A 63028-nucleotide genomic window follows, 5' to 3' on the forward strand; every position below is an offset into this window, starting at 1 on the left:
CACACACATAACTTAAAATAAAATGTTTTTTTAAGATCCTAATGCAGAAAGTAGACAATGTGCAAGAAAGGGTGCATCATGTATCTAGGTTGATGCAGATTCTAAGAATCAAAAGGAAATGCTAGAAATCAGAAACATTGGGGCAGAAGTGAAGACAAACCTTGGATGAGCTTTCAGCTGACTGGACTCAGGCAAGGAACTAATCAGTAACTCGTGAGTAGAATAGGAGGCTCCCTGGAAAATGAAATGCAAAGAGAAAAATGGAGGTGAGGACAAACAGACCCTATCCAAAGACTGAGAAAATTCAGATGGTAACACACATGTGTGATTGGAAAACAGAAGAAAAGAGAATGGAATCTAAAAAATATTTTAAGAATTTTCCAGAATGAATGACAGACACCAAGGCACAGATCATGTAAGTACATACCAAAGCCCTTTCCTTAAGTGCAACAGTCAAGGGAAATGAAACTAAAATGGTGAGAGAGTCTTGAAAGAAGGCAAGGTGGGGTACCAGAGAGGCTGCCCTGAAGAGGAACAAGGTCAGAGTCCTAGACGATTCCTCTTCAGAAAACATGTGAATAAGAAGAGAGTGGAGTTAAGGATGTAAAGTACTAACGGAACAAACATCAATCTAGAATTCTCTATCCTGTTTAATTGTTCTTCCACATGAAAGAAAAAGCAAAGACATTGTCTGACAAACAGAAACGCAGAGAATTCATCAACCATCTACCTCCCTCACAAGAAATGATAGGAAAATTAGGCAAAGCAGAAATTGGGGCTACATAGAGAAAGGACGGGTGTGACCAACGGAATAAGCAGAAGGGAAGTCTCTGGTGTGTCCTCCCTCCGGTCAGTAGCTCCGGGCACAGCCACAGTGCACTGTGTGTGTGGCAAAGGGGGAAGTGAAATGATTACATCGTGAGCTAAGGGAAGGGAAGAACCAGGCTGACTTTGCTGTGCGGCATCTCCCTGTAGGTACGCGGACTGGTACAGCAGGCCTGTCTGCCTCAGGACGCTCCTTCTAAGACCTGTAGTCACTGCATGGCACCTCGGCCAACACCCAATTCTATATACCCTGTGTTCTTCCCTATATAAACATCTATAATAACATTTAATATATTAATTATGCACAATAAGAAATTGACAATAATGAATTATGAAGTTGAGCACTGTAGGAAGATGTTGTAGTAAACAACATGTGTGTCAGTATGATATCTGGTCCTGTCAACATATAAATGTACGACATGGTGATTCAGGGTACAAATATGATGTGGTGATTTTTGGGTTCTGGTTGACTAAGAGTAACTAAAAGCCCAGAAATCAAAACCACAGCTAAGGGGGCTGCCATGAGGTGTTATTTGAAAGTGGAGTTGGTTGGATTTACAATATAGTTTCTAGACCCTAGATCTTAACCCTGTCTTACAGTGACCCGGTGAAAGTTGTAGGAGGAAAGCACATCATCAGAGCTCTTCGTTTTCTCCATTATTTGAGGTGCTGCAGGGCAGACTAAGAGGGCAAGGCTGTTGTGTGGGAGGAATTGGCTTCAGAGCCCACGATGACCTGCCATTTCATGGCTGCCTTCCTTTCCTTCCCTTTTCTTCCCTTTCCTGTCCTGTCTTTCCTTTCCTTTCCTCTCCTCTCCTCTCCTTCCCTTCCCTCCCCTTGCCCCATCCTTCCCTCCCCTCCCCTCCCCTCCCCTCCCCTCTCCTCTCCTCCCCTCCCCTCCCCTCCCCTCCCCTCCCCTCTCCTCTCCTCTCCTCTCCTCTCCTCTCCTCTCCTCTCCTCTCCTCTCCTCTCCTCTCTTCTCCTCTTCTCTTCTCTCCTCTCCTCTCCCCTCCCCTCCCCTCCCCCTTCCCTTCCCAACCATTGCACACTGGATAGAAATCCCAACTGTCTTAGAAGTAATTTTGTGGAATCCAGGAAGTCCATTGTCTGGAGACATTCTACCTATAGGACTTGAAAGAATTTTTGCAGGGGTTGGGGATTTAGCTCAATGGTAGAGTGCTTGCCTAGCAAGCACAAGGCCCTGGGTTCGGTCCTCAGCTCCAGAAAAAGAAAGAAAGAAAGAAAGAAAGAAAGAAAGAAAGAAAGAAAGAAAGAAAGAAAGAAAGAAAGAAGAAAAAGAATTTTTGCAATGTTTTCTGTGTCAGAATATATAAAGCTTGGTGATTTGTATTGATTAACTGGAGACAATCATCACAAGATCTTAGAAGTCATTTATAGGAAAGCAAAAGATATGAACTGGATTTCTGTCCCCACGGCAAGCCAATATTCACTCTCCATCTTGGAGGGAAGAGGGGAAAGGAGACTTTTTTATAGTCTGGAAGAGTAAGAAAAAGGAAGTAACTTGTAGGCTTGAGGAGTGAATGGTAAAACACAAGCTGTGTTAATTTCATGTCAACTTGACACAAGACAGTCATTTAAGCAGAAGAAACCTCAATTGAGAAAATGCCCCTACCAGACTGGCCTGGGAATAAGTCTGTAGTGTATTTTCTTGATTAATGTTTGATGTAGGAGGGCCAGCCCGTTGTGGGTGATGCCACTCCTGGGCAGGTAGTCTTGGGGTGTATAATAAAGCAGGCTGAGCAAGCCATGAAGAGCAAGCCAGTAGGCAATTTCCTCCACAGCCTTTGCTTCAGTTTCTGTCTCCAGGCTCCTGCCTTGAGTTTCTGCTGACTCCACTCAGTGATGGAGTATGACCTGAGAGCTGTAAGCTGAAATAAACCTTTCCCTTCTCAAATTGCTTTTAGTCGTGTTTTATCACAGCAGTTGAAACAAAACTAAAAGAAAAGCTCTTGGAAAGTTTTCTTATCTCAAAGTACCAATGTCTATGTCCAGAGTTGCTGGTGGTAAGTGAATGGAATAACGAATGTGGGTGGCTTTGCCACCATCGATGTTGTGATGATAAGGCCCTGTGTTATTTATATATTATAGTACCCCTAGCACAGTGTGTCTTCATTTGCCTTCTGTCTGTTTTACTTGCAACCTCCTTTCATTACATCGTAGTATTGTTACATCATGACTGGAGTAGTGTCCTTCAGAAGCCAATCACATGAATATGAGTGAAACTGTCATAGCTTCAGCTGTCAACTTGACACAAACCTAGAGTCACCTGGGAAGACAGGACCTTAACTGAGGGATTGCCTCCATCTGATTGGCATATCTGTAGGGCTGTATAGTTGACTGTTGATTGATATGGCAGAGCCCAGTCCACTGTGGGTGGTGCCATCTCAAGGCAGGTGGGCCTGGAGAGTATAAGAAAAGCCACTGAATGTGAATATGGGAGTAAAAGCCAGTAAGCATCCTTCCTCCATGGTCTCTGCTTCAATTCCTGCTTTCAGGTTCCTGCCTTGGCTTTCTTTAATGATAGGTTGTAACTTGTAAGCCAAATAAACCCTTTCCTCCTCCACTTGCTTTTGGTCAATGTTTATTGCATCGATGGAAAGCAAAGTAGGACCAATAGGAGTGTGATATTCTACCTCTTAGCTGTTCTTCTGGAACCCTGTGATGGATGGAGACAGCGATCTGGTGTCCTCCAGCCCACTAGTGACTGACACTTATGTTAGATGTGGTAAGAGAGATGCCTTGCCCATACTTTGTTGGGGTTTAGGCTTGGGAGTGGCTGCAGAAGTAGGCCAAGCAGGACAAAGTCCTTGCCAAATGCATCCAAGGTGGGAATGTGTGTATGTGGATGGGGGCGGGGGACTGCTTTCCCACAGCTATCAGTAGACAGAATTTGGACAAGAACAAGAAGCCAGGTTGAAAGAGCAGAACTGGTGAAACAAAAAACGTAAGCAAGATATGATCGTGAAAGCAACAGGAGCGAAAAGGCAGTGAGCAGATGCCATGATTCTCAACTCACCCCTGGAAGGTGCTTAGCTCTGCACTGCGGGTTCTTCGTCTGTGAAATGGTAATTGGAGGGAAGAGACCTCACAGGAGGCCTCCCAACCTTTCTGACTGCTACAAGTCCCCCTAGCAGTTGATTGATGTATGACCCTGTCTTTGTTTGGATTTTCCCAGAAGCAGACCCTAAGCACAAGTCACTTATTTGGGAGGAGCAGAAAATATCCATGGAGATGTGGGAAGGCAATAAAGTGGAAAATTGGAGCTTTATCCTACAGGGATGCTGGGCCAAGATGCAAGGCTACTTCTCTGAATTATCCCACAGCACATAAGGAGCTGGGGGGTTTCATGGTGTTCAGACTCTGGCTCTTGTACCTGTCCTGTGGGTGTCTAGATGGTGCTGCTTTGCATAGCCATTCATGGGGAGCATTCTCAGAGACTGGCTTTGGAAGCCAGCTGGGCCTATGAGAAAGTTGCAGGGATGTGTGGAGAGGCACTTACAGCGTCTACCACAGACCCCCTCTCAGGATCACATTTTGAAATGCATAAAATACATTGGATTACAAAGCAAGCCAATTATATTGAAATTCAGTTCTATCCACAGACCCCTTGGGGGGTCCCTAGATTAAGAAGGCCTGCTAGGATTTCTTTTCAACATGAAATTATATGGTTTTATGACCTATGAGTGAGGATTGTGTTACTCTGCCAGGAGGTGGCTGAGTATAGCCCTGTCTGGTCTAAGTAGAAATGATTTCAAAGGAAAAATGTACTCACCCAACCTGACAATCCCCAGCAGCCTGGGGACTATAAATGGTACTGGTGGACTCTCTCACTCTCTCTTTTTATTTTCCATGGTGTTTGTTTTGCTTTGCTTGTGTTTCTATGTTTATAATGTGTCCTTTGTTAGACCTCAACACACACTGAGGGACCAATTTGCCCCACATCACCCTGGCAGGAGCTCTTCCCCCTCTAAGCTCTCCCTGGGGAGTTCCACCTGAAGGTGGTGTTTCTAAAGCACTGTTAGGGTCCCATGAAGCTGCCAAGGGCCAGGATCCATGATGTGGCTTCCTGGTAGCAACAAGTGGCTGTGTGTGGCGTGTTGGAACAGTGGCCCCGCTGGGAGCTACATGCCACTGCGACACTATCCCACCTCCTAATGTGACTTTGTGGCTCTGTTACTCACAGCTAAATTACAGTATTATGACTTCATTGTTGAGTCCCAATTCTCCTAATTATAGCCTAGAGATCTATTATTTGATTTGGTAACACCACGTGCTTCTTTTCTAAATCATGTAATCTCTTGTAGCTTATTAATGTCAGGTTTGCGCACACGCGGGGACTTGGTTGTTTGCCAGGCAGAATCCAATTTTTAAATTTTCGCTGTGTTATGTTACAGGGCTTTGCTTGTTACAACCTAATTATATTGGCACTGAAATACCGAAAACCAATTTATATTAGAAAGCACTTTAACTCTTTCTTTGGAGTGAATTTACATGCTTAAGTGTCTACCACACCATTGGTCTTGTGTGTGTGTGTGTGTGTGTGTGTGTGTGTGTGTGTGTGTGTGTGTGTGTTTCTCTCACTGAGAAATTCCTTCTGAGGAAGAGATGAACTAAACAGAGTCTTTCTATGAAAAAGTCTGCTATTCATGCAAGAACTGGGACTGGGGGCCTTTCTATAACTTGTCTGAAGCATGGGGTGGCAATGGCACCCTCTGACCGACCAGGCATGCTTAGTGCTGTGGATGTCAATTGCCTGAAATTTTGGTGGTTGCTCTCCCTGGGGCTGGCCTTAGTTCCACCCCCTTCCTTCTCTCCTTCAGATAGACTCTGTTTTCTTCTAGGGCATCCATTGTTCTGGAAAACAAGAAGTAATTGCGGTCCATAGACGGTGCTCTAGTGTGGTTGATTCTCAATCTCACCTGTCATCTCTGGAGAATTCTGTGCCTATTGCCATTCTGTATGGCAAGAAATACTCAAAACCATGCAACCACCCAGCATGCTGCCTTCTTGATCTCTCTGGTTTAGACTTCTCTTTTACCGCCTACTTCCTTCTTTTTCCTTAAGTGTGTGTGTGTGTGTGTGTGTGTGTGTGTGTGTGTGTGTGTGTAAGCCAGAGGGCAACTGCAGGTGTCATTAATCAGGACACTACCCACCTTGTTCTTTGAGACAGTTTCTCACTGGCCTGGAACTCACTGCATCAACTACACTGGCTATCCAGTAATCTCCAGTGACCTGGCGGTCTCTGCTCCGCCCTGCCCCCAGCTCAGCTATGAAAAGCACACAAGCATGCCTGTGTTTTATAGGTGAGTTCTAGGGACTGCTCAACCTCAGATCCTCATGCTTGCATGGCAAACACTTCACTGACCGTGCCAGCTCTTGCCTCTGTCTTCCTCAGTCTTCCAGGTAGCAGAACTCACTCTTGCTGCCTTGCACAGGTACAGAGGAAGAGACTGTCTTGGGAAGAAAGGAACTCCCAGAGGAACCCATAGTTGGAATAAAAGCAGCTGTATTAAAGTCACAATAGATTCTAGTGCTTCAGCTTCCTGTTGCATATCTTGTGCAGATCATTTTATCAGTTTGAATCATAGTCAGCTTCATCTGTAAAATGGGTGTAATTATAGCTACCTATCTGTTATTGTAAGGAGTTGATGGGATGACTATTTAGAGAACTTTATGGATTTCTAAGAACGGGAAGCACTCCATGTCTGTCTTCTCATCTCTTAAAAGCATGTCCTTCTCGAGGTCACCCTCTAGGCTTGTATAACTCCAGATACTAAGACTCTTCCCAGCTGAAAGCATTTGGTTCTCTGTCTCCTGAAGTACACTGGGCCCTACCCAGCACGGCTCCTGGGCTCCTGGTTACCACAGCTGGAGCACAACATTTTTCTGAACTGTAAACTTCCTGTTGTCTAGCTGGGACTGTATCAGCCAGCTTCAAAGACCCATTCAAGACATGTCCTCATGAGGCATGCTTGTGGCTGCAGCAGGCAGAGATTCACCCATGGACATTTCCTGAAGAGAATTAATGTTGATGATCAAAGCTGCAACTGATCTCTGAGGCCTTTGTGTAATTCATCTGTTTAATTTAATTTTTATTATGCATATTTCCAGCACATTCTGAAATGTGTTGCAAACACTATAATGAACGCCTCCATTCCCACCACAAGCTTTATCAGGTTTTCACATTGTGTCACGTTTACTTCCCTTCTGTTCTGGTACTTTCTGCCTCTGTGAACTCCCCTTTGATCCATTTCTGGTACCACTTCTCCCTAAGGGGCCCCTCCTCTGTGTCTGTATTTTATCAACCCCATGCAAGTTTTTAATGCCTTTGCACACAGTCTATTATTCTGTGGTCTGTTCTACAGTCCTTAGCTTATCTTACAGTAGCATCCAACACAGAAGATGTGATCGGGAGGTTCCCCCACTTATTTATCTCAACCTCAGTATCTCTGTCTGTAAAATGGGTTCTAATACCTCCTTCATGGACACACTTTGCATTCAGTATTGGGATTAGAGCTTGAGAGTGGTGGTGCACACCTTTAATGCCAATACTTGGGAAACACACACACCTTTAATGGCTGGGCAGAGAAAGGTATATAAGGAGCCAAGAGACAGGAACTAAAGGCTTTTTAGCTGAGGAAGCTCATTCAGCTAGAGGATATACTATGGGCGGAGGCTTTTCAGGCTGAGGAGTCCTAGAGGTAAGAAGTGGCTTGTTCCTTTGTCTCTCTGATCTTTCAGCATTTACCTCAATGTCTGGCACTGGGGTTTTTTATTAAAAGACCGTTTAGAATTCGTGTTACAGGTAACTTACTGTTATGTAGCAAGGACAGCTGGTGGTGTGATTACTCCGGTGGCACTGTGCACCATACAGTCCAGTGGTCTTGTCTCCCTCACACACTGGTGTTTCTGAAAGCTAAGGTGCCTGGTAAACTTATCTCTCTAGATTCCCCACTCTCAGAGCACTAACTCGTCTTTCTCTGGTTCCTCCCAACCAGCACTGTGGCACAGTAGCTCTTTGAGAAGAACACAGACTGGGAAGTAGCCATCACTGGCTAGCTGTACCTTTGAGCCTCTGGGCTTAGCTAGCAGATGGAGTTACTTCAACAAGAGCTGGGCCTTATGGGGGTGGGGCTGCACCATTTATACCACCTGAGTGCTGGCTAAGTTTGCTGTCGTCCAATGCTCTTTACTTCATTTCATACTTACGTCTGAGCTACAGCTATTCCCATTTGTATTTGAGGAAACTGAGGCCATATGCCACACAGCTAGTAAAGAGATACTCAGATTCCATCCAGACTTGCTTTCTTCATCGTTGCCTGCATCTGCATCTTTCTTGTGGATGTGAATTCCTTAGCAAAACCTCCAAGAAATTGGAGTTCAAACACTCAGGCTTTAAGTTTGGCTCACGTTCAGACACAGTTGGTTTCTGGAGGCACACTGAGCAGCCAGACAATGCATACAATGATAGTGGGGTATGGTGGCCCACAAATGAGCCCAGAGACCCATTAAGCTGACATACCACCTGACAAATGATGAGGGACTTTTAAACAATCCCAGCCTACTAAGAACCTGGTATTTACATAAGTGTAGATTATGGGAAGCCGTGGATAATTTGCTACCTGCTCACTGTTAATGTGTTTGTGAGCACTGGCGAGAAGCTCATTCATTGTAAGTGTCTATGGACTAACTGCGCTGTAAAGCAAGCTGACAGCACAATGCACACCTATAAAAGCCTCTGCTAACTGATGCAATCCGAGGAGGCGCGCATGCAAATGAGCGCAGGGATAAGGGGCGAGATTGCTGGGATGCATGCGACCCTTATCTGAGCAAGTTTTATGTTCCTGTCCTTAGGTAACCCAGTAGAAATACAGGCTGCTGTGATACGGGTGACTCTAACCGCATTTACCATGGTCATAGTGCAAGGTCGGGCACCGAGACCCCATAATCGGAAATGCGTGAAGGCCGTGGACTGACAAGGCTGAAATCCATTCGTTACTCCCTGCTTCAATGCCCTTGCTGCCTGGCTGAGTCCAGACTCCTCCATCCGGGACAGTGGACTTCCTGCTCTCTTCTGACTTCACTGGGACAACCTTTCCGGTTTCAGCGAACCTGGGCACTTTTTCCAGAGAAACTTTGATTTTGTGGGTAGCTGAAAGGCTTCCCCTTTCTCTTTGCCTAAATGTGTGCAGAACTCAAAAGTTCCTTAGGGTTGTGCTTTCTAGAAATTCACATTGTAAGGAATGCAAATTGTTTGGAGGCAGGATGCAAACTGAAGTCCCAGGGCAGGTGCCTGAGCTGAGAGTAACTTCAGGGCAGGATTTAAGACCTGAGCTTCTCCAGTTGGGGTTATTCTCTCTCCCCATTTCCTTTCTCCCTCCCTCCCGCTTTTCCCTCTCTCCTGTCTCTCCTCTGTCCCCTTCTCTCTTCCCTCCCCCCGTGTGTGTGTGTGTGTGTGTGTGTGTGTGTGTGTGTGTGTGTGTGTGTATGTGTGTGTGTTGTCTTCCTTATTCTCCTTTTTACCTTACGTTCTAAGAAAGGGCCTCTCACTGAACCCGGAGCTCATCAATTCAGCCAGGCTGGCTGGCCCGTGGACTCCAAGGATGCTCTGCTTTCAAGACCTCCAGTGATGACTGAGCCCAGGAACAGCTACTGGACCATGAATATTCAACCTAGCATCCCTCATGTGAAAAACCCAGCTCTGGAATGCTCTGAGGATAATAAAACTTTTTCAAGTACTGACGTGATGTTCAAAGTTTCCAACATTTTAAGGTCTTTGCAAATATTCCAAGTCTGAAAAACTCCAAAATCAGAACCACTCCAGGTCTCAAAAATTTTTAAAAAGAGATTTTCAACCTTAGTATATTTACCCCTATATAAAACATGCATGTCTGTGGTGAAGTTTAATTTATAAATTAGGCACAATAAGAAATTAACAATAATAGCTAATGGTAAAGTCAAGCAGTTGCCACAGTGTGCTGTAATGGAAGGCATGTGAATGTGGTATCTCCATGTCAAAAATGTCCTACTACACTGTGCTCACCCATCTTGTAACAGTGTGACATGTTCAAGTACCCATGTGATCAGGTGAAGTGAGATGACTTGGGCATTTTGACACAGTAATAGGCTGCTGCCTGAGGGTTACTTGAACACAAGCATTGTGATACTTCAACAGTCATCTGTGGTAACTGAGTTGATACTAAGTGATCAATGGAAGAGTAATATATGTAGTGTGGACACTGGAAAACAAAATAGATTAATGATCTGGGCAAGACAGAAAGATGAAGGAAGGTGTCTGTCACCATATGATTCAGAATGGCAAATGATTTAAAAATTGTGACTTATTTCTGAAATTTTCCACTTAATATTTTCAGACTGTGGTTGGTAACTGAAACAGCAGATTCTGGATATGGGAGATCTAATATATTAGTAGGTAATAGTCTGGAGATGCCTGGTAAGTTCCTTTTATCTCCCATTGCCCTGCCTTCATCTTTCAGTGCTCAACTTCATATGTAACTCTTAATTCTTTCCATCAATCAGTAGCCTTGTTTAAGGAAGGAGTGTGTAACAGCACAGCTAAATGTGGGAGTTATTCGGGAATGCACCAGAAACTAAGTTGAACTTATACTTGGTGGAGAAATGGGTGGATATACAATATGTGAGAGCAAATACTGTGAGATGTTAGTTATAGTTTGGGAGTATATGGATGTTTACTATATAATTCTTTCAACTTCTGGCCATTAAAATTTTTCACCATAAAATGTTTAGGAAATATGTTAGTAAGGATCTGGCCCCACTTTTATAAGACTCTTCTAAGGGGATAATGCCTTCTAAATAACATTTGGGCTTTTGTCAGTATCAACTGCACCACTCCCCAAAGCACACAGCTGACATATGCAAGCTCTTGGGAATGTACGTACATACTCAGGCATGCATGCACATGCATCTTTACTGTCCTGTTGAGGTCCTAAATTCCATACAAGTTTAAGTTTTATGTCTCCAAGTGGAAAGATCTTCGGGTAACCATGAAAAGATGTTTTTGTGGACTGAGACTCCTTCCTTTCCCTCCTCTCCCCCCTCCTCTCCTCCCCTTCCCTCCTCTCCTTCTCCTCCCCTTCCTTTCTTTTCCCTTCCCTTCTCTTTCTCCTCTTGGTCTTTTCTTTTCCCATCTCTTCCTTGTTTACTTTACTCTCACATGTGCAAGACTACACTGGTCACAAGGAACCACAAAGACAATTCAAATACAGAGAGACTAATCAAGGAGATGACACGTGGTTATATAAGCAAATGCAAACAGGATCATCTGAAGGGTCCACACGAAAGAGGGTCCATGATGGCTTCTCAAAGGATGTAATGCTTTCAAAAGAGGAAGGGGCTCACTAGGCAGACAAGGGGTGGGGGGAAGTACTTCAGCTCCATGGACCTGGAAGCAGAAACATGACCTGAATGGCTACAGTTCAGAGTATATGTAGTGGTACAGAGAAGATGGGGGAGAAGGCTCATGGGGTAATCAGAGACAGGATGAGTCTTAAGAATCTGAGACTTTAATGCTCAAAGTCATTGAGTGGCCTTAAACAATTTAGGTAGAGGATTTAAATGCAAAGTAGAACTGGCGATGATGATGATGATGAAGAATGACTGGGGACTCAATGGCAGCAGGGAGCAGCACTGTGAAAACCACAGGGTAACATGGGAGCAAACAGTGGCAGCAGGCAGATGTCGAAAGACAAATCCAGGAAAGTAAGTCCAAGGGAACAATGAGGAAGACTTGGCATCTGAAGACATGCAGGGACATGAGACATCGGGCAGCAGAAATGATGCCATTCTCCAAGTGGGTTCACAGGCAGAGCATTGCTGGTAGCTGTCATGACACATGACAGGAATTATGATGCCCATGGCCCCCTGGGAAGTCCTTAGCCCAGTGCTACCTGTTAAAACTCTGGACTGCTTCTGTGAGGCTGTGTCTCCTGAGCCTTTCAAGTGACCTGGATGCATGTTCTGCCTCTCCTGTGACCAGAACCTTCTGAGAAAGTGCCTTGAAAATGGCTTCTGGGATGCTTTCTAAGCCATCTGGAATACAGGTTGCAGGAGAGCCCCCGGCACAGGCTCGGCTCTGATTTCTGGATTCTTGCTTCACACTCCCTGACTGCTGCCTTTTAGAAATGAACCCTGGGCTGCCTCACTTTATTAGGAAATTAAAATTGTTTCCGAAGACCTCAAAGGAGGAAAATGAAATTGTTTTCAGCTTTGATTGCGGTCATAATAAAATAGCTATTTAGAGGGGGATTGTGTTATTCTTGGATAAATGCGGAACAAAAATACTTTTTTACAGTTTGCCATAAAGACGGCCATATAATTTTTCCCAAGACAAACAGAATCAATGATTCGGGGAAGATGAGGGCATCTATATTTGTTCTTCCTTGGACACCAAGCACAGTGGGCTATTTGATCTTTACAGAACTAGGAAAGGGACCTCAGTCTGCTTCCTGGCTGCTCCATTTCCCTGCAGTGGCAGGACCCTAGCAGTTGGCCCCTGGGGAGCTTCCAAGCTAGACAAGGGCCCTTCCCCCACACTCATGCCTCATGGTGCTCACTGACAACTTGCTCCTGTTTCCTAGTTGAAGTAAGAACTCAGAGACTGCAGAAACACACTTAACTTATAACACTAAGTTCTCCTGTATTGGCCTTATCTGGTGGTCACAGCACCTCCCCAACACTAGAAATGATCTTTGATTCCAGAAGCTACCGTCAAATTAAGGTCACTTGCCCCATGTCCCACAGTTGGTAGCTTTTAGCACACTTTATATTTTAGGTGCTGCTTAAAGTTCTCTGTACTTTTAAGTTGGTTTTTCTCTCTCCGGGCCCCAGTGTTACGAACTGGTGTCTGGTGGAGGTCAGGAGGTCTTGCTGACCCAAGTCGTGGACTCTAGGAAACTAACCCTGAGATTCTTTGTTTCTTGGTATTTTTGTTGGGAAAGGGGAAAGAAACAAATTTGACTTGGGGGTTTGGGTTTTACAAGGTGTGGTGGTTAGAACACAAGGAAAACGTACATTAAAGAAACACAGCTAAGAAATTAGCTTTTCAATGGAGCATTTGTTAGCATATTCTAAGATAATGTGGGTTTTTACCTCCTTGGGGAAAAAAAAAGGTAGGTAGGATTTCTTAAATGGTGCTGGAATTTAAAGAAGGCAAACACTACTTACCGAGCTACCTCAACAGCCCCTGACCTGAACAGATCTAAAGAAAGGTTACATTTTAAGATCCCTGCGTTTGAAAGCCAACAGTTTGGGGAGGGGACTTCAGTGTGTGAAGTTCCACACCAACACCCACACCAGACTCTGAACACTTGTTCTGGGACAAAGGCACTGAAGGAGACTGTGGTCCTATGCAGGCAGCATGGGATTTCCTCTATCCTTCACCTAGAGTGACTTATCTTTGAAACAAGCTGAGCCCACAATACCCAGCCTCAGCCTCTTCAGTCCCAGTTCTGAATGACTTGAGTTGCTTCTAGATTACATGTCTGTCCCTTTAAAGCCCCTGATCTTTGTGTAGACTCTGAAGTCTACAAATTCAGAGGCCCTGGCTTGGATACCGCAATGACACAAAGTGTTCTTTGATTTTTCAATAATAAATAAATCAGACATTAGGGGAAGGGGTTGCTAAAATCTCAAAAACCTGCCCCTAATTATTGCAAATCTCTTTACATATTCTAATGTTTTGGATGCACATTAAAGAACTCAGCCCATATTTATGATGTTAGCACTGTCCTGGCTTTTCACAAAAGCATCCCTAATTGGCACAGGGATGGGAGGGACCCAAATTGGCTGATGCTCCAACTGCTAGTTTCCTTTTGCAGTAACTTCTAGTGCTTATGAAGAATTCAAGGTCCTTCACATGAATAAGCCCAGGCCCTTGCTCATCCATGTTGTGCCCATGTGTCCTGGTAACTCAGAAGCCGGTAGGGAAGTAAGAATGTCCTTCAGAACATCATCAAGTCAAGAGTGGGCAATGTGGGTCCTCCTTCATTAGGGCAGGGAGGCCTGATGTTACAGGGATTTGGGGGGGTACTTTTATGTAGTTACATCACAGACAGACAGACACGTATCCTTCTCATAGCATATTTACTTATACCTTGCCTGAATCCAACAACATGCCTTCCCCTCCCTGGGCCATCTGTGAATAAGTAATTCATAACATTCAAAGACAGAAAGAGTCTGAGGTTAAGGTGGAAGAAGAAAAGAAAGTTCTGCATGACTTTCCTGTGAGACAGAACACTGACAACAGAGGAAGAAATGATTCACCCAAGTCTAACATGGTGAGCTGATGACTTTATTGATGGTGTGGGAGCATGGGTAGTTCAACGTTAGCTACTCACCAAAAGGCTCACCCCAGCTTAAGTGACAGTTCAAGAAAGCTACAACCTTGGAGTTCTTTGCCCATCCTGTAGGCAGATCCACTGAAGACTCTTCTCCCCAGCAACACTCTACTGCTTATATAACCCTGAGGAGGGACCTTATGGGTCTCTTAACCCTCTGAGTTTCCTGAGTCTTGTACATTTGGGGGACTTCCTGAACTCCTAGTATTTCTTTAGCTTTTTTAGTCTTAAGAGCTCCCCTCCCCGCAGAAGCACAATGTTTCCATTCAAATGAAATAATTCCACAACAGGAGGAGAGTCAGGAAGGATGAAGAACTAGCTTCATCTAACTTGGTTGCCTACACTGCTGAGCTTCTGATTGGAGTTAGACACTAGGCGGGTGTTTGGAGTGCAGTGTGCACACAGATCAGAGAGACTTGGACACAAAGGCACAGGACAAGCCATGCTTGATAAGATGTGTTTAGTACAGAAGGAAATGTGATGTAGGGCAGAAGGGGCCCTTAGTCAATATGCAAAGGATGACAGAAAGATTTGCTCCCCATAATTAGATGAACTAGACCTAGAAAGTCACAAAGGACCCCAGCAATGAATGGATGGAAGGAATGCTTGCATTTATTAAGTACTCACTACTGCCAGCCAGGGCCTAGACTGAGCATTTTGTATGGTTTTTGCCATGATGTATTCACTATAGTTCTGAAATTTTTACACAATGAATTCCAGAGAGTTTTTGGAATTGATCTGAGTCCCTGGAGCTAGAGAGAGCTTGAATTTGAACTCCTGTCCCCGCTTCCCCTGACTCCACTCAGCAGGATTTATGAAGTCTCACTGGGTGACTGAGGGGGGATGAGGGGGAATGAGGGGAGATTCCTCCACAGGTGAAGGGTCATGCTATTCCCTAGATCCTTTCCCTTCTGAGAAACCCTATACACACTCTTGGTGGCCCCATGAAACGTGGCTAGAGTGTCAAAATCTGGAGGGAGGAAAAAGGAGACATGCTATGTGGCCTTCATCTGCTTCACAGAGTGGAGTGAGCGGCAGACGGTCCTCACCCGGGACTGATTCTCTCCAAATGTGCCTGCCAGTAAAATGCTTTACAAAGAAACCTGACAATTTAGTTGTTAATTTAAAACATCCTCTTCTAAGCTCTCTGTAACTACAATCTAATTGTTGCAAGTTGGTGGTTTATTTTCTAAAAAAGAAAAGAAAGTAAAATAATATTGAATACAAATGTCTTTCTCTTGCAATAACTCAGACTATTCTTATGTTCTCCCGCCTGTATTCTTTCATGCTACTAGCAGATTCTCTGTCTCTGTCTCTTTCTGTCTCACTCTCTCTGTCCCCCGCCCCCGTGTGTGTGTGTGTGTGTGTGTGTGTGTGTGTGTGTGTGTGTGTGTGCATGTTGGTGCACTTGTATGCACACATTTATCGAGGCCAGAGGTTAATGCCAGGTGTCTTCTGTCACTCTCCACCTTATTTTTTTGAGACAGAGTCTTTTACTGATCCCAAAGCTCACAGATTCAGTAAGATGAGCTCAGGGACCCTTCTATCTCCATCCCCCCTGCCCCAGGGTACTAGGACTACAGGTGCTTCCCCGCATACCTGGATTGTCATGTAGTTGTTGCAGATATGAACTCAGGTCCATGACTTGAGCAGCAATCACTTAGCCAACTGAACCATTGCCTTATTCCAGCTACCAGGCTCTTTATGCAATGCATATTTATTTCTAAAAAATTAATGTCAAGAATTTAAAGGAACCAGGCCTGGAGGTGCAAGCTTGTAATCTCAGCTGCTCACAAGAGGATCATAAGCTCAAGGCCAGCTTGAGCAACTTGGTAAGAATCTGTCATCAAGTAAAATGTAAAAGGAGGGCTGGAGATACAGCTCAGTGTTAGTCTAACATGCATGAGGCTTTAGGTCCAGTCCTTAGATAGCATCTATTGCCTCCTCTGAAAGGACGACAAACAAACAAAACTAACCCCTCTATTGCAAAGGGTAGCACAGAGGTTAAAACCTTGGCTCTGAAATTTAAGACCTATATTTATGCCTGAGATGGAACAGCAGCTACCTGACTGCTCAGGGGACTTCTTTAACTTCTTTTAAGTGTGTTTCCTTGTCAGTAAAATAGATAATATATTATATAAATTTGCTGGCAGGGTCAAAAGATTATGTCTTTAGGAAAGATCTTTTAAGCTGTAATAAATGATGCCCGTGTTTGCTAATCTTTTCTTGCTCTGGAGGCTTGAGAATGATCTGGAATCTGAACTCTCACCACCTCTTCACACTGACGCAATTACAGCCAGTGTTCAACAGAATTGGTGCAGCCTCATCCGGGGACCGCAGGGGAGTTCTGTGCAAATGAAGGCTCATGCCAGCTGTTCTCGGAGTCCCTTCCCATTCTAAGGGACTCTGTCCTTAGTCCTGGTGGCAATTATTTCACCATCTATATACCTGTCTACACACACACACACACACACACACACACACACACACACACACACACAATCTATTTATGTAGTTTTTTTTTTAACTTGATAAATGGTGATGGTATTTCTTTGTGTCAGATACAAAATCAGGAACTAGAACATAGGCCTGGTGAGCTGGAGACTATTGTGGATTATTTTGTTATTATTGTTTTTCTTTGAAGTTATCAATAAGGAGTAATAAAGGTCATTGCAAGAACTTTGGTTGTTAATTATTCTACAATGGGAAATTGTTCAGGCTTCAGACATGGCAGAGGGAGAAACTTTCATTGACCATGGGAACCAGAAGGAGATGCTACTGAGGGTGGGGTGGGGAGGTGAAGTGAGGAAAAGTGATGGCAGGTGTCACTCTCTGACTCACAGGGGAGAGCTAGTGGAACAGAACCCCTGAATCTCTTCCCTCCTTGAGGAAGTGCCAGGCACAAGTAGATGTCGTGGATGCCTTGCTTCCACATCGTGCATCTTGACAAGAAGCAGCTCAGGAACTGAGAATTACCTGAGGACTCAGGGAGAGCAGGTACCTCTGCTGCAATCATGGGCGAGCACAGGCTTACACAGGTGAGCACCCTGGGGTGGGGTGGGAGGCATCTTTGTGCACACGTGCACACTAGCTAGTTGAGTGGGTAAAATGAATATGAAGAGATGATGGAACTGTCAACCCCTGGCCATCTGTTCTGGGTGTAGGCTAGAGTGACAAATTTAGCAGGAAATTTGGAGACCCAGCAGGAACTGGGAGAAGTAAGCCTCTGAGATGGGCCTTTGTGTTGGCATTAGGGAAACAGAAATTGTCATCATAGCCTAATGTACAGGACCATACACCTGCTGGATCCAGAGCCCGATTTTTCACTGGGGTTGAGAGAGGAGGTTTCTCATGGACTTAGGGATTTGTTGATGGGTTTCAGTTTCTACAAGTGAGCTAGCTGAGGTAGACAGTGGTAACTTCCATCATCTAGTGTTCTCTAGAGTTTTTATATACACTCTCCCAATACCTGTGTACATATAAAAACACACAAATTAGAAGAGTCTATACAAGATTTAATTTCACTTGGTGTCATTTCCTTCTATGGTAATAGATACCATTTATATTCTATTAATATGTGTCATTTCAATTACATATGCCTTGTATGTGGTATTAATGTACCATAGAAGATTCTTATATAGAAAGTATTAGGTAAGTCAACTCAAACTAGCTGAAGAGCCAGAGATTGTGGTGCCTACTAGAGATGGACAGGGCTGAGCTGAGTTTACCTCAGGATGGCACTGAGACTCAGTTTCTATCTCCTTGCCGCTAAATAGCTCAGTTCCATCTTAAGGTTGAGCCTGTGGTGATAAGATGTAGCCTGATAGCCCTAAGAGCTATCATGGCACATGTCCAGAGAATCTCTTGCTCAGCTAGCAAACAATCTTGGTTACAGAAAAAACAAATGTAATTTAAGTGCCCATCTATGACTCATTATGACAGCAAGGGCTAGAGCTATGCTGGTCAGCTGAGGCATGCAGCAATAGCCCACTCAGTCACTAACACTGGCTTCTCATCATCTTACCCCTTCATTTCTTGTCTCAGTTTCTCAAGCTATGATTCAGTGAAGTCAACCTGAAGTAGCATGTTTCACCCTATTACCCAGCTACAGAATGTCTAAGCATTCTTACTGCACCCAAGAAGCTGCTGTGGATATAACAGGTGCTTAGCAGGTGCTGCATGGATGGATCAATCCCAACATAGGAATGTGATGACCATAGGGACAGAACCTTGCCTATTTTAAGACAACAGAGCATAAACATAACTTTCTTCCTTATTGCCCCTTTGGCTCATGAGTAATTTAAAAATGTTATTTATTTACTTTATTTTATGTATATGTGTGTACGCCTGAGTGTATGTATGCATCACATGTATGAAGTACTGTAGGAGGTCAGAACAGGACATTGGATCCCTTGGAGTTAGAGGTGATTGTGAGCCACTATGTGGATGCTGGGAACTGAACCTGGGCTTTCTGCAAGAGCAGTAAGTTCCCTTACCTACTGAGCATCCCTCCAGCCCTGGGGCAGAGACTGATCTATCTTTCTAAACATAATTGTACTGTTTGATTCAAAGCTTCCACTGACATCATGAGAACAGACCATCACTAGTCACAAGACAATTCCATGGACAGTCATGGGGATTTTATAGATGAAACCCTATAATATCCATTTATTAGATGCTCTCATGTCTACAGGTTCCAATACATTCCCAACATCATAATGCAGATCTTGGGATAAAAATTGGATGTATGGATAAAAAGTAGGGAGTGAATTCAAGCTTCTTCTGAAGTTACAAGAGGTGTACTCTAGAGTACAATAAAGCAATGTGTAGTCAAAATATTATACATCTTTCTAGATTGTGTATCAGAAAATGTAAACCAAATTACTTAGGAAGTAACATAATATTATTCATGAGGAAAATGGGTATAATAGAAGCATTGTTGAACAATTATCCAGGGGAACTTTGAAGAAAACAATGCCATATTATTCTGGTTGACTCATTCAGAAAAAAAATGCAATTGAATCGTTTTTATCTTCTGTTCTTAAGAACAGTTTATGAATCCACTTGAATCTTGGTTTAGTTTTTCCAGATAATTTTGATATCAGACACTGTTGAAGACTAGGGAACTATAGAAACCCTGCCTAAACTGGAACATCAGCATCTTTCCATTTACCCTGCATCATCCCCCACCCAGGAACCTGTGGCCAAAGCCTTTGGGTTTTCTACTTTGCTCCCCTTTTATATCACTTGGTTCCATTAGGATTAGATGGCCAATCTTTAGACTATTGACTTGGGTACCATAAAGTTGTCCTAAGGACATCTGTAGTTACCTCAGAACACAGACGGCTGTTGGCATCAAGTGCCATGTTTCTCTGACCCTATAGGCAGGGTTGTCAGACTGGAATGTCTGAGCTCTAAATGTCTTTAAAAGCTGGTCTCCAGCATCACAACTATGTCACACTGGTGATTGTCACCACGACAGCATCGTCTCCAAGCCCTTTGAAGGATAGCCTGACTTTCCGAAAATAGTCTTCCCCTGGAGTTTTGTCACACTTACCAATGAGAGGATATGTGTCTGAGGTTGGAAGGTAGAAAGGGTATGTCATTCTTCTCAGAACATGTGATGATCAGCATCTTCCAGCCTTCTTCTCAGTCTCTTCCCAGTTGCAGGGGTGAAGGACTCCTTTCTCCAGTTCAGCAATACCTATTTCATTTTCTCTGTGCCTTGGATTGTGGCTTTCCAGAAAGATCTTCATCCCTTCCACTCTTCTCACACTCATGGAAACCCCAAGTCGGGTTTTACAATCTTTTATTCCCATAATACTTTCTTAACCAAACCTAGACTGTCCTGGATCTTTGTATGTTAGACAGTGAAGAACTTTTGAAGGTTTATACCTGGAAGCTGCATCATAAAGGGAATATTTGAGGGAAATGGCACATTGGGAAGCCAATGACCCCTCCAACAAATGATGCTAATGTCTGCCTCATTTTTTGTCATCTTGCTGAGAAGAGGTCACCTGAAGTAGATCTGACTGTCAGACACAGAGGCCAGCTTTGGTGACAGACTCTGCTTGAGTACATGTGTAATAACTATTTCTTGGTTGTCAACTTGACTACATCTGGAATGAACTAAAACTCAAGTAGGTGGGTACATCACAGAGGGATTTTTCTCAATTAAATCATTTAAGTGGGAAGATTCATCTTTAATCTGAATCTTTTGAGGTGGGAAGATTCACCTTTATCCTGGGCCACTGTCTAGTGGCAGCCTATATAAAGGACATAGAAGAGGGAAGCTTTTGTTCTTTGCCTGCTTGTCCTCACTCTGTCAAGTTTATTCCTTCACTGGCATTATAGCCTACTTCTTCAATACGTCTCTCTGTTCATACCTGGTCCTGGTCTGTCATAAGCCCTGGAAAGAGAGCTACCACAGGATTTAAAACATCTGACTTTGGGCTTAATCATCCAAATGATCCTGACAGAGTCACTTTTGCTCTGCAGCTTCCATTCCATCTTCTGATAATTGCTCAAAAGAATTATCCTGAGACATCTTTCAGGCCTAATATCCCACATAATCATACACCCACTGATATCAGCTGATTTCTTTGGTTTGAAATGCCCTTGAAGACCAGGCCTAAGACAAGGCCCCCAAGTAGAAAGCTAGGCCTAAAAGGCAGAAGCTTTCTCCTGGGCCTGTGGTAGCTAATTTATCAGCATTATCTTGTTCTAGGATGATACATAGAGGGCCCAGGAGGTCAGGGAAGTAAGAGTCCATATGCACTCAAAAATTTATACCCCAATCAGGGTCAGGGGTTTGGGGATGGCCATTTTGCTTCTGACGGACTGACAAATGGAGGGACAGAGCTCACACTTGTCTCTTTGCCCTCCCCTTGCCCTGATGGAGTGTCTCACACTTCTCACAGTTTGAAAGTCAAGAATAAGCCACAGTGTAAGTCAAGCATGGCTGTGAGGTAACTTTGCGTGTTTCCTCCCAGAGATTCCATCTCTGAAGCGGTCGCCTGCCTTGCCTGTCCTGAGGTCTGCGGCTGGAGCCACACACAAATCTTGATCTCATCAAGATCCCTCTGTTCCCTCAGCTGCTCCTGTTTTCCCTGCAAAGACACACGTCCGTCCCTGGAAGTTTTATTGTTCCCCGCTGTCTCATTTTCTCACGCGCTCCTTCTTTGGGAGCTGGGAGCGAGCCAGGCCCTCCTTGTGGAAGATAGACCCCGGCACCCACAAGAAAGCCCTCTTCTCTCCTCATTATGTCTCCCTGTTGTCATTAAAGAGAGAAAGAAAGACAATAAAAATCCCTCTTCCTCCTGGTGCTTTTTATAGATTTTCTCATTATGAGAATTAAGAGCAATCAAAGGCAAATTCATAGCTGCTTCTCTTTAGACAAATCATCTTGAAACTCTTTGCTGCTCAAGTCAAACGTGATGGCTGTTGGCTGCCGGCACTGAGCCCCCATGGTAGGTTCCAGTCACCTCCATAGTGTAGCTGGAGGGAAAGAGAAGAGGCTGGGATAGGTAGCCTCTGAAGCTAACTGCTCTTGTCCAGCAGCTACCTGCCCTAAGCCCTGAAGACTGTGGATTCTGGATATGGGCTCTTGCTGGGCTTCTGGATAGGCCCTGGATAACTGTTTCTGGGAAGCTATCCAGACCCAGAGGGACTGAGCCCGTGAGTGCGACATTTTTGGAAAACTTTGCGTAGAGGACAGATGGACATTTCTAAACTGGCTACAGGGCTGAGATGGGGTGGTTGTTAAGCTCACTTTTACTTGCCCTCTCCTGAATCCAGGGCCCATTCATCACAAGGACTAGTGATTGAGATATCAGAAGAGCATGCCCATCAAGGAAGGGTAAGATGGAATACAGAACCTTCCAGCAAGGATAGGCAGGACTTGGAAAAAGGTGCCCAAAACAAGGCATAGACCTAAAGCCAGGTGGAAACATTGCCACCAGACCACCTCTTTTCAGGGCAGTTGTGGGCTTAACAGGTAACATACTGTAGGTTCCAGGACAGGCTGAAAAATAACTTATGGTGACATTAGCTTGGTGACTGTATTAATGACTTTTCTAATCACTCTGACCAGCTACCAGGAAGCAGAGAGTTGGGCCGAACTGAAGGCCAAGCTTTCATCTTCAAGGATCACCTCTGGAAGATCCACCTCTTTCAGCAGGGCCCTACCTCCTGAAGGGTCCCCACCCATCAGGGACAAGTTTAAACACATGAGCCTGTAGGGGAGACTTTACATTCAAAGGGTAACAGGGCTGCGAGACACCAAATTACACTTGAACAGATCCAAGGGTCAGATCTGGTTGCTCTTCTTCTTCTCTGTGTTCTTTCCCCCTCCCCAGCCTCGGTGTCTCCATTAGTAAAAAATCAGGACTGGTCTGAACTTTCCCGAAGAAAATGGTTCCCATTGAAGCTTGGTGTCATTAGGTATCTCACAGAGAATAATTTTGTAGCACAGCGCTTAGAAACCTTGCCAGTATCAAAGTCACCTAGAGAATGACCATGATGGTGTGCCTGGGAAGCACACTAAACAGCACCCGGTGAAGTCATGTACTCATCTTTATTTAACCTTGTGTATCCAGGATGTATTTTGACAGAGAAGTCTTTTTATCCCAGTATGAGCCTTTACAACTCAAGGAAGCAGTGTTCCTCAGCACACACTCTGGGAAACAGGGCAGCAGGGCATCTCTAGATAGACCATAGGGATATGATATCTGTGATTCCTTAGTCCTAGGACATCCTATGCTTCCTTAGTCAGAAGGGCAGTGTGTTACCCACATGAAGCTTTAGTACGAAGTGCACAAGAGAGGGCCAGGCTGGGGTCACCCTTGCATTACCTCTCTGACTCCTCAGCCCTGTGGATATTGTCTCCTGCCTAACGTATCTTCCAAAGACTTTTGAGTGACTGACCCAACTTTCTCATCTCAGCTCTGGGGTCCTTCCTCTTTCCTTGGAGTCTGTGTAAGATCTCCACATATGTGTCTTTTTTTTTTTCCAAAACATGCCTACATTGAAATCCTGAAAGATCCCTGGAGGCTGAGGTGTATGTGGGGTTCTTCACTCCAATCCATTGCCTCAGGAAGTGTTTGACATGTGGGAAGCCCTCAATAAATATTTATTAAATGATTAGATACAAATTAAGTGACTTCATAATTGCTCTCTTAGACCAGGAGAAGAGTGATACTCTTCTAGGAAAGGAAGAACCTCATTTTTTTCTCATTCTGTGGGGAAGTTGCTGACAGGAATGTGTCTTAGTCACTAAGGTGGACCTGGCCAGCCGGCCACTTCTGTGCACAGAGCCTTTCCCACAACTGAGTATGCTCACCATAGACTTAAAGGAGACCCTCACAATTAGAACTTGAGTTAGCTGATTCTAACATTCTCTGCTAATGCTAAGAATCAAGTAGTTAATTCTTATTTAATCAGTATACTGTATAATTTGCAGTTCCCTTCAAAATAAGGCCTCTTGTATTCAATATCTTTGAATTTAAGAACAACTACATTTAAACAATAATTAATTTAGTAGCAATCTATTAATTAATAATAGCTATCTTATGCCTTCATAAAAAGCAGCCCAAATGCCACAGTCAATGAACAATTAAAACTATATTAGACAGTTCCCTATGGTGGCAGCTGCTGTAGAATTTTCTTTCTCTTTTGTTTAGATTTATTTTACTTTATGTGCTGGATGTTTTGGCTGCATATATATAGGTGCACCAGGTGTATGCCTAATGCTCTCAAAAGTTAGAAGAGGCCATTGAATCCCCTGCTACTACCGTTACAGACAGTTGTGAGCCACCATATGAGTGCCTGGAATTAAACCCAGGTCCTTTGTAAGAACAAGTGCTCTAAACCACCAAGTCACCTTTCCAGGCCTGAGATCATATTTTCAAAGTTTCTGACATGGTGTTCACCGGAAGCACTGAGTCGGATAGTCATTAGGGTGATTGCTAGATGCACATAGCAGCTCGACAAGATGAGGCAGAAGTACAAACAAACACAGAGCATCTGGACCAGATGATGAGCCAGAGGCAAACCCTGTCCATGTGATTTTAAAAATCTGCTTCTGTAAAACTTCCCTCTAATTCTTTCTAACGTGCCTGTCTTAATTGTACATTTCAAAGATAAAAATAAGACTAGAGTCAACAGGTGATGTGTTCTTTGGTTCTGCAAATATTAGTTTGATTTTTTTTTCCAGCTGAGGTTTGAGGATGTTGTTCACAGATAACTGGCCTCATTCATCTTTTCCAGCTGCCTTGAAGTGTCCCTTACAACACTATAGATTCTGAAGATCACACCAAACTCAAGTAATCCATCTAGTTATTGGTGACCCCCAAAGTCTCTGAGATTTAAAAGTAAGAAGTTTGGCCTTCCACTGCCCCATGTGGGGAGTTATGTTTCTTTTATTTAGAGGATGGAGTGAGATGGCAGTTGGCCCAGGTCTGTAACCTTTTCTCTTTGTCCTGAGGTGGATGCCAAAAGCTATTACCAGGAAAAGAGGAAAAACAAGTTTCTATTTGGCTTTTCGCTGCTCTGGCAGTAAACAGCAGTGCAGCCTCAGGGGCGTCCTGAGTGAGCAGGATTTAATCTCCTCCGGGTTGTCCCGATAAACATCCTTTCAGCGGTCCCCAGCCTCAGCCATTTTCTCCTCTGTGAGGCTGGTGCTTGGTTTTCAGTGGAGTGGCTGGTGCTGGGCTCTCAGTGGGTCTAACTCCTGACTCTGACCTCTCCTGCCTCCACAGTCCCAGCTCGCTCATGCTTGAGATATCTGGACCCAGGTTGGTCCCTGACTTGGCATGTAAATCTAATTCGACGGAACACAGAGACCTGCCATAATGGAAAGATCATGGCTTCAGGGAGGCAGAACAATTGAAGTCTGAGTCCCAGTCCCTCCACTTACGCAATGTGACTTTGGTTAGACCAGCGATCTCATCTCCAGGAGTCCTCATTTCTGATGAAATGGGACAAATGTTCTAACCAAAATTCTGTTTGCTGCCTTGGGGAAAGTGTCAGCTTCCACATACCTGATAGCATAAGGCCAAGTTTCCATTCCTCTGCTAGCCAGTGCTGCACACTGAAGAGTCAAAACATTTTTCAAACACCACTGATGAGCTAAACTGAGTCCCAAAGGTGCTAACTGGGATGACAAGGGGCCCAGAACCTGGGTACAACAGGGTAGAGAAGAGAGCATGTTAGTGTCAAGATGATCAGGGAGCCCAAACAATGGAGTACAATGGCTTCAGGTTTGGGACCATCTCAAATCTGGGAGAAGGAGCCAAAACATAGCAGTGCTGTTTTTAACTGGTTATTACATCAGACACTTTCTGTGTGCCTGACTGCTCATCAGTGAGGACAGTTGCACCCTCCTCCAACATATCACCCAGTTGGAAAGACAGCCACTGTCTAAATAATTGCGTGATTGACAACAAAACCAGAGAGTCCATGGCCCTGTGTGAATTAGGGCGGTGATAGGAACCGGAGGTGGTTGGTATCAACATGACTCAGGGACGCATGGAGAGAAATGGTTGGGTAGTTTGTGTGTTATACAAAGCTGCAGATGAAAGGAGCTGGGAGCACTGAGCCGCAGGCCTTACTTGCTCTTTGAACTGTGTATCAAGAGGGTGCATTTGCTTAGAGGTGACACTTTTTAAAGTTTTTACAGAGGTGTTGTATGGCCTGATAATGACTATCCAAGGTCTTCAGTGGTAGCCCATGGCAATAACTGGGATGAAGATATTCCTAGTCGGGCTGTACAATATTTTATTTGTTTGTTTCTGGTTTTAGTTTGAATTAGTTGTTAGATTTTAAAGTTTGGGAGACTGAACATGAGAGAGACAGAGAGAGAGGGTGAGGGAGAGAGAGAGAGAGAGAGAGAGAGAGAGAGAGAGAGAGAGAGAGAGAGAGAAGAAAGAGAGAATATGGATGGGCACATATATGTGCTCCCTGATTGTTACCATGTGATGATATGAACTCCCTGATTGTTACCATGTGACATCCTATGACACCTTGGGACTCTGAGGCCAAAAGCCTATCAAATTTAGAACTCTAGAATCATAAACCAAAATAAACCCCCTTCTTTGTAACTTACCAATCTAGTTTTATATTATAATAGTAAATGAAGACAGATTTGGGAAGGCAGGGTTATACCAGCCTTCCTGGCCTCAGAGCACTTGGTTTTTCTTCTGGGTTCTCTTCAGCTTCTAGAGGGTTCTATAATGAGCAGTGGAATTATCTAACATCCAAGAAGGGTCCCTCTGGCTGCTTCACTGAGAAAGGGGGAAGAGGAGGAAGAGGGGAAGAAAGAGAAGGAAGAGTGCATGAGTTTGCCCATCCCTACCCACCCTGGAGCTGCTCAGCCATAGGCTAGGGAAACCCACTCCTCTACTCTGAATATGTGGGTGTGCGTGGATCCTGGGATCTCCACAGACTCAAGGTCCTGAACCTACACTGCATTGTGGAAATGGTCTCTGCTGCTCCCCACTTCCAAAGATGATCCAAGACTACCCTAAGGAAGCGAGATTTTGTGGTACTCTTGTTCTCCAGGGGCTCAGGTGCTAGCCTCCTCTCATATAAAAATGGGTCTGTCTGCTGGTCCTTACTGTCTTTGTCACAGTGGCCATCATGTGAAGCCAAAGTTACTGGGTTTTGTGTCTTATTTTTCTCACTGACTCTGTGGAAATGGTGCCTTCCTTACTTTTGTTTCCATTTTAGCACACAGTAGAGTCCCTTATAAAACTGGTGTTTCTTTATCCACTTTGTAAGTCGGACAGTGAATGAATGGGGCCAATGGGCAGATGTTCCAGGGAATCTCAGCCTATCACAAAGAATAGTGCTGTTACAGGGATGTAGCTCAGTGGCTAGTGTACTTGTCCAGCATGCACAAACCCCTGTATTGGTTCCCTAGCACTGCATAAACCAGGTATAGTGGTACACACCTGTAATGCCAGCACTCGGGGTGAAGGCAGGGGTATCAGGAGCTCAAGATATCCGCAGCTATCCAGTGAGATCAAGGCTAGCCTTGGGTACATGAGACCTTGTTTAAACAAAGCAAAACAACAACAACAACAAAAATAAACATAACAACAATAGCAAAATAGTTCTACCAGCCAGAGCTAGTAGTGAAAGAGTCAAACAGTGAAAGAGATTGACTCCTACGGTAGAGAATTCCCCACAGCTGGGAGGTCCAGGCAGGGGCTGGATAACTCTTTGGCTGTTGAAAGATGCTACAGGGAGAGATGAGTTCGATTTCCCAGAAGCAAATCATGAATAATAATCTGTGCAGGCTTTCCCATGGGGATGGAGTAAAATTTAACATTTCACCCGCTCGCTGAAGGAGCTTCAGGAGTCAGGGGTATCCTGTTTGATAGTAAAAATTTAGATGTAAAACTTATCCCACTGTATAATACTAAAATTCAGCCATTTAAGACAGCTACAAAATGGCTGGGCAGAAGGCTATGGCTGTATAATGCTTGCTGAGCAGGCACGGTGACCTAAGTTCAGATCCCCAGGAGCACATCAAAGCCTGGAGCTGCAGTTTAAGCCTCTCATCTAGAGCTGGAAGGAAAGACACAGACATACACAGATAGAGAAATGGATCTCTGTATCTCATTGGCCAACTAGTCCAGCCAAATAGATGAGCTATTGATGCAGTGAGAGGAACCGGTTTCCAAAGAGTAAGAGCAGAGTGATGGAGGTGGGTACCTGATATCAACCTCTGACCTCCACATCCGTGAAGTACACACAGACAGAGGAAAGACATGCATATACATGTATATTAAAATAAACAAAAGCGCACTACAGTCAGAGTGATAAAAAAGAGAAAATTAGTATAAACCCAGTGGTGGAGAAAATGGCTTTGATCTCTCTATTCTGGGTCCTAAATCTTCCTTTTCTCCCAAACTAGACTTCTTGACCCCTGTAAAATGGTTGGGAAAATACGAGCCTGCCTAATGGAGACAATAAGAATTGACCGTCAGAGGGGCGAGTCTACAGGGCTTCTGTCCCTGTTCCTCAACTCTTCTTCACTTTGGGAGGAAAATAGTGGACTGAAAGAAGGGACGTACTTTTCTCACATTGGAAATAGAAGAAGAATCTATCCCCTCAATAACAAAGTAAGAATGAGGAATGGAGGCCAGTCAACTGCCCCAAACTTATTGGACTCTGAAATGGAGCATGTAGCTGGTGCCCTTGTCCAAAGCTGCTTACAAACTGAGAAGGGTTAATCAGCACATGTTGTGGTTCCTTTCCTGAGCAAGAAAAGACTCACAATTGGAGCTTTTCCTTTCAGACATGATAAAAGACACTGACATGCTGGGTAAGCATTGTTCCTGGCTGTGGTTATTCCAATTATTTTTTATGTTTTCTCCTTAAATGAGAAACACATCAGACAGTAACTCAAACATGTAGATACCTATTTATGCTTCAGAACAAACAGTTTAAGGGCATTATATACAGATGTCTAAATATTTAGAAAGTGTCTGTTTATGGGAGCAAAATGAAAAGTACCTGTTTTCATTTGAAGGATTTTATGTGAAATTTGCATGTAAAAAAAGCCAGCCCCCATGGCAAAGGGTGTTAGAAATGAGAAGTGTGTGCAGGCATGGAGTTTGGGAGGGAGGTTACAGGGTGGGGGCTACCCTCAGTTGTCAAGGGTTCAAAGCTGGAGGGATCTGATGAAGTGAGGCTGGGAGATGTTTCTCTTTAGGACGGAGCGTAAGTAAATGGCTTGAAGACATTGATGTGCTTTAATGACTTGAAACGGGCTTCTGAACTCACAACTGTATCTTCTTATCAGACACTCTACTTAGCCCCACAGGGACATTTAAAGAGAAATGGGATTTTGGTTGCTTCAGCAGAGGGTTATAAACTGGGGGATGATTAGCCTTCCTGAGGGTGACCTGAGTCCCCCCAAGCTGTGTGGAGGCATCATGGAAGTACAGAAGGAAGAGCTAAGAGACTGTCTAACAGTTTATGACACAGAGAGGCTTCGGTAGTACACAAAGGTGCTGTGGATGGAAATGCAAGATCTCTGGTATTTGAGATGTTCTGCAATAGAGTGGCTCCACCAACGGGATGTGAATGATTTGCTCTATTGGAGTGTATGGCTTCTCAGACAGACAGAGAGAGAGAGAGAGACAGACAGACAGACAGAGAGAGACAGAGACAGAGAGAGACAGAGAGACAGAGAGAGACAGAGACAGAGAGAGACAGAGACAGAGAGAGACAGAGACAGAGAGAGACAGAGAGACAGACACAGACACAGAGACAGAGAGAGAAGAGACTATGTGTCTGTGTGTGGGTGCTCCGGTGTGTGGGTTCACATGTATATATGCGTGTATACTTGTGGAGGACAAAGGACAGACTTGGATATCATTCCTCACACACTGTGCACTTACTTTTTTTTCATTTATTTATTTATTTATTTATTTATTTATTTATTTATTTATTTATTTTCGAGACAGGGTTTCTCTGTGTTGTTTTGGTGCCTGTCCTGAATCTCTCTCTCTAGACCAGGCTGGCTTCATAATCATAGAGATCCGCCTGGCTCTGCCTCTCAAGTTCTGGTATTAAAGGTGTGCATCACCACTGCCTGGCCACTTATTTTAGTTTTTCAGACAGAACCTCTCACTGGCCTAGAACACCAGCAGGCTAGACTGGCTGATTGTGAATGCCGGAGATCCTCCTATCTCCACATTCCTTGCACTGATATTAGAGCAGATGCTACCATGCCTGGCTTTTTTTCTTTTCTTTTCTTTTTTAATGTGGTTCTGGGGATTGAACTCACTTAAGCAACTGAGCATTTCTTCAGACCCCAACACTATTTTTGGAGTAAAGAACTGCAGCTTGTACTGTCTATCCCTAGCTTTCCTTCAGAAGCCCTTGCTAGCCCATTCCACAGGTCTCCATTCTCTCTGACCAGCTTTTCCTCCTGCTCCTGCTGGATTTAGCCATGATGGTCACAGCCCTTCCTTCTCTGGATCAGAATTCTGTGAGAACAGAGACCAGTACAGTAAGAGAGGTTCAGTGTTTGGGGGCCTTTTCCCTTTCCTACCCCTTCTTAGCCACGGTGCAGGGCTTTTCATTATAGTATTAGAGAACCATGGGGAGTGCTAAGTTCCATCAAAGTGGTTTTAGGTCCCTACCTCTCAGTAAGAAATATGTTTGTGTGTGTGTGGCGGGTGTGTGGGGGAACAGCTGGCTCAGATGCAGGGCCTGAATACAGGGATTCTCCTATGGAATTAGGTAGAAGGGCTGTTTATGAAGCTCTTTCTATCATCCTAGACACTGAAGCTCAAGGCTGGCCCTGGAGGCGGTATATATAGATGGTTCAAGTACATGTACAGAGGCTCTGATGAATGAAGGGCTTGGAGAGTTGGACTCTAGAACTCATACGGTAGGACACTGTCCTGATTTGCCTTCTATGTTGTGATAAACACCATGACCGAAAGCAACTTAGGGGAAGGAAGGAGTTATTTCATCTTTCACTTCTAGTACATCATTGGAGGTGTCAGGGTGGAAATTCAAGCAAATGCACAGGCAGGAACCGTAGAAGAAAGCTTCTCATGGGTTTGCTCCTCATGACTTGCATAGCTTACTTATACAACCTTTCTTATACAACCCAAGGTCACCTGCCCAGGCATGGCACCAGTCATTGAATCAAGGAAAAGCCTGATAGACATGACCACAGGCAATGGATGGAGGCTATTCCTCAGTCAAAGTCTCCTCTTCCCAGATGACTAATTTGTGTCAAATCATGAAGACTAACCATCACAGACATGCCCCTCTTTGGGGAAAGACCAGTCCACAGAACATGGTGCTGGAAGAGACTGGTTGAAGTAGGGAAGAAAGGACAGTAGTGTGGGGCTGAGATTTGGGGGCAGACGATGATGCTCAGAGGAGCTGGACTGAGATGTGGCTCTTTAGGTGGGGTGGTCTGAATGAAAATGGCCCCCACAGGCTCATAGGGAGTGGCACCATTAGGGGTGTGACCTTGCTGGAGTAGGTGTGGCCTTATTGGAGGAAGTATGCCACGGGGGCTGAGATTTGCAGTTTCAGATGCTCAAGCTGGGCCTGGTATCTTTCTTCCTGCTGCCTGCCCATCCAGATGTAGATCTCCCAGCTACCTCTCCAGCACCACATCTGCCTGCATGCCACCATGCTTCTAGCCATGATGACAATGAACTAAACCTCTGGTCTGTAAGCCAGCCCCCAATTAAATGCTTTCCTTTATAAGAGTTACCATGGTCATGATGCCTTTTCACAGCAGTAGAAACCCTAACAGAGACATCAGGCTCTGCTATAGCAGCTGCTATCGGAAAGGGAAGAATTTAAGAGCAGGATATGATCTTCAAGAGTGAACAGTCTAAGGCCAGGTCACTCTGTTGCCTCATCCTAGGACAGCTGAGCTGTAAGGTTGGGCACATATCTTTTCATTCTGTTCATCTACTATTCTTTCGGTGGTATATACATAAGACAGGCCCATCTGCCTTCTGGAATGTAGTCTCAACCTTTAAGGAGCTGAGTGCCTAGTAGTGCTGCAGTCTCTAAATCTTAATGGGGACTGTGCCCTTCCTTGTCTAGTCAGAGATCAGCTGGGGACAGAAGAACTTCAGCATCTGGAGAAGGACTGGCAAGATTATCATGCCTTCCCCCAAGCCACTTTCCAAGAACGGTGGCTGGAGAAGTCACCAGAGATTGGGATTAAGCATTCCAGTCTTGTACTGGGAAGCACTTTACAGAAAGGCTCAGCTCCAAACATGAGGTGGAGGTGGCAGGAGGCTGGGGGGACACAGAAGCCTGGTTGATAATACAAACGGATTTCTAGGCCAGGCGACCAACAGAGAGAGACGAGCTGGGGAAGCCATGGAATTCTGAACTCAGAACTGGGGAAATGACTCACTTATGAGGAAGGCAAGCAAGGCAAATGACTGTAAGCCTCTTTGGATCGGGTTCCGAAGGTGCTTAAAGACTTCCGGCCTTGCTCCAGAGCTGGGGCAAGGCCAGGCCTGCAGGTGGGAGCAGCCCCAGCACAGCTGTGGGTCACTCAGGCTTCTTTTCCTGTCTACTGAGGAACAGGCCACTTACAGAGAGATTTAATTCAACTGACATTCTCTTATCCTTTTCCTTAAACCCACAAAGATGGAAGAAACAGCCTCTTCTAATAGAGAACAGGTCTCATGAACAGCCAACAGCTACCCTAAGAGACATGAACTCACAATGGCTTTGAATTAAAGAGTTTAGGGGACGCAACCAAACCAGATTCTCTGCAATAGTAGTTGGCCTTTAAGCCACCTCTCCAGCCCTGGGGAAGGTTCATTTCCACAGACCTATCCAGAAACATTTGCCATGTGTAAGAGAACCAAGTATTTATAGCTAGATGTAGTTAATATGCACCACTTTTGTGTTAGTTAGAGGTTTTATTGCTGTGAAGAGACACCATGAACATGACAACTCTTATAAAGGAAAACATTTAATTGGGGCTGGCTTACAGTTTAGAAGTTTAGTCTATTATCATCATGGCAGGAAGCATGGAGGTGCATAGGCAGACCTGGTGCTGGAGGAGGCAAGAGTTCTACATCTGGATTGGCAGGCAGCAAGAAGAAAAAGAGTGAACCACTGGGCCTGGCTTGAGCTTCTGAAACCTCAAAGCCCACCCCCAGGGACACACTTCCTCCAACAAAGTCACACCTCCTAGTAAGTGTCACTCCTTGTGAGTTTATGGGGGCCATTTTCATTCAAACCACCACAACTTTGCTTACAAAGTTGTTTTGAAGGGTAGGGACCACAAGAACCATGGTTTACTTGTCTTTGTAGCCCTGTCTTTGAGTACACCTTCAACTCAAAACAAATGCTCAAACACTTGTAGAATGAATGAATGGCATGTTCCCTATCAAGTTGCCTTAAAGGACAGCTGAAACAATGATGTGAGGGACCACACCTTGACCAGGACTGCATATATATATATATATATATATATATATATATATATATATATATATATATATATATATATATATATATGTCTTGTTCTTTATATGTGGCTAAATTTAATAGGAAATGTGCATTTCTTTGTTTACATGGGCAATTCCATTTTAGGGTCAGTAGTAGGGCAATGACTGAAGTCAAGCTATCCAGGTTGGCATGAAATGCTGAGCAAGGGAACCCATAGTGGCAGAGAGTAGGTGGCCTAAACCCTAGTTGCTACAGTTAAGGAGCCACTGAGAATGAGAGCCGAAGACTGTCAGTAATAAGGCTTATTGGGTTGGAGAGATGGCTCAGTGGTTAAGAGGCCTTTTTGTTCTTGCAGAGGACCAGGATTCAATTCCCAGCACCCACTTGGCACCTTATAATCATTCATAACTCCAATGACAAGGAATCTGGTGCTGCCTTCTGACTTCTGAAGGCACTGGGCATGCACATGATTCACAGACATACATGAGAACAAAATACTCATAATATAAAATAAAATAATAAACAAATCTAAAACAATAAATGGTGCTTATTTCAGGTAACTATCAATAAAAAACATACGTGTGTTTCTAAGTATAGTAAAATATTATTTCCTACAAACCTGCTTTTTGTATTATTTCATTTTACGGGGTCCTTCCGCAAACCAGGGTTATCGGCAGACATACCGCTGTGGAAAGCAGTGGTTCCTCCCATTGACTACAGTTGCATTTTCCCATGCTTGGTTGGTGGCAAACAAGGACAGAAGAGATGACAGCATTGTGGGGATACTCAAGTCATGTAAGCACAGCTGATGAAGTCAGCAACATTGAGCAACTGCAGATGGAAGAGCCGCGTACACTGCAGAGTTTCAGCCCACAAACACAATCCACCACCAGGTCAGTGGACCACAAAGAACAGGGACAAAGGGACAAAGAAGTCACTGGAAAAAGGAAGTCTTCCTGACCACTTTGGGTTCTAGATTCTAGCAATATTCTAGTGAGGAGGAATTTAGGGACCAGGATCTCTATCAGCTTATGTGGGTCAATCTTGCCACTCAAGGGCAAGATTCTTGCTTCGTTAAGACATTCCACAGTATAGTTTGATACATACTTCCAGTGACTCTGATAGGTTTTAGACAGGAAGAGGGGTTCAAGAGGAAATTGGGGTGGATTCCTGGGGAGTAATGAGTGTATAAGAAGACTTATTAATGCCATCGAAAGACAAACCAAGAGGAAATAGCATGGCAGGGGTTCCAAAGAGAGTTCAGACCTCAGTACCAAATTCAGACAGAATAGCGGAGTCTATGAAGAGACGTCAGAGCCCACCTGGCAGAAGTAGAAAACTGTGCTTACACTTTTTGAGGATGAGAGGGGGGTTTCACAGTAAGAACCAGAGGCCAGGCTCTCTGTCTGCCACACAGGAGGTTAGGATGGAGTTAGGGTTCATCATGTGTGGCTTTGAAGGAAAACTCATGTCTCAGGTGAGTGATCTTGGCACCTGGGGAAGTCTTTTAAATGGGGACTCACAGATAATGTCACAGTAGGGTGACTGTCAGTATCTGTGAAAGCAGGCTGCTAAAGATATGGCCTGAGCAGAGGCTACAAGTTCTCACACACTCTGGTCTGTCACTGGGTGGAAAGAGACTCGCCAACCACTCGTCCATTTCAGTAGAATGTCCTTCTCTGGTAGATGTGCTTGTGGTAAAATGAAAGTATAACCATCCTGGCAGGCACAAAATATTCTGAAGAGATTTTTGTGTCCCTCTGGCCATGAGGCTATTGAAACAAGCCCCCCCGAAGAATTAAACTTTCCCCAGGAATCTCACGCCAAGGAAGGAAAAAGCTAAAGCCTGGTACATCCAGAGAAGTTTGTCTTCTGAGGATGCCTTGTCAGAACACCTTGAAGGGCAGATTAAGAGCCTAAACAGTGACAAGCAGGATCATACCTTGGCCAGGACTTCGTAGTTAATATTTACCTCTTGCCTGCCACTTAAACCTTAACCTCACATTGGTACCCTGAAGACAGACTTGGGGCTGCCGGCTGTGCTGGCTAGTTTTATGTCAACTTGACACAAGCTAGAGTTATCTGAAAAGAGAGAACTTCAAGTGAGAAAATGCTTCCATACGATCTGGCTTAGGGCATTTTCTTAATTACTGATGGGGGAGAGCCCAGCCCATTGTGGGTGGTGCTGTCCCTGGGCTGATGGTCCTGGGTTTTATAAGAAAGCAGGCTGAGCAAGCCACAGTGAGCAAATCAGTAAGCAACACCCCTCCATGGCCTCTGCATCAGCTCCTGTCTCAAGGTTCGAGTTCCTGTCCTGACTTCCATCAATGATGAACAATGATATGGAAACACAAGCCAAATAAACCCTTTTTCTCACCAAGCTGCTTTGGCCATGGTGTCATCAAAGCTATAGTAACCCTAGCTAAGACACTGGACCTCCTTATTTGTTCCTCTTCTCCATGAGGCCACATTGAAAAGCATCTCCTTTCTCTGCATTTTCACTATGGTCTGTTTCCGTAAATAGCGTACTCGGGAAAGGGGGAGGGGGGCTGAACCTCAATTATTAGAGATGTCAGCGCTCAGGCATGTGTCCTAAAAACTTTAGTGACAAGAGTATCATCTTCCCATGGAACTTTAGGGTGAATAACTGCCCTGCAGATCTCTCTTTTAACATTAAAATATAATCTTTTCTTCAGCTCGGTACCTGCCATCACATCTGGTCCCAGGTCTTGTCTCCAGAAAACAAATCCTTGGCAAGAGGCCTTAAGTGAAGACCAGAGTGTTCCGCTGGAAGGCACCTACTCCACACAGGCAAAAAACCAAACCAAACCAAACAAATAAAAACCTAAGCATACAAATAAACAAATAAAACACCACCAAGACCTGAAGAAGGTATGCAGAATCTGATCTGCATATTGGATGAATTTTGTGCCATTTCTGGCTTCCAGTCATGCATTTCTCCTTTGGACTGGAAACCCTGGACCAGCACCCCAATTCACAATGCTGATGATACAATTACAGAGAGAAGTGATGTTACCAAGATAGTGGATTGCACTGTATAAACAACAGGTTCTCTAAGAGAGATCTAGACTCCTGACAGGAGCAGAAAGTCCCCTCATCTGATCCTAATGTTTAAAGCTGAATTCTCGGGGCTTCTTGGGGGACGCGAAGATCAACTGCCCTCAGGAAAGGAAATGAGTGGGGTAGACCCTTACTCGAGGCTCAGTTACTGAGGCTGGGCTTCACTGTGAATACATGGTTTCTGTGTCCAAACAGACAAAATGGGGTGGTCAAAGCTGCCGAGGCGAAGCTGTAAAATGACTGGATTCGACCAGTCCTCCCATTAGATGAGACCTGAGAGGGGCAGAGGGTGCAGATATGGTTAGTGGCATTTAGTAAGCCCACCAGTGGGCTTCGACAAAAGGCTGCCTAATGTGTTACTAAAGATAGGCTCTCACACTCACTTTCTTCTTTAGTCAATCAAGGTGTCCCTCTCCTCCCACCTAGAGGAGTCAGGCTCCTGCCAACAGGAAAGACAAAGGGTCAAAGTGGAAAAACACGCTAATGTTCCCATCTGGCTTCCCACCTGCTAGGCTCTGGAGCCTTGGTTTTCAACGTTCTGCCCTATTGACATACTCAGACCATGGAGGCTCCTCAATGCTCTGATCCCTAAACAGTCCTTTCACCAAGAGGATGTTGTGCACTTGCTTGGGTTCATAGTGCTGACTTTTCCACCTGTTCAAAAACATCTCTCCAAGATGCATGCGGAGAAATGGATTGCGAAGTACCCAAAATGCTGGAGAATTTTGCAAAAACGTGCATGCTTTCAGGCAAAGTACTCCAGTTTTCTGGGTCTCAGCTTTCCCTTTTTAGAACCAAGCAGCTGGAGGAGTTATTTCTAAGGTCCTCAGCGGCTGGCAAGTGGGGCCCCGCCTTCTTCTTGTCTATTCTCTGAAGGCATTCTTTGAAGATCATTTTCCCAGAAGCAAAGTGCTCCCTGCAGGGGGAATATGTCAGGTATGTGTTCCCTGTGGGTATCTTGAGGGACAGCGTAGAACACATGGGATTAGGTGAGATGAAAGAGACCAGACAGAGGAGGGGATTTCTCTGCTGCTTTGGAGGATAGAGGGGACCAATTGAAGGGACCTGCACTCACTGGGGAGACCAAGAGGACAGAGATGACTTGATTACCATCAGAGTCCAATGAACTCTGGGGGTGGGGGGGGGAGAGTTGAAGCAGGGTTGAATCTCAAGGTTAAATGGAGAAATGAGTGTGTAGCCTAGCTGGCAGAGTGCTTGCCTAGCGTGAACCAAGCCTTGGGTTCTATTCACAACATCCCATATATGAGGTATGGTTAGTGCATGCCTGTAAATACATGTACTGGAAGGGTCAGAAGTCCAAGGTCTTCCTCTGCTACATACTGACTCTGGGGATAGTCGAAGATACTTGAGACCCTGTTCTCACAAGAACAGAGTCTACATAACAAGGAGTATACAACGAAGGAAATGCTGTTACCTGGGACTTTCGTTTGTGCAGTTCCTACTATGAGAATTCTCTTTAAATGTTGACATAAGGTTCAAGTGAGTAAGTCACTTTTATAAAATCATTTTAATTTAAATGTGTGTGTATGTGTGTATGTATGCATGTGCCTGTGTGTGTACAGAGACTGGGGAAGGCATCTGTATCCTCATCTGTCACTCTCTACCTTACTCTCTTTGATGTGGTGTCTTTCACTTTCTCTCTAGATCTACAGCTCTGGATTTTTTGGCTAGGTTGGCAATCATCAAGCCCCAGGATTCTTACAGATATATTCTGGGCCCCATCTATCTTTTTTTGTGAACAATGGGATCCAAGCTGAGTACTAGTGCTTGTACAATAAGTATGCTTAATCCATTGAGCCATCTCTTCAGTCCCTTATAAAGTCATTTTGAAAACTCTTGTCCAGGAAGAATTGATGTACCGGCTCATACATTTTCAGACTTAATTACTCAATCCTATGCAGAATGAATTTTCCCCTATTTTAAATATTACTTGAGCATCTAGGAGTTGCAGGTCAGATCTTTATTCTGTCCCTGGTACTGTCATCCTATTCATGGACTCTTCATTGTTCTAAGTCTACCAACCAACTCTTCAGAGTTTCAAGACAGGAGCAATTTCAAACTCAACTCTCCAATTAGAGGTTGTACATCTTGGAACAGGGAAGTAGAGGATACACAAAGGCCTCAGGAAGACTTTACCAACATTCCATTATGTGTCAGACCCTTATTCATGCCTTCAGTCCCAAAGCCTCAGGTCTGCAATGCTGGGTTTGATACTGAAGCTGTTAGGGTTAAAGCCTAGGCTCTGGCACCCCTAATAAGCTAGGATTGGCTACCTATCCTCAACAGGCCAATTACAAATAATCATGAAAGGGCAGAAAACTGGCATTTCTTCGTTACAGCCATACTGAGAAAAGGAACACGTAAAGTGATCTAGTGACCCTTATCTTCAAGGTACTGACATGAACTTTAGGTCACTGCAGAGAGCAGGAAGTATGCGTGACAAAGCAGTTCTGATCAAGGTGTGGTTGTGCCCAACCATGAGCCATAACTATCTCAGCTCTAGTCTCTTCTGCAAGATGGTCTGACAAGTTGTCAGGACCGTGTCTCCTGGAAGGCAAGACCCCCTCTGGCTGGCACCAGGCTTCCATTCTTTCCTTCTCTGTGCACAAGATTCCTGAGGAAATTCTAGTGCCTTAAGGACCACCGTCTCCATAGTCCGATTGTCAATGCAGGGGAGGGAGAGGGCGCAAGGGTCTCTTTAGACTATCTTCCTTTCTGTCCATATGGTTAAAGGCTGCTCTTGGAAAGGAAAGGAGCTATGCCACCTCATTCTGCAGTACCATTTAATTCTGCACATGCGTTGAGAAAAAGGCTGGAGAAGCCAGGCCTGGGATATCGTAGTCGGAACAAAGCCAGTGTGGGATACTCACTTAGTCTCTGTTCTACCCAGTTCTTCTCCAGTTCTGGAGGGCAAGTGATTGTAGCAGTAGCAAACCAGGTACTCCCAACCTTTTCTGGTCCAGAAATTCTCTTCCTCACTCAGCCTCTGGATGAGGGGGACGCATGAGTCTATCTCTTGGAAGTGTGTCAGGTTCATAGGCTTGACTTCACTCCCTTTTCAGTCTCTATTTTAAAAATATCTTATCTTCTTTACATTTCATGTGTCTGAGTATTAGGCCTTCATGTGTGTCTGTGTACCACATGTGTGCAGTGCCTGTGAAGTCCGGCAGAGGGCATCAGATCCCCTGGAATTAGAGTTACTGATGATGTGAGATGTCATGTGGGTACTGGGAACCAAACCTGGGTCCTCTGGAAGAACAGCAAGCACACTCCCTCTTTTTTTTAAAAAAAAAAATTATTTTATTATTTTATGTATACAGGTGCTTATCTGCATGTATGTTTGTATGCCTGGTACTCACAGAGGCCAGAAGAGAACATTGGCTCCCCTAAAATTGGAGTTACAGATGGTGGTAAATTGCCATGTGGATGTTGGGAATTGAACCTGGGTCCTCTGGAAAAGCAGCAAGTGCAGTGTTCTTAACCACTAATCCACCTCTCCAAACCCTGCTGATACTGCTATTTGAGCACCAGCTTCTACAGTCTCTAGGATTCTTCATTTATCTGTTTGAAATGTCTTCCCTAGACAGACCTGTATCCCCTCTGAGAATGGACCAAATTCAATCTGCCCTGGCCCTCTCAGTGCCTGAGAGTGCCTGATAGATAATAGATTTTGGAAATACCTGTTGAATGGAAAGCTGAATGACTCAATCAACAAACATGAATAAATAAGCAAATCCATCCCGGGTCTCCAGCACCCTGTAGACATCACACATGATCCTGCTTAAGGGGCTCCTGGTGCTGTGTGTGTATGAGACCCCCAGGCTTCCACTGTAGGTGATAATTCATTACAACTGGGATGGGCTTGGGCATCAGAGAAACCCTCACACAGCAGGTGTCTAGTTAATGAACAGAAGTTTCCTCCTTTCTCGTGTGAGATTTTGAAAGGAAAGCTGAGCGCTGTGACCCATTGCCCAGGACTGTTACTCTGGGTCTAGCCATCATGTGTGCATTCCATCCTGCAGGAAAGAATGACAAAGGGATAGTATTTATCCTCAAGACTATTGCTTCAAGTTGTCTACTCCAGTATAGGTGAAGACTATTGATCAGAACTGTGTTGCAGCCACACCTGGCTGCAAAGAGGCTCTAAATACCGTCTTCGTTCTTTGGAACCACCTACAATGTGGGACCGGAATCACTGTGTGACTATGATGATTGAGGAACAACGCTGTCTTCTGTAGAAACCCCTGAAAGGGTTTTGTGTAGTTTGGGTAAGGAAATGCTGGCTCACATCAGTAATTGAGGAAGATTGATGTGGAGGATGGACAGAAGAAGGGATTAGAGACAGAAGAGAGTGGCAGTGGCAGTAGGGAGACTGGCAGGGGGCAGGTGCACAAGTCCGGACAGAGGGGAGGAGGAGGAGGGTTAGGAGGGTGGCAGAGGAGACTGAAGGAGGGTTTGGCTCAGTAACTCAGGGAGGTGAGACAACAGACCGTGCCTGCTGGGTCTGGCTGTTGGTAGCAGAGAATGATGAGGCCCAAAGGGAATTCTGATACAGTGCTGGGAAGAATGTAAGCTAGTCCAACCACTGCAGAAATCAGAGTGAACATTACTCAGAAAACTAAAAGTAAACCCACCATGTGACCAGCTATACCTTCCTGGGTATTTACCCAAAGGATGCAGGTCAGCACATCACAGAGACACTTGCTCATCAGTGTTTGTTACAGCTTCAGTCCCAATAGTGAAGTCATAGATCCAACGCAGGCATCCAAATACAGAGGAACGATAAAGAAAACATGGCCTGCGTACACAGTGGAATTTTTTCTATCTGTAAAGAGGGAAGTTATGTCATTTACCAGGAAATGGATGCACACAACTGGAGGCAGTCTGAAAGTTTAATTTTTTAATTTTATTTTGTGTGTGTATGTTTCTGTGTATATATGCCACATATGTGCAGTTGACTACTGAGACCTGAAAAGGGAGTTAGAGCCCCCTGGATCCCAAGGTGCTGGTATTACAGGCAGTTGTGAGCCACTCAATATGGGTGCTGGGAACTGAATTCAGGTCCTCTAGAAGAGCAAGAAGTGCCCTAAGTGCTGAGCTATTTCTCCCTCTGGAGATAATCTATTAAATGAATTAGGTCAGTCTAAGAAAGAGAAACACACATTTCCTCTCATTTGTGGGTCCTAGATGTCAGGGATACATAATATCATATATGTCTTGATGACACGAAAGTAGCTACAGAACGGACTGGAAAGCAGAGGGGACTCATGGGAGTTGGAGAAAGCGGGGGTATGTAAGATATGGGGACAATGTGCTCACACTGTCTACTCACATGGAAATGGCCTTCTGGAGCCCTGTACAATAGAAATATCAAGTGAAAATCTTAGTATAGGAAGTTGTCTAGCTTTAGCCCTGTTTCTGAGTGGGAAATGAGGTCTACTCCTGGCTCTTTGGAGGAATCCAGGAAAAATGCATCACTTGACCTGTGGAGGTGAAGACTGAGGGTGCTGAGTGGAAGAAAATTCTAAGGTTCCCTAGAGCCTCAGGGTCCTCCAAAGTGGATCACCAGAAGTGGGCAGCAGGTGTAGCTGGACAGGGTAAAGTGGGGCAAGAAGCTGTAAGGGGTCAGATGCCTGTCCTGTCCTGTCCTGGGAGTGTGGTCACAGCCCTGTCTACCGGGTGCTTCTTGTCTTCGGGGCTGCCCTCCAATGCACCAAAGAGTTTCCAGACAGAAGTGGTTTCAAATTCCCTGTAATTAAAGGGAACAGCTCTGCAAGTACCCGGAGTCCTGCTGCTACTGCCTGAGTTTGAGGGGGGGGGGGGTGCTCTCAAATCCCCAGCCAAACCTCCAACTCAGAGGGAGGTGCTAAGGGTGGCTGAGGAGGGGCTGCCACGTGCCAGCTGGATGTGCCAAGTGGAGGAGCCCCAGGCCTGGGGTTCTGCCATGTGTTTATTTGGTTTGGCTGATGTAAAAATACACACACACACACACACACACACACACACACACACACACACACAGAGCCTCAGGGCCTGTGTGCAGAGCCCACATTCAGTGCTCTGCTAAAATCAGAAACAGCGCAGTACATAAAATGTAACTAAAACAATAGGAGGCAACCATGTAGCAATGGTTTAATCATTCACTCACTCACTCATTCATTCATTCACTCATTTGTTTTTATCTATTCCCTCACTCATTTAGCAAGTGAATGTCAGGCACCACCCAAGGCAGAGGCTGGGAATGAATACAGAGTTCAGCAGGAATTCACAGATGGGGTTAAGAGGAGCAAGGACAGAGACATTTTCAGGACAAATAGGGCAGTGCATAAATGACCCTGTAGCCTGTCTATGATCTTGTCATTTCCTGGCTTAAAGTCATTCAGAGGCCTTGCTCATCTCCAGCTAGGCTTTGGTAAGCTTGACAATTCCCCATTCAAAACAGGCTCCAGGCTGCTCTGGGATCAGCCACGCCTGATCTGATCTGCATCTCTCTTCTTTGGAGAGGGTATCCCTCTGTTGCCTCTACTTCCTGTTCACCTTTAAAGGTTCAGGTTAAGGACTCTTGGCAACTCTCCTCTGGGTGCTCCCTGCATTTTCCAAAGCTTTGATTCTTGGTACCACCCACTTGGTACTCCCACACTTTACCTGTCCATTCCCCCTTGGTCTGTAGCAACTCTAGCTCATCTGGCCCACGTCTCTCTCCTGGCAGCTAATCAATGGATGGCCCAGAAATGCTCCCAATACATGCCTTAGCAGATGAGTGAGTATCATCTAGTGTCACTATGGGTGGCCCCGGTATTCCACAATTAAAGTACACTGGGAACCTGGAGGAAGACAGTGCTGCAATTCAAATCCTGACTTCAGTCACCTCAAACTAGCCACTCCCCTTTCCAAGCCTCGGCTGGCTTCGTCTATAGTGTGATCCAAAGGTAGTCTATGAGTGTGACTTACATGGGAAGGCATTCCTCTGTGAGTGACTATCTTTCTTTAAAGTGCCTGGAGCCTTTCTTTACTAGCTTCAGAAGAAGGCAAGATCCAGTTCAAAGAACTGAGTATGCAATATTACAGGCAAGAGGATCGCTGACTTCAAATTGTTGAGATGTGCCCTTCATGGGTAACCCCAAGTGTGTGTTTCCAGTTAGCTGCCTCTGTTCGTTCAAATGTTCCTGGCTGTCCCTACTTTGGATCTGTCTCCTAAACGCTGTGAAGTACAAACAGGATAGACTAGAGAACCAGATAGCACAATTTCAAAACCTGTTGTGCTTGACTTGAAATTCCTGCCCTTCTCAGATGGCCTAGTGTATTTATTTTCTCTCTCTCGGATGGAGTTCTCTAGATTGTGGTAGAATGCTGTGCCATAGGTATGAGATCTGATCTATTCTGTTGTCTCAGAAAGGAGAAGTATGGATCTCTGCTCTGGGTCCCACCTGTCATATGGAGTACCCACAATGTGTTCCCTTTACAGTGAGGAAAATGAGGGGCCACTAGCATAATGTATGAACCTACCATCCTCATTTTCTTTTTGTATATCACGCTATGGGCATGTGGATACCACAATTCCCAGAGAAAATAATCTCCAGACTGCTTTGGGGGCCTCTTCTGGCCTCTACTCCTAAAAATAGCTTTTAGTCATTGAGTTATCCCAAGCCTGAAATGTGACCCAGGGGTGACTGTGAGATTGGAAATGGAACTTGGTTCCCACATGTGAACTTGTAAGGCTGTTCATGATATGGGGTCCAAACCAGGGTGGGAGTAAGAGAAGCAGAGCTTTTAGGCTGAGAACCAGGAGTGTCCCCCTACCGACTTCATTCAACCCCGGATAGCAGAGTCCTGAAAAATCCACATTCTGATGTGGCGGCTTCTTGAGTATTAAACAGTATATGCTTGATAGAGAAGGGTAGAAACAGGCCCTTCATTAGCTAGTTTTCCTTGTGAGTCACTCCTAGACAGACACGTGGTGTGCGGGTCTCTGGATCAGTTTGCCTAGTCCATTCGGGCTACTATAACAAGTCACTTGGTACTGAGTAATACATACACAATAAAAAACATATTGCTCAACCTTCTGCCTGATTTAAGTTTCTGGTAAAGACTCTTGCTAGCTCACAAATGGTTACTTTCTTGCTATGTCCTCACAGAAAGCGTTCCTCCACCTTCATAATCTAATGATCTCCCAAAGACACCCACTCCCAACCTAAATATTGTCACATTAGAGTTTTGGGTTTCAACATAAAATTTTTGAACTATGTATTTCACTCATAGCCTCTTGTCCTCTTGGGATCTCTGTGTGTGTGTGTGTGTATGTGTGTGTGTTATGTAAGTGTTTGTTTATACAGGTGAATGGGTGTGTGTGATCGTGTGGAGGCCTGAGTTCGATGTTGAGTATCTTCTTCTATCCTTTGCCCCATATGTCTTTGGAGACAGGGTCTCTCACTAAATCTGGAACCCACTGATTTGGCTGGGCTGCCTGGCCAATGAGCTTTAGAAATCTGCTTGTCCTTAGTCCCCTTCCCAACCCAGCTGATGTTGCTACTGACACACACCACTGTGTCAGGCCTTTATGTATGTGCTGAAGATCTGAATTCGGATCAGCCCAGCTCCACCTCTAACATGTTTTAAGCTAAAAAACAATCAAGAATCAGAGTGTGTACATGGTTCAGTTAGTAAAGAGCCTGCTGTGCAAGAATGTCTACAGTCCTATTCTTGCTTTTTTTAGCCTGAAACATGTTAGAGGTGGGCCTGGGCTGGTGAAACCCAGGAGTGCAGGGAGTTTACTTCCCATGGTGTGGTCCCAAGTCAGTGAGAAAAGAGAGTTGGCAGCAGCCACATTCCTAAGCGCCCACCATCTTCCCTTTAATAACTAAGAACTGGTTTCTCGTTACAAATGATACCTAAAACTCCAGCACTGTGGCTTAGCCACGAGGCAAGCTGCTGCAATCAGGAGAGGTTTACCTTCTCGGGCCAGCTGGATTCACAGCCTTGAATCTCCCCTGCCGCATCTTCCACTTTAACTCATCCTCAGCACCCCATAGGGGGTTCCTCAAGGCCCTGGTTTGTTCTTCCTGAATGTCAGTCCTTTAACTCCAGCCTTAGGCTTTGCTCTCCAGAGCACACAGAATGAAGCCACCCCTCCGCCACTTACTAGCTACGACTTTGGAGCAGGCTGATTTGCCTTGCTTTGCCTCGGGCATTTCTTTGTAAAGCGAGGATAAATGATGTAGCCCTACACAGACTTACTGTGCAGACTAACAAGTGCTAATGTATGTCAGTTTACTGCCCTATAACCATTAGCTTTTACTGTTGCTCCTCTTTTTCAAGGGCACTATATTAATCTACCGAGGCTGCCAGAGCGATATACCAGTGACTGAGTGCCTCAAACAACAGAAATGAAGTTCTTATTATTGTGGAGACCACAGGTCCGAGATGCAGGTGTGGGCAGAGTGGGTGTCTGCCGCAGCCCCTGTGGCTCGTGTGTGGCTGTTTCTCACTGAAGCCACATGTGGTCCTTTCCCCATGTGTGCTCATTGCCAGTGTTTCTTTTCATATCAGAAATTTTTCTTTTTATGAAGACATCTGTCAGAATGAGTTAGGGTCTACTCCAATGACAATTTAGACTTACTCTTTAAAAGTTCCATCTCCAAATATAGCTATATTTTGTGGGACTGGGGCTTAGGACCTCAACAGATGAGTTTTAGAGAGATATACAATTCAGCCAATGACAAAGATTCTCAATTGTGACTTTACTGTAAGGCCAGGGTTGTACCCTAGGAATTGCCATGGTCCTGGAGAAAAACAGGAAGTACAATCACTCTAGCTCTTCCATGTCACGGTGTGAAAAGATGAGAAGGACTTATGTGTTCAAACTAGAGTGGTTCTACTTATAATTTTTTTTTTTTTTTTTTTACTTCAAGAGGGGACAAGGGTAATTAATATACGGTCAGTAGAAATTGCACTTCCATTTTTATAATTTAATGTACCCCCATGTTAAAAATGTATAGTTTGATTTGATTATAATTCCCTGTCAGCCCCGTGATCAAGGAGGGAAATAACCAACCCAGCAGAGTACCATATTGCTAATCTGTAATACTTGGTAAACAATGGGTTTATCCATACTGTCATGATTAATTTTTACTGTCGTCAAGACATATTCAAGCGTTTCCTGAGAAGAGGGAGTCCCAATTGAGTGTGGGTTTTTTTTTTTTTTTTGGTTTTTTTTGAGACAGAGTTTCTCTGGAAATGTTTTGATTATTGATTGAGGTGCGAGGGTCCAGCCCATATGGGTGGCATCATTCCCTGGACAAGTAGTCCTGAATTGTGTAAGAAAACTGGTATCGTTGGCCAGTGCCAGCAGAGATCTTGTAAGGCGCTCTCCCCAGTGGCTTCTGACTCTACTCCTGCTTGAGTCCCTGTCCTAACTTCCCTTGGTGATGGACTGTGACCTGGAAGCATAAGATAACAACCTTTTCCTCTCCTCAATTGCTTTGGATCATGATTTTTATCACAGCAACAGAAAAGTAACTAGAATATCCACATAATCCCCACTGTAGGTGAAGGAACACTTGTATGCACTTACAAAGTTACACTTTCTCCTGATGTCTGATGTCTATTACCTTGCCAGATCCTCACTTCAAGCCTTGTGAAGTGGACAGTACAAGAAATAACATTGCATTAAAAAAATTGAAAGGGACTCAGAACAACTCATCTTTGCTAGGTGACCCTATTTGTCCTTCCCCGTCTATGTGCTTCCCAGATTAATCTGAGGGAATGATAGTATGGATCTGGATCCACTTACTAAGGTCATAGGCAAATAGCCATCATGTATCCACGAGTAAGTCCTGAACTATCCCTATACTAATGAGAATTAAAGAAATTAAACAGATAATCACACCTGTAGTACTTGAGTGACGGTGCTAGGTGGGCCACAGGCTGGACCTCAGAGCAACCTGCTATATCTCAAAACAAGAGAGGGCAGGATGGAAACAGGGAGAGATGCAGACTGTTTGATGATCTGTTCCGGAAGGAGGAAGCCATTGATTAGTGAGCTTTGTTTGATCTGCTCAAGGATCAAAAGGATAAACACTATGAGCAAAGATGAAAGATGACCTGGAAACCCTGTCCCTGCAGCCTGCTGGGATGCCAGGATGCTGAGGGCTTAGCAATCCAGGTGGAGGATACTCACAGAACCATGGAAGAACTACAGGTCTTCCTCAGCCAGGACTCCAACACCTCCCCGACCCTCAAGAAGAGCCTCCATTTATTCCTTGAGTCCTCTCAGGGTTCAGGGGATGCAAGGTTGTAAGGGAACCCAGTGATAAAGCCCTGATTCTTTGGCTTTAAAGAACATGGGCATGAGTCATTGGCTAACATATGATGAATGCTACAATTGGGCTGAGCTTGGGGAACTGAAACAGGTCGCTGTGAACCCTTCAAACCTCCTCTGTGAAGGGCACAACAGAAGACACCTCAACTTAGGCCTAGAGAATATGCTGATAGAAGGAGGTTTCTGGTTCCAATTTGAGAGGAGAGAACCACATCTGTGAAGCCAAGGAAGAGGCACCAGTCAATACTAACTGAATTTCTAACCTGGGCCAGGGCCTGTGTTATCCCATTGGGTCTCAAGGGCACTTAGTAAGGTAATCATGGGGATATTCCATCTCATAATGGAATGAGGAGACTGATACTCATGAGTTCACAATGAAGTTACATAGTTGGGTTGGCATATGGCAGAGCCAGGATGTGAATTCACCTCTACCCATTTGAAAACCTGGGTTCTTACCAATTGTCATGTCCATTTCCTAGCGAGTTCCCTGAACTCCCCTGGGTAGACTGAAGCGGCTGGATGTTGAGACAAGTTGGTCAGTCAGCATGCCATTGCAGTGGTTTTCGGGAGCTAGTGTAATCTCCCAGTCTACCAGTTTATTTTTTATAAACTTGAGCAGCCCATTGTTGAAAGAAACACAGTCTTGATTCAGAGTGCGTGACTTCTCCTCTGGCTATGACAACATGCCCAACAGAAACAGCTGAACAGAGGAAAGATTTATCTTGGCTTATAGTGTCAAAGGGATTTTCATTCATCCTGGCTGGGCAAACATGCTGTCAGAGACCTCTCTGTCTGTGGTGGCAGCAACACGTGGCCATGGCTATTCACAAGGCACAGACCAGGAGCAGGGAAAGCTAGATTGGAAACAGAAATACAGGTGTGTCTATAACTTCCAAATGCCAGATCCCAGTGACCTGTGTCTATCATCAGCTAGGCCCCGCCTCCTAAAGACTTCACAGCTCTCCAAACAAGTCCCAGCATTCAAAACATGAACCTATGGGGGTACATTTAGCAGAGCATAACAAGGGGGCTCTTCCTCTTTTCCTCCCCTGACCCCAAATGGTAGCATCATAGCTCTCTGTAAGGAGGTGACATGGCTTCAGGCTATGAGATGGGGTAGATGGCCTGGGAAAGGAGGAAATGGCTGTGATCTACTCCTGCACTGACAGCTGGAGTCCCGCCAGCCTCAGTTATCTGTTTTCACAGGCCAGCTTATGGCTTCTGCACTTTTTAAATGCTAAAGTGTGTTCAACTTGTGGCACCTGGGCAAAGAGAATGATAAATTTGGCCAACATAAAATTGTAAACTTACTTCAAACATTTGGAGATTCTTTGGGGATTTTTTTTTTTTCTGGGATAACTCAACGCATGGTTCTTGAGTTGAAACTTTGTAGACGATGGTGTTTTGTCACAAAGTCAAAAGGTTGGGCATACACCTAGCAGATTCTACACTTTGGAAACCTTCCGGACTCTATAAAAAATGCAGTGACTCTGAATTAATTCTTATGGCTGGATGTCTCAAGCCATTACAACTAATCTTCCTGTTCCTTTCATGGTGGATTACAGGAGAATTACTGTTATCATTGGCTGAAGCAGAAGATGGGAAGGAGGGCATATAAGCACCCATCCGCCTTCCCAGAGCTCATAACTAATTTCGAGCACTCTTACACTGTGTCAGCCCTTGACCTCAGCCCAGGAGGGCAGGATGTGGATCTACTTTGGAGACATACTTTTGTATTAGTTACCTTCCTATTATTCTGGTTAAATATCACAATCATGGCAACTTATAGAAGGAAGGATTTCTTTGGGTTTAGGGTCCATGATGGTAAGGGCATCATGGCAGCAAGCAGCAGGTATGGTAGCGGAAGCAGAAATGTGAGCGAGCTCACATCTTGAATTTGGAAATTTCAAACTGGAAATGATGAGAGGTTTTTAATCTCAAGGCCCACCCACAGTGACATACTTCTTCCGTCAAGACCTCACCTCCTAAATCTTCCCAAACAGGATCACCTGGGGACCAAGTTTTCAAGTGCCTGAGACTATGGGGGACATTTGTCATTCAAACTATACCCTTCAACACACACACACACACACACACACACACACACACACACACACGCACACGCACGCGCACGCACACGCACACGCACATGCACACGCGCACACACGCACACACCTGTCTACTCTGGTAACATCCTCTTGGACTTTGCCAAAGTCTCCCCGCTCTGTTAAATTTTAATCTCTTCTCCAGATTACAACTTCCACATGTAAGGCAATGCTTATCTACCGTGCTCCTCTTTGTGTTTGTCTGTAACTTGTGTTTTGCTAGAAGCTCGTAGTAGAGTTGTAACACTAGCAGTCAGAAGTACACATGTCCACATTGAGTAGATACAGAGAGTAACTTAGTATATGCTATCATAGGTGGTGATCATGGCTACAAAGTGTGGACAATAAAAGGCTGCTGGCGACAGGTGGGAGATTGTGATATTTTAGATAATGGATGGGGGCGACCTCTCAGGTAAAGCAGGGTTTGGAAAAGAACAAAATAAGATTTAAGAATAATCCCCAAGTATCCAAGAATGGAGGCTGCCAGTTCAACCTGTACCCAGAGCATGCCTTTTGTGTTCAAGGAACAACAGGAAAGGCAGTGGCATAGGGCGTGGGATGAATTAGGGAGGAAGAGACAAGATATGACATCAAGAGCAAGGAGATGCCAGGCCACATAAGACAGAGGCCAGCAGGCACAGAATTGGGGATTTTTTCTTAATAATAACACTGGAAGTTACCAAAAGGTTCTGAGCAAAGAAATGTCATGGCTAAATTATGCTTTGGCAAGCTTACCCTCATTACTGTGTGGAGCATAGAACGTGGAGATCCAGAACCAAACCTGCTTACCAGGTTGGAAACTGATGGAGACAGGCCAGATGAGATGTGGCTCCTACTGAATGGTAGCCATGGAGATGAAGAGAGACCAGGAGATTTGGGATATGCCATTAATACATTTGCTGATGTTGTATTATGATCAATAAAACACTGCAATGTCTGATGAGAACACATTAATGAGAGATGCTGCTACAATAGACCAAGTCAGCTGGGGCCAATTTCTACATCTGAAAAAATGTAGGTTTAGGAGATTACTGGGAGCTCTCAGTCATACTCTGTTGTAGTCATTGCAGAAGCCGCAGCTGATCCTGCAGGAATCTGGGGTTGGGACAACCCTGTGTCACTGTCAAATGGGGCCAAGAGAACCAGACCTTTGTACATTCACAGTGGCCAGACATTATAGACATCTGCCCCAGGGAGGAAACATCACCATGGGGAGGGCTCCCTGCTAAACAAGCAGCTGCTACACTCCCAGCAGCCCAGGCTCTGACACACTTGACGGCACATGCCTCTATCCTCTGCAAGTGCTGACTTCAGTCTTTCCAGGAACGGGTCTCAAGCAAGGGACCCTGGACTTGTTTTAAGGGACCTTTTGCTAGCTTTTTCAGTCATGTGACTTTGATCATGAGCCAGGAGGTGCTTGAATAATACCCAAACTCAACTATGAAAGGTTCTTTAGTTAATTTCATCAGTTAAATCTTAAACTGAATGGAATTCTAATATTAATCGCCTTTTAAAGTGTTTTCAGCTTCCCAAATTATAATCAATTCCTCTGATTTACAGCTAGGCCATTATGCTTTAAAAAAGAAAAAATCCTATTGATTCAGAACATGTAACTATTTTCTAAGGTAAAAATTATATCTATATTGGTTGTGAAATTTCTGGAAACCAGCTATCCCTCAATGAACAGGAATCTAACATGCTGATATTTTTATAGCTGCTGTTGCCAGAAAGTCCCTTCCAAGAGCTGACATAAATCCTGTTTGATACGGTTCTGGACGTCATGTTTAGATTTTTCTATAGAGAACTTGGTGAATGGCTGGCATCAGATGTAGATTATAGGCAATTTCTGCACTTGGAAACTATTGTTGAATCATGATTCTTCCCTTCAGAGAGGAGAATGCTGGAAGCCGACCCTAGAAGATGCCAAAAGCCCTTAGAGGGTATATGCATAGTGTTCTCACATCCACACAGGAAGTTCACCAAGCACCCCAAGCAGCAACAGGGGCTATAGGTGACACATCCTATATGCTAGATGCTTAACTAAAGGGACGAATCTTTCCTCTCCCCCTACTATGCAGAAGTTACAGGTAACCTGACTATAAGCACATACTGTGGACTACTTATTAACTATGTGGCAAGGGTCATTGCTCCATCTCCAAAACCTCGTGTTTCTTAACTTTCTGCAGAAGCCCCTCCATGCTACCTGTCTGTGGCATTCAGAATTCTTTGCATAAATCTCTTACCTGAAAGGACTATCTGCTTCAATAACCCTAATAGACTCTGAATCTAAGACCTTATAATTAGTGAACGATCAGGTATGTGTGCCTAGCTGTTTATGTGTTTGTATCCCTAGGCATGTGCATATGTGCTGTAAGGAAAAATTGTGTATGAATAGTGTGTCTGCATGAGAATTTGTGTGAGGGGGTATGGTCAGAATCACATGCATCTGGCCAGGTATGTGTATTTGGGTTTGTAACCACATGTATGTGTGAGAGAATAAATGTGTGTGAGCTTGCCAACTGTGCTTCCCAGTGATGTGAGCAATCAGTTCTGGCTCAGAGGCAGGAATGTCAGTGCCAGGGACTGGGTTCTCGCCTGCAGCAACTTTACTCTAGTGATCTTGCTCCAGACATCTTCCTCCCCGGCTTCTCTAGTTCTTCCCTCCCCTCCCACCAGGGGTCAAGGCCCAGAGGGGCCTTCAGTGGCTTCCTACCCTTTGGAGCTGCTGCTCTGATGTCTGTCCTGGGAGGCTTGGCAGTGGCAGTCTTGTCATGTTGGACTCTCTGCTGTCACTGCCAAAGTGACAATTGATGATCAGAACTGGGGCTGTCTAGAAACCCAACTTCTGTGCAGGGTCCTTTGATCTACCCAGACTCCGTGGAGCAGACTGGCAAGGGTGTCTTTGAAGGGGCCTGGCCAATGAGGAGCCTTCAGGCTGTCCCTGCCCATTCCCTGCAGGCTTTGATGCCCATTGTCTGACAAAGGTCAGCCTCAGAAGCAGGAAAGTAGGGGACAGAGCCAGCCATGCTGTACCCTGCTTCTTGGCCTTGTTGGAAAATCTTCATCTGGAGGTTTGGCCTGGTGAAACTCACATCTCAGGAATGCGAAAGTTGGTTCTGAGAAAAATTTCTCTAGCAACCACCTGCTTATCAATTTAGCTGGTATCACAGATCAGTGACAGAGACAACAGAGCAAAGTCATTACATACACAGCCACAGAATGAATGGATTAAAATTGGCCGCTTCATAGTTGGTCCAACTTGGGTAGCCTCAGTACCATGTGTCCCTCAATGTCAGCATTTTCTCATCTGTCACCATGTTAATAGAAGGATCAAATTAGGTACAGCAAATTAGTCACCTGATATATTGAGTAAGTCCTCACTAATCTCACCAACACTGTCTACACTGCAGGTAGGCTGCATGATTGGAGGGTAGAAATCATACTGTGTCTGAAGTCCTGTGTCCTGGGTTCAGGACCAACTCTGAACCTGTACCCTATCACTTTCCATAACTTATCTCTTAGGGTGACTACAGGGAGTAAATAAACTCATATATGAAATGTTTAAGATTGTGTCTGCAGTCCAAGAAATTAGGTCACCATACTGTTTCTTTTCTATTCTGTTCTGTTCTGTTCTGTTCTATTCTATTCTATTCTATTCTGTTCTGTTCTGTTCTGTTCTGTTCTGTTCTGTTCTGTTCTGTTCTATTCCATCCCATCCCATCCCATCCCATCCCATCCCATCCCATCCCATCCTATCCCATCCTATTCTATGCTATTCTTTATATGAGACGAAGTCTCACTTCATAGCTTAAGATAGCCCAGAATTCAATATGTAGTCCAGGCTGATCTCTGTTTCCCAAGTGCTAGGATTATAGACTCTGGAATTTTGAACAGCATTGAGACTAGTAAAGACTTTGGGGACCTTTGATGTTCAGCTAAATGAGTTTTGTATTATGAGATGGCCACGAGCCTATAGGGATCGGGCGTGGAATGTGATAGTTTGAATGAGAAATGCCCCCATCGGCTCCTGTATCCCCAAACACCTGGTTGTTAGTCTGTGGCATTCTTGGGGGGAAGTTATGGAACTTTTGGGACATGGAGCCTTGCTGGAGGAAGTACACTATGAGGGCTTTGAGGGTTTGTAGCGTTGCCTCACTTCTGGTCTCTGTAACCCTCTGGAATAGTAAGCCAAAATAAACTCTTCCTTAAGTTGCTTTTGGTCACAGTATTTGATCTCAGCAATAGGAAAGTAACTACTGCATCCACATGGAGATTGGCTTATGGTTCCAGAGTCTAGATGTCCTTAATAGTGAGGAAGGTGTGGCGGCAGGAGTAGAAAACTGAACGATCACATCTTGACCCACAGGCCAGAAACAAAGAGACGGCATCCTCTTTACATCCTGATAATCTCTTTTCTGCTTGACTTATTTTACTGTTAAGGTTTTCCTTTGAGTTTTCTAGTTGAGTTATTGGATTTTTCAATTCTATTTTCATTTCAACTCAAGGCCTATTTTGTGTTTTTACCTCCTTATTTAATTTGTCTCTCTAGTCCTGGATTGTCTTTGTCATTTCCATCAGCCTTATGTTTGTGTTTGCTTGGGTATCAACTGGGCATTTATTCTTAGTAAGTTTTTTCTCCCTAAGTTTCATTGAGTGATTTCTTTGTGTCTTCTTTAAACTCCTTGAATTCTTTGATGAAGCTTATGATTGTTCTTTTAAATCCTGTGTCCTAAAATTCATCTAGGTGATTCTCACTGGCAACTTTTCTATAGAACTGGTAGGTTCTGGAGAGAACATACCAACTTGATGTTTCATATTGTTGGTGTTTTTGCAATGACATCTGGGCATGTGGACTTAGTTCTGTGCCTGATGTGGATAGAGCAGATTGGGGCAGAAGAAAGGATGTGCAGGTAGGCGGGACCTAGGGGTTGGAAATGGCTTGAATGGAATGAAGTCACGTAGGTAGAGTGGACTAGAATGGTGTACAGGATGTGTTTCCTGGTCCCAGCCTGAGTGTGAGGATAGATCTGGCAGAGGGATAGGTTAGATGTGGCATGGGAGGGGCCTGTGTTCTTGGAGATATGTAGGGAGGGTACTGGCAGAAGACTAGAGATTGGTTTAGGGTAAACAGGGTGGCCAGAGTAGGGCAGGTCACTGAATGTGGGACCAAGGCTAGCTCTGTAGTGTTGGGAGAAAACATGGATGGGGAGGGTCAGGGAGAGTCATCAGGCTAGATTTGGCTGGGTGGAGAGGCTGAATATGGTACACAAGGGACCTGTAGGTGGTCTTTAAAATTTTTACCATTTACCTCAAGAGACCTAGCTGAATAAACTCTCATCACCTTCTGGTGATTTTTTTCACCTCTCTCTTCTACCACATGCTCCAGCGTCCCTTCATAAACATTTAGCCACTCTGAGACACTCGCCCATTTTTGTGACTTAGACTGTCATCCTAATTAATCTGAAGTTTCAGTACCCTTGCTCACGCTGGACCTTCAATGCTTTAATCTATCTACTCACCTTCTCTGCTAAGTATGGAAGAGCCAGACGGTGAGCCCAGGGAGTCTTCTGGAGTCTAGGCATATCCATCCCTGATCTCACCACTCACTCACTGCCTGTAGCTCTGCTTGCATGGGGATCTCCAAATGAGCTGGTGACACTATTTCAGGTTTAATGGAGCACGTTTTGTTTCCCCTGGTAGAAATAAATGCTGTTTCTCTGATGAGCAATACCTTGAACCCAGAAGAAATCAAGATGGTGTGGATGAAAAGCAAGGATTGCATAGTTGGGACACACTTGATTCTTAGGCTCTTGTTTTATAACTACTGGGAATTACAGTAGACTCAATAATAGTCTTCAGGGATATCAACCTCCTATTTCTAGAAACAGTAAATGTTATCTTAAAGGGGAAAAGTGCCCTTGTAGATGCAACTAGCTGGGGACTTGAGAATGGTGAGATAGTCCTGGATTATGCAGGTCGGCCTACACACCACCACAGACAACTTTACAAAAGAAGACTGAGGGGAAAGAGAGGCAGATGGAAGACTAGGAGGCCATGAAAAGATGACGGCAGAGATTTTCACGATGCAACCACAAACCGATGAGTCCTAGTAGCTGCCAGAAGCTGGGAGATACAAGGAAGGGATTTTCTTTTCTTTATTAAGAATTTTTTTTATTCATTTTATACACCAACCACAGATTCTTTCCCTCACCCCTCCTCCTGCTCCCCCCCCCCGCAGTCTTCCCCTCCAGTCCACCCCCATCCCCTCCTCTGAGAAGGTAAGGCCTTCCATGGGGAGTCAGCAAAGTCTGGTACATTCAGTTTAGGCAGGTCCAAGCGCTGCCTGCCCCCCTTCCCCGCATCAAGGCATCAAGGCTGTGCAAGGTGTCCCACCATAGGTAGTGGGCTCCAAAAAGCCAGCTCATGCACCAGGGATAGATCTTGATCCCACTGCTAGAGGCCCCTTAAACAGACCAAGCTACACAACTGTCTGGTTTTTGCAGAGGGTCTAGTCCAGTCCCATGGAGACTCCACAGCTGCTGGTCTAAAATTCATGAGTTCCCACTAGCTTGGTTCAGTTGTCTCTGTAAGTTTCCCCATCATGATCTTGATGCCCCTTGCATTAAGGAATCCCTCTTCCCTCTCTTCAACTGGACTCCTGGAGCTTGGCCTGGTGCTTGGCTATGTGCATCTGCTTCTATCAGTTACTGGATGAAGGCTCTATGATGACAGTACAGTTAAGGTACTCACTAATCTGATTATAGGGGTAGGACATTTCAGGTACCCTCTCCACTATTGCTAGTAGTCTTAGCTGGGGTCCTCCTTGTGGATTCCTGGGAACTTCCCTAGCACCAAGTTTCTCCCTATCCCCATGATATCTCCCTCTATCAAGATATCTCTTTCATTGCTCTCCCACTCCGTCCCTGTTCCAGCTCGACCATTCCATTCCCTTATGTTCTCATCCCCCATCCCCTACCCTCTATTTCCCCTCTCACCCTTAGTTTACTCAGGAGATCTCATCTATTTCCCCTTACCAGGGCAATCCATGCGTACCTCTTAGGGTCCTCCTTGTTAGCTAGTTTCTCTGGAGCTGTGGGTTGTAGTCTGGTTAAAGGAAGGGATTTTCTACTAGAGACTCTGGAGGCTGCAGAGCTCTGAAATGTTTTCATTTCATAAAAATAATGGTTTTATCTATTTTCCCTCTATAACTATAACAGAACACATTTCTGTTTTTTGGGGGGTGGCTTTTTTTTGTTTTTTTTCGAGACATTTTTGTCTTTTTAATTTATAGTGATTTTATGCAGCATCTAAAAGGACATAGGTCAAAATATTACTGGTTTATACTGATAACACTCACTGGAAAACAACCTTAGCTGCGTCATTTTTCCCTAAACGGGTACCTATCTGATTTCTTAATGCCTAATTCCATCATTCTTGTGGATCTGCATTCACAGATTTGTTGGTAAATATATAATATGGACAGTTTAGTAACTGGTATCACCTAGTCCAGCAAATTCCAGACTGTAAGAACAGGGGTGTTTCCATGTAATACCCCTTCACCAAGGCTCATAAACTACCTTATGAGGCTACGGGTAGACAAAAGGCAAGAAGACACAGGCTCTCAACTCATGTCCTCTTTGTTTACTTTCTTTGTAGAATGTTCTTGTCAACTGGATTCCTGAAAACTGTCTGAAAGAAGTGTCTTTATTATCACTGTTATTTTAAGTTATGTGAATATGTGTATGGTTATTTACATGTGAGTGTAGAGTCCATGGAGTCCAGAAGAGGGTGTTAGATCTCCTTCAGCTAGAGTTACAGGCCATTGTCTGCTGCCTAATGTGGATGCTGGGTACCAAACTCCAGTCTTCTGCAAGAACAGTGTATTGTATGCTGTTAACCACCAAGCCATCTCTCCAGCCCTGGAAGCTTCTTCACTTACAGAAGTTTACCCTTTACATATGTTTTGTTTTCTAGCCAAGAACCATACTGAATTCAGAAACGAACCATCCGACCCTCAGCAAGAATTTGTTTCCCCCATCCCTGAGTAAAGATATCTGTACAGCTTAAATCCTTTCAACAGCAAATGAGGAACTTACTCTTCCAGCTCACTGAGCCTGGCCTGCCCTCTCCAGCACAGAGAGCATGTACTCCCCAGAAACAGAGAAAGAAAAGCTATAGAGGACTTTCCCCATCTGTTTGAAAAAAAATAGTTTGTTTTTGTTTCTAGATTTTAAAGCCCAAAATGGGCCAGTACTGTAAATAAAACATGTGATCTCATTTGAAAAATTTATTATAAGGAATTTTGTTTATGATTTCATGTACTCCAGTAATAATTAATCGGAGGTCTTCTGTGGTCCCCATAGACCAACCATCATTCAGACTGTGGGGAAGGATGATCCAACCCACCCTTTCCTGTCTCTCATCCTTGGCCAAAGGAACCATCTCCATTTCTGTTTTTGCTTTAGCCTACTTCAGGGAAGTTACAGTGATAATAGGACTTGCCTGTTTAAAATGCCTAGGGCGTATTTCCCAAGTCTGTGGATGACACTAAGATCAAAGCGCTCCTTTGGGATTTCCTTAGGTCAAGAGACTCTACCACAACTGTCTTGAGACTTTAAAGCCACACCCCCACTTTACCCCTTGAGTGCCAAGAATGGAAGGTTAATCAGTTGTTTGGTGCAGTAAGAGAAACACAGGAATATGTACACATCTGTATTCATGCAAACAGCTCTAAAAGAGAGCTGCAGTAACATGGATGGTTAACAGTGAAATTAATTGATGTTCTAGATATGTGGACACATTGGACAAGTGATTTTTTTACATAAATTATCTCATTTTTTTGACAACTGAGTCAGTATAGGTCAGGTTGTGCCATGTGACAAATAATCCCAAAAATCTCACAAGGCTGATTGAATCTCCTGATTGATTTACCCCACAAGGATGGTTGATTCTCTTGTTTGATATGAGTCAGGGATACTAGGTAGCTGATATCAGGAATATGTCCTTTGTTGCAGGAGAGAAGAAAGTTCTAAGGGATTGCTTACTTATATTATACAAGAGACACAATTAATCATATGAACCTACCATTTCACAAAAGGGCCAAGAAACTCAACTTTACTATGTTACTCAAAGGTGAAGATGGACGAGGAGGAGAGTGAAGAGCACATGGAAATATTTTGTGAACACAATTTGTAACCACAGAAGCACCTATTGTATGAGTGATTTTAAAATATTATGTTAGAGACATAAAAACCACAGAGGAAGAAAGAGGAACAGAGTGGTATATAACTAAGAAGGTAAAATTCAGACTTGGGCCATTTGATGTCTTCCTATCCCACCTCCAACATATATAATTACATGTGTGCATGCATAAACAGACATATACACACATAAACACACACACACACACACACACACACACACACACACACACACACACACACCGAGGTGCTAATTAACTGGACCAGGGACTGTTGGATTAATGTACCCTGTGCATGCATCCAGGAGTGGAAATTCAATGTAAGTGTAAACCAATGTCTTTAGAGAGGATTTGAGGATCTGAGGTCAAATCAGGGAGGATAATGCTTAGCTATTAAGTCTAAAAGTCAGGATGAAAGCCAAAGAGGAAAAGGGAGGTGGGAAAAGGACCCTGAAAGCCAAAGCCAGGATCAGGATAGTGGAATGTGCTGGCAGGAAAGGAGCTAGTCTAGTGTTAGACACTGACCCCCAAAGATGCTCTGTACTTCTGCATCATGGGTGGGCATGGGCAAGCATGCTTTACAATCTAGGGAGGCAACCCATCATGGTGTGTTATCCCAAAGTTGTGCCAGTCTCTTCCTAGTCACCCTGGGACCATGACTCCCAAACCTAGAGGAGGTGGAAAAGAGCCAGAGGGTGGAGGATGGAACGCGTGCTGAGAGTCCACCTTGGCGGGGATGGAACACATAGTTTTTATTGAATCACCTTCATGATCCTGATTTTCTTTCTCCATTGTGCTATTAAGTCAACCCCGTTTAACTTCGGATAGTGCGTTTTCAGCTCCGGAAATTTCCACTACTCCTTTATGTCTTCTCTTTCTGAAAGTTCCCATCGCTCTGCTTGTGTCAAGTATATTTAGTCTTACTTCTTACAATTTTGATGATTCCATAAATCTGTGTCATTTATGTGAGATATTATCTACAGAATATCTATTCTCCTCTGAGTTTAGATTATCATATATATTTTTACCTTTTACAATAAAAATTTTATTCTTGCTGAACAGTGGTAGTACATGCACTTGTGAGGCAGAGGCAAGTGAATCTCTGAGTTCGATATCAGTTTGGTCTACAGAGTGAGTTTCAGGACAGCCAGGGATACACAGAGAAACCCTGTCTTGAAAACTTAAAAAAAAAATCATTCTTGAGAATTTCATATAGGTATACAATGAATATTGATCATATCTATCTTGTACTTACCTTTTCTGAGTCTCCCCATGTACCCTCCAACATATCCCCCTCCCAAATTCATATCTTTTTCTTTTTATAATTTTGATAACCAGTTAGTGCTATCTGTGTGTGAATAGGTATGAGGCCATCCACTAGGGCACTGGAATCCTACCAGTGACCATAGCCCCCCAAAAGTATGATTCTTCTTCCCTTAGCAACTATCAACTCCCAATGGCTCCTCAGTAAAAGTTGGGGCCCAGAGATCACCTACCCCATCTTTGTGGGACTTTAATTGTCTTGAACTTATGTAGATCTTCTATGGGTGACTCCAGCTGCTGTGAGATCATGACTGGAGCAGACATGTCATGTCCAGAAGACAGCATCTCACAGCAGTTCTCCCCAACCCTCTGGCTCTTACACTCTTTCTGCCTCCTCTTTGGTGATGTTTTCTGAGACTTTCGGGGTGAATGTCGATATAAGTTTCCCATTAGCACACTCAGTCTCATTCTCAGAGTTTTGATCATCGTTACATTTTAGTTTTCTATGCACTGAACAGGTTTGGATTTGCATTTTTCAAGTATCATGTTATGAGTCTCTGGGTCTTGTTTAAGACTATAGAAAATGAGCTGTAGGTTGGCAAGTTATCAATATGTTTGGGTGTAAGGCACACATTCCAAATAGTATTTTCTGGGTTCCCTTGTCACAACCAGTTCTTTCAAACATATTGTGGTGCTGTTTGGAGCCCTGGCTGGGTGTGTGGTGGTTTCTCCTGCAGTACAGCTCTCAAGATACTTCTACTCTTTTAAAGGTCAGTTCTACCACTCCAGGGAGGATTCCCCCTCAGAAACAGAAATGGCCATGGAGGGGACGTGTATGCTTTACAGTAAGATGAGGCAGGATGGTATGTCATTGACAGCAGTGCCAGGTAGCGTGGGAGAACCAGTCCAAGGTGGGGTACTGACTCCTGATAACTTTTCCTTTGCTCCAGTTTAACCTCTCTTCGACTTTAAAAATGCAGATATTATTTATCTAATAGACAAGTGCAGCATATTAAATGACATAAGTAACCTGAGATGTAATGTCTAATGTCTGGCACATTAGAAAAATTCAGCTACTTTTGAGAATTTGTCTGACCTAATGAAAAAGGGCTGAAATACAAGGAGGCAGAAATTAAGGGCAGGCCTGCCTTTCTTCATTAGATTCTGTTTTCATCTGAGTAGTGTTAGAATGGTGATGGGCCTCAGTCTTACTCAGTCCACACCCTTGTGTCCGTTTGAGTCACAGCTAGAGCTTAGAGGATTCAGATGCTCTTCAGCATCCAGGGCTACCCTGGAAACTGAAAGGTAAGCATATTGTTCCACAGAGTTGCAGAGGATGCTCCAGAGAGAGCAGAACCCAGGCCGGGCAGCCCTGTAGCTCTTTTCGTGACCACAGGTGATGCTTTACTGCTTGGCTTTGGGGCTCCTTAAGGAAGGACATCTTCCCTTCAAAAACAGATGATAAACTGAGTCTCAGTGGAACTCACACAGGTCACAGAGTGTCTTACAGCAATCCACAGGTTTTCTTAGGCTTGGGGGAGAGCTGGGAGAGAGGAAAGAGATGCATGTGTGGTCGCTGTCCGCACTCAATGCCACCAGACCTCCAGATGCTGAATGAGGATCCTCACAGTGCACACTTAAAGCTGATTGCGAAGATACAGGTTAAGTTTGGCTGTCAGCTTGACTGCATCTAGAACCAACTAGAACATAAGCTGCTGTGCATTCCTGTGTGGGGCGTTTACCCACCAACCCCACAGCTCCCCAGAGTTTTCTTGAGTGTGAGCCCCAGGAAATATTAGATAGAAGGATTTATTGCGGAGATAAACAGATAGAAAATAAAGGATAGCCTCGAGAGGGCCTGGAACCTTTTCCAACGGCCCCGACTGTCTCTGCCCCAGGGTTTTTGTAGAGATGCCAAGGGGTGGAGCAAAAGACCTCCTCCCCCAGCACAGCCAAGTGCAGACCATCTCAGACACCTGCACTCAAGCCCGTGGTCCTGATCATCCTCTATGCGAACCTGCTGGGTAAAGCCATGAGGAACCCGAGAACGGGCTCCCACATTCCTGTGAGAGATTTTCTTGTTTGTTTGTTTCGAGACAGGGTTTCTCTGTGTAGTTTTGGTGCCTTTCCTGGATCTCACTCTGTAGACCAGGCTGGCCTCAAACTCACAGAGATCTGCCTAGCTCTGCCTCCGGAGTACTGGGATTAAAGGTGTGGACCATCACCGCCTGGTGAGGGATTTCTTGATCAGATGATTTGAAGGAGGAAGACCCACCTTAAATGTGGTTCGCACCTTCTGGTGGCAAGCTGGATAAAGGGACCGTGGAAGTAGGAAGCTTTGCCTGCATGCCCCCACTCTCGCTGGCAAGTTCATCTATCTGTTGTTGTAGCATCCCTTCACTAACAGTAGAAGCAGCTTCTTCACACTTCCAATGTAGACTGAAACTAGCATCCTCCGTCCTTCAAGGCCAAACAGGGACTGCTGAGACATCCAGCCTCATGGACGGAGCAGCTGCCAGTCCTTAGCCTTCCCAGTGTGAGACAGACTATACCCTATAATCTAATAAAACACCCTTTAATATATGTATTAATATATATTTAATATTTTATGTATTCTGTCAGTTCTATTTCTTTGGACAAGCCTGATTAATACATACCCTTCTTTTGATCCTGACTTAGGCATTACTAATCAAACGTGGCACTCTTCTTCTTTTTTTTTTTTTTTAGAGCCTGTTTGGAGCCTCAGAACACACCTTATCACAGCCATTACAAAGAAATCTGAGAGGAAGTTAGCCATATATACCTGGGAGGATTTAAATCTTCTGATTGCTAGCCTGCTATTTTTCTTTTTGAT

General features: G+C 44.5%; 1 long non-coding RNA gene across 1 annotated transcript; it reads right to left on the reverse strand.

The window, feature by feature from the left end:
- Window positions 1-48164: 48164 nt before the first annotated feature.
- Window positions 48165-49017, reverse strand: LOC131900020 (uncharacterized). The gene is made up of 2 exons (XR_009376161.1): window positions 48919-49017; window positions 48165-48461 (listed from the first exon to the last, which is right to left on the reverse strand). It is a non-coding gene; the product is annotated as an uncharacterized LOC131900020 (long non-coding RNA).
- Window positions 49018-63028: the final 14011 nt, after the last annotated feature.

This window comes from Peromyscus eremicus, chromosome 1, assembly GCF_949786415.1.
Source record: "Peromyscus eremicus chromosome 1, PerEre_H2_v1, whole genome shotgun sequence".
NCBI classification, from domain to species: Eukaryota; Metazoa; Chordata; class Mammalia; order Rodentia; family Cricetidae; genus Peromyscus; species Peromyscus eremicus.